Source organism: Chiloscyllium plagiosum, unplaced genomic scaffold (assembly GCF_037043375.1).
Source record: "Chiloscyllium plagiosum isolate Xiang-an unplaced genomic scaffold, Cpla_swu_hap1 HiC_scaffold_27, whole genome shotgun sequence".
Lineage (NCBI taxonomy): Eukaryota > Metazoa > Chordata > Chondrichthyes > Orectolobiformes > Hemiscylliidae > Chiloscyllium > Chiloscyllium plagiosum.
Genome location: NW_028270165.1, coordinates 26115570 through 26187658, shown reverse-complemented (window position 1 = coordinate 26187658; position 72089 = coordinate 26115570). Strand labels below are relative to the sequence as shown.

Sequence of the window (72089 nt, the reverse complement as noted above, 5' to 3'; positions counted from 1 at the left end):
CCTACCGCCCATAATTACAAACTGGACAGGTCACTTCTGCCTGGAATGGGCCCATACGGCTCCGAAACTTTCCTATTCATGGAAATATCCAAACGTCTTTTTAACATTGCAATGGAACCCGCACACATGACCTGACCTGCCAATTCATTCTGCACACAGGCCATCCTCTATGCAAAATATACCCCCCCATGTCTTTGCAGATCTTTCATCTCACCTTAAAATTTTACCCTCCAGTCTCAAAATACCCCGGTCAAGCAGAAGATCACCTAGCATTAAATGTAGCGATACATCTCATGATTTTATACACCTATAAGGTCGCAGACCACTTCTTCGGCTCCAGTGAAAATAAATACTCAGCCTTTCCAGTTACTCCTGAGAAGTCAAAGGTTCCATAATCCTCAGCATCCTTGTATAAAAAAAAATGCTGAACTCTCCAAACTTCATTATAAAGCATTCCAATAAGAGGAACAATTGAGGACTGCAGAATCTGGGGATCAGAGTCAAAACTTGTGTTGCTGGAAAAGCACAGCCGGTCAGACAGCATCCGAGGAGCAGGAGACCCTACGTTTCTAGCAGAAGCACTTCCTCAGGAATGCGTGATGAAGAGCTTATGCTCAAAACGTTGACTATCCCTCTCTGCAGATGCTGCCTGTATGGCTGTGGTTTTCTACCGCCAGAAGTTTTGACTCTTTCCCATAATAGGTCGAAACGGAATGGACAACAATGCTCCATGGGAGACCTCACTAACATTTTTACATATCAAAATGACGTCCCAATTCTTATTCTCAATGGTCTGAACAGTGAAGGCCAGCATACTAAATGCCTTCTTAACTATCCTATAAATGTGTGACATAAAGTTCAAAGAATTATGTACCTAATCTTCGAGGTCCGTCTTATCTATAATACCATGTAAGGTCTTGCTTTAATTGAATATTTCCTGCCTTGGTGTTTTGCAAAATCAATATTTCGTATTCACTCCTGTTAAACTTGGTCCGCCATTATTCCACTCCTTCATCCATTCAATAGAAATCACTTTGTCATCTTAGAAAACTGTCTTCACTGCCTAATGGTCAGCATGTTTGCTGTCTTCCATAACTTTATTGATATTTGTGCTATTCTGCGGCAGGATGAGTGTGTCGCTGGCTAGGCAGTATATATGGCCCATTCCTAATTGCTGGAAACAGGTCTCTAGTCCGAAAAAAAACAACCATTCACCAACCCTCTCTGTCTCTTGCTCGCAAGCATATTTCATATCCAATTGCCAGGGTAACTCTGAATCCCATGTGATCAAACTTTACAATTAGACGAGAATGAGAAGCCTTGTCACAGTCTTTACTAAAGTCCAAGTAAACAACATGAACCAGAGTCACTTATCGATCTTTTTGGATGTTTCCTGAGAAAGGTCAATCACCAGTTTGAGAGACGATTTCCAGTGCACAAAATTATGCTGATTCATCATCCCTTGACTCAGGCAGTACATACACATCCTAGATTTTAGCAGCACCTACAGGAACTTACCCTTGATTAAATATGGACTCAATATATCTGCAATTCCTCGGTTTCTCCTTGTATACCTTTATCAACAATGCCACTCTCAAGTAATCTAGCATCTCTCTCTTCGATATGCATGATGCACACGTGTCTGCAAGAGCCCTGTAAATTCCTCCCTAATTTTCCTCAATGTTCTGAGACATGCGAAATCAGGTCTCGGATATGTATCGATATTTATATTTTCAAAAACTTTCAACACTTCCAGGTCTGTGGTATGAACAATTTCAAAACACCAATATTTAGTTCTCTTCATCCTCTCGACTTTGTTCATTTCACTACAGTAAAACAGCAGAGGACATAAAATATTCACTGAATATGACGTGTCTCGTAGGATTGAACACAAAGGCGACCTCTTCGACCTTTATTGGGTCCTTCTCTCTCTTTTGCCCTTTTGCTCAAAATCACTATTGTCCCCTTCCCCTGCCACAACAGTAAGTGCACAACCTGTCCCTGCATCGTCCCCTCACCTCCATCTAAGGCACCAAAGAATCCTTCCACATCTGACAGAAATTTACCTCTACCTCCACAAATGTCAATTGCTGTATCCGTTGCACTTGATGTGTTCGTCTGTACATTGCGGAGACTGGATGTCAACTTGTGAAACGTTTCAGAGACCTTCGCTGGGACACCCGCACCAACCAATCCCATTGTCCTGTGGTTGAACACTTCAACTCTCCCACACACTCCACCAAGGACATGCAAGTCTTGGGCCTCTTCCATCGCCTAACCTTAACCATCCAAAGACTGAAGGAAGCATGCCTCTTCTTCTGCCTTTGGAAAGTGCAACCATATCGGATTAAAATGGACCTCATAAGTTTCCCCATTTCGTCTTCCTTCAGTTTATCTCAGTCCCAAGACTCCAACTCGATAAAACCTGCTGGAACTATCAATCGCCATTCCCATCTATCCATTCCCCCCCTCATCTCTGACCTATATCCTTCTCCCTACTTTCATCTACCTATTGCCTTCTTAGCTACCTTCCCGCGAACCGCAACACCTTCCATTTATCTCTCAGACCTCCTCCCCCAAGCCTCATTCCGGATGACTGAAACTCGATCCTCCTGCTCCTCGGTTACTGCTTGACGAGGTTTGTTTTTCCAGTACCATACTTCCGACTCTGATCTCCAGCATCTGCAGTCCTCACATTCTCCGGATGCATTGCTTTGTTTCAGACATTCAGTGATTTATGAGGGATCGGGACTGATGTTTATTGCTGTTTCTCCCCAATACCATGGGCCCCATTATTTTTATTCAGCATCTTTCAATTAGGCGATGTTTGTCTGGAAAGTTATAGGAGAACTGCAGGCATGATTCATTCTTCCTCTTGACGGGAACCTCAGTATGTTTAATCATTCATTGTACTCAAATGTTACCAGGCATGTATTTCAATTTAACATGAACATAATTATTCAGAACTGACCTTCCATTTTCAGACGTCCTATTACATTTAAAAAGTGTACGTTAATCATCTTTGAATGTTCTGGTAGCATACAAAAGAAATCTGCCTTTATTTAATTATCTAAGATGTCTTAACATATATATTTCTCAAATTAACTGTGACTACTTGAATGCCTAAAGTACAATCTCAACAAGGTGACCATTCCTTCCTTATTTCGAATTTCAACTCATATGTTTTCGCTCAACTTTTTTTTCAGAAATGTCGTCTCGAGTTACAACAGTAATGAAAATTTGAGATCCCACTCCTCTCCGCCCTCCCATTCCATCTTTCCAGTAGCATTTTGCACCTTGGAACATTGAGCTGCCACACCTGTCCATTCCTCACATTTCTGTAATGACGACGACGTCTCAACCCAATCTTTCCCAGCATTCGCTGCGTTCATCAGCCTAACATGCAAAACAACTTTCCTTTAAAAAGAGGCAGTTTAATTCTTCGTACTCTGATATTTCATTGTCAGTTTTTTCGAAGTAACTTGTTATTTTCATAAACAATGCTTTCTTTATTCTTGTTCTATTTACACTGCTGCCTAATCTTGCTCTACCAGCTACCCCTCCCCACTAACACTTTACATTCTCACTTAATGGAACTAGCAAAGAGAGCGAGTGGTTTACAAATTAGTAACATCTGTGAATTATTGATCACCTTAGCGCAAACGTCACCTTGAATAAAATGGCCTTTTTCAAACCTCACGTTTTTTTATACTGCAAAAAGACACACCATGTTTACTTCTCAACATCAGAAAACTTTGAAAGTATTGTTCACACTCAGAAGACGTACACTGGTGATAAATACAAATGTTAATCCTTTGTCAGCCCTAACTAGTCTGAATAACAAAAACAAAAATCAAGTCTTTAGTTCGGGCAATTGTCGTTGTGAAGTCACCTGTTGCTGTCATCCTATTAGTAGTGAACCTCCCCTAATTCTCAAAGAAAGTGATCGTGTAAGCATCATCTACCATGACTTTTTTTCCAAACTTAGTTCTAAGAATCACAGCAATTTCTTTAATGAAGCATCATGTTAAAACAGTTGTTTTCCTACGTCGGTTCATAACTTTTTAAAAAACGAAAAACATAGACATTTCCATGTGCAAGGAATGCATCTGAAATTACTTAATGGTGAGATTAAGGAAACGATGGTTCCAAGCGAGGGAAAAGAAGAAATAGGATCTCAGTGAAACATGAGGGAAGAATGCAACACAGGGTGCGAGGAAAACTTAGGGAAGAACAAGAGACTTAATGCTGGGAAATGAAAGGATGATTCAAGGAAGTCAGTGCAAAAACTTACTCGCGAGACAAATGAATACCACCTAAGTAATTTAAACTAGAGAAGTTCGGAGAAGCAGTTCGTTCTGGACATGCTATTGATTGAATGACTGATAAATACATACATTGGGAAAAACATTACAATTGCTTAAAAAACTGGTGCATGTTATTACGTGTTGAACTCAAAACAAAAATATGCAGGAAACGTTTAAGTTATACTGGACTTCGTGAAATCAGACTTGGAGTATTTCTAAAGCCATTACCCTGGCTAATTAAGGAAATATCCAACAGTGGTGAAATCAAATTAGAGACGATTTAATCATCTAATAACTAGAATATGTGGCAGTACATTTTGGACATTACCAGGCTGGCACATGTCAAAGATTATAAGATGTGACTTAATATGTATATATTAATGTAAACCCTTGGTCAGAAATGGCTTGTTTTTCAGGACCGGTAGGAATGTCAACTACTCAGGTCAGTTAAGATCTAATTGAGTAACACAGGAGGCACAAGGGGGAATATAGGTATGTTCCTTCTTCCTATCCATATGATTGGATATGCATGTGAATGTCTGTCAAAAAATGCAATGCAGCTTAATAGGAAATATGTGGATAACCTGTGATAAGAAAAACTGAAGTTTCTACACGTTCGGATACCTTGAGCATTTGAAGCACTTTACGCATTTCAGTAATGTTTTTAGGCCGATAATTTTGAAGAGTTGTGGAATGTTGTTGGGGTAATGCTTGTTATAGAGTTTGGCAAAAATTCGACCTGGAAGTAAATACAGAGATTGGAATGACCTCGGACCTGCAGGAAATTGATGATTAATGCTGTCTAGTTTGAGGGTTACACAGACCGTCTTGCAGGGAGAGACACATGGAGAACCTTATAATATAAATGGAACATGTAAGTGACAGAACCGAAGGAGGGAGGGATAGTTTTAATTTCTGGAGAAGATACAGAAAAAGTAAATTGCGTAATGGAAAAAGGAACTCACAGATATCATTTTTATGACTGGAACAGATCATGTTGGAGTGGGATGGAGGTTATTGGGCCAGGGGAAAGCACAGTAATAGGGGTAGATACACATTTTGTTGGAAGTGACTGGAAAAATAAGATATGTTACAGGATAAAATCCACTCTTTCACATTTTGCCTGTTACCTGTTTTTGCATTAAAAAATGATGTTAGTTTGATTGTTTCTTAATAAACGCAATAAGTAATGTCAGAGGATATGTCAATGTAAGTTTCAGCTGTTCTCTGAACTGAGATTGTGTTACCACGTAAATGAATGTGTTTGTGCAGCAGCTTAAATTACGCAGCATATATGCAAAGTTCTCAAATACATAAGCAGACGGGCCATCTAATAGCTCATCAACATCAAAAAAATATAAAACATAGGTGAACCACAGAAGTATGAAGCTGCTGGATATGGTGAAGAGCAAAATGATAGACTTCCTTCTACTTTCAGCTCCAGAGTCTCCATTGCTGTGACATTTGAGTCGTTTACGGATTCGACTGGCAACTAATATATAACTCACTATCATTCCGTTGAGAAACAGAATTAACCCAAATGGTATCAATGGTGTTAAAATCTTCTCAAATATACGAAATCCAATCCATCTCGAGTCAGTGAAATAGATTGGTCTGTTAGAACAGCGCCAAGGTATGTTGTTGATAATCCTCCGTGGTCTAAACCTAAAGTATATTGGAATATTTTTCAAACTCATAAGAATCCCTGTTGTTAGGAGAATCACTGTTGCAGTTTTCTTGGTACAATATTGAGATTTCAATTTTGGGCAACAAACAGCAATAAATCGATCAAAAGTGAAAGTCACAGTGAACCAGACAGAACAGTCTGTGGCTGCGCGGAGCAGGACATAGCGAATACTGCACACCGGAGTGATTTTCAGGAAATTTAATGGAAAATAATAATCATTGATTCGGTTCAGTACAACCTCAGTGATGATGACGAGGAGATCTGCTGTTGTCATGGCCAACAGGTAGCGGGTCGTGCAGGTTGATAGCCCACAGTTTTCTTGGGAGAGGATTAAAACTGAAACTAAATTCACTGGAAGAGAGACAAGAAAATATATTTGGTATTGAAGACTTTTTTTTCTGTTTCTGATCAGCCATTAAGAACTTTTCGCCGGAGATCTATGCATTTGTCATCCCAGAATTTAAAGTAATGGAGAAATTAACTGTGTGACAATGTAAGATTGATTCTTTCTTGCCGACAAGAATTCTCCATTCGTAAGCATTAACCATTTAATATCTACACATGCATATGTTGGTACTATGGCAGCGGCAAAATACACTGAGCAATGAATCCAGTCTGAATGATAACTGCACACTTTGGATTAGTCGTGCTGGAAGAGCACAGCAGTTCAGACATCATCCGAGGAGCAGTAAAATCGACGTTTCGGGCAAAAGCCCTTCTTCCGGAATAAAGGCAGAGAGCCTGAAGTGTGGAGAGATAAGCTAGAGGAGGGTAGGGGTGAGGAGAAAGTAGCATAGAGTACAATAGGTGAGTGGGGGAGTGGATGAAGGTGATAGTTCAGGGAGGACGGTGGAGTGGATAGGCGGAAAAGAAGATAGACAGGTAGGGAAAGTGATGGGGACAGTGCTGAGCTGTAAGTTTGGAACTAGGGTGAGGTGGGGGAAGGGGAAATGAGGAAACTGTTGAAGTCCACATTGATGCCCTGGGGTTGAAGTGTTCCGAGGCGGAAAATGAGGCATTCTTCCTCCAGGCGTCTTGTGGTGAGGGAGCGGCGGTGAAGGAGGCACAGGACCTCCATGTCCTCGGCAGAGTGGGAGGGGGAGTTGAAATGTTTGGCCACAGGATGGTGTTATTGAATGGTGATATTGCAGATATCCCGGGCATGTTCCCTAAAGCGCTCTGCTCAGAGGCGTCCAGTCTCTCCAATGTAGAGGAGACCACATCGGGAGCAACACATACAATAAATGGTATTGGTGGATGCGCAGGTAAAACTTTGATGGATGTGGAAGGCTCCTTTAGGGCCTTGGATGGAGGTGAAGGAGAAGGTGTGGGCGCAGATTTTGCAATTCCTGCGGCGGCAGGGGAAGGTGCCAGGATGGGAGGGGGGGTTGTAGGGGGCGTGGACCTGACCAGGTAGTCACGGTTGCAAGCTTAAAATTTTGGTATCTCATCCAATGTCAGGTTGCTCCTTCGCAGTACGACGACAGGTTTGGTATTTATGCAAGTTACTATATATGTAATTAACTTTCACTTATCACTTCTCATCGTATTATCTGAGCTGACAGCAAACCACGTTTGCTTTTGATTTAAGGAGAAAGTGAGGTCTGCAGATGCTGGAGATCAAAGTTGAAACTTTATTGCTGGAACAGCACAGCAGGTCAGGCAGCATCCAGGGAACGTCGAATCTCCTGTTCCCTGGATGCTGCCTGACCTGCTGTGCTGTTCCAGCAATAAAGTTTTGCTTTTGATTTAACCACGACAAATTGAATCCAAGTCACTGATACTATAATGTTTAAAAAAATATATTACGATGGAGTGACTTCAGATGTCAGCTCATAAGAAACAGGTTGTGTTCTATTCTTTGGTTACACAAATGCAATAGAAAATCCAATATTAAGTCCTTAAAAGGCAAGATTCCTGTAAATAGTCATCGGTATGTGTTGAATGTAATGATATCCTTAAGTTTTACTGATTCCAATAAAAAGAGTGATGATCCCTATTATTGCCGTTTATCCGGGAGAGAACATTGATCACTTCACTGCCTCACACACACATATAACGGGGCATGCCGGAAATCCGAAATGAAACCGACTCTAGCATCATTTGTGGAGAGAAAATAGAATTAAGTAGGCATGAAAGAATAATTGTGTTCACAGATGATGCCAGGCTTGCTCTGATTTCCCAGCAATGTGTATTTTTGTTGTCATAATCACTGGAAGTGAATTTTGTTCCTCATTAACAATGACCAACATGCCGCAATGTGCAACGAGTCTAAGAATGAAGATGAATGAAAGAAAGGAATAGTTAATGCAACAGAATTTGAATGCACACTCGATTCATTGCTATTCCGTTAATAGTACACACATTTTCAGTCGAACGTTAAACTATCGAATGACAGAAATACAAAAATACTTTCTGGCATAAGGAGGCAATTCAGTCCACATTAAATGCACCTGCTTTTCAAGTAACAATGCCTGATGGCACTATGTTCAACCACTCTGCTTCCTTGAACATACAACGGACTAACTTGAAGATTTAAAGCTTTTGAGAAATACGCAGCTCATGGACAAAAACAAATAGCTTTACTCAGATTAGAAACTTACCAGGAACTCCAATGATGGCAAGGATCAGATAGTATACTTTCCTAACCATTTGAATAGGGAGATGCATTTTTTTTCGCGTGACGTATTGTGTCCTTGCCTGTCTGAACAATAGTTTGAAATAGGCTGTGAACCAATACATTGCGAATGCGTGATCCTTATGTATTCCAACATCTCTCACGGGAATCGGTGGTTGTGAAACTATCCATAATGGGTTTAACGTTCCTTGAACAAACAGTTTGTTGATGACAAGCTAATTTTCAGAGCGAAAGCATTTTCATTGCTGATGTCATTGTACGCCTCCACCCTGTCCACTCGATAAGACTAGGTATATCTCTACATCAAGAAGTTGACATTGTAGCTTGCCTTACAGTTTACTGGTGATGATTTACCCTGAACGCTGTTTCAGGAACGTCTACTCTTTGAACTCACTGACTTCCCACAATTGACTGCACAACATTTTGGGCAGTGTTTATATCGGTTTGAGGCTGGCATTGAGTCATTATTAATGGAGTATTGAACTCGAAATGTTCCCTGTGCTTTTTTCATTTCTTCACAGATGGTTCCAAGCCTTGTGTGTTCACCAGAAATTTATCTTTAAGCTTAATGAATCAGCATATCCGCTTTTCACTTTCATGTTCTCACAAGTATGCATGCCAATCAAAAGTATGCACTTACATAATGTTTAACAATACACAATTAAATGATTAAAAATGGATTCTTCACATGTCTCACGTTAATGTGTACAACGAGCTAAAGCATTTTAACACTTCTAGATGCCAAATCCAATGCATAATAGATTGCTTTTCATTGACCCTTGCCGCTGGTTAAACATTATCTGACATGTACCATTGTTGTAGAAGTTTCTTTTGCCCCATAATAAACAAGTATTTTTGTTTTGTTAGTCGTATTCCTGTATTTGATTTGCTGTTTGTTTTTGAATTTTAGCAGTTTTTCGTTCTGTTACTGGAAATGTTTCAGGTTACTTCGCCTTTCTTTTGGCATTTTATATTTACCAAAGGAGCATAATTAATAATGAGAAAAGCAAGTCATCCACTTGCTCTGCCGTATCCTAAACCATCCTTGCTGGCATGAGCAGTTTCTACCTTTTCTCTTTGAAATGCAGAGATTTATTCCATTGTTGAAATGATCAGTACAGACTTTAGCTGCACATTTTTGGTAACAACACATGCGGTGGCCCATGTAAGCATAACTCCTGTCACTAACATTATGCTCTTGAAAATGTCCTATCAGTCTGTTACACAGTTTCCTGAAAAAACAAGGTTATATCACAAATGTCAGGTTCAAGTTTGATTTGTAATAGTAAGTGACCCAGTAGCTAGGTCCATTTGTACAAAGCCTCGATGGATATGTTGCAGGTACAGATTGATATTAGAGCGATTTGAATAGTTTGTATGATCATGTAACGAGGGGATTCAACGACAAACACTGAATAATCGCACAGAAAATCAAACCTAAGAGTTGAATTTGCTCATTTTCACTGAAACTCTGTCATCACCGAAGAAGGTCATTTGTATACAAATACTAATGTTTCAGATGCAAGCCACACACTTTTCCCCACAACCTCCTTAATTCAGTTTGTTCTTCTGTAAATCCTGTGGGTTCATTGAGGATACAGCAGTTCACTGAAGAAGGGAATCAGCAGAGTGAAAATGGGATACGTGACACTTTTGGTTGAGAAAATTCGGTTAATGTAGAGATTCTTCAAGTATATCAGAATAAATGACGAGAGAAAGAATAGGACATCTCAAACCAAAGTGAGCATGTATGTGTCGAACTGCAGCAGGTGGCTGAGGTCCTGAATGAATATTTCTACTCTATGTTTACCATGGAGAAAGCCATGAAGATTTGGGAATGTGGAACCAATAGTGATAATTTATTGGGGACAACGCACAGCACCGTAGAATAGGTGTTGGATTTATTAGAATGTATGAAGCTGGATAAATCTCCACGTTCAGAACAGTGATATCCACGAACGCTGCAAGGGGCTAGAGAATAAATTGCGGGGGCCCTGGCTGACATTTTTGCAACATAGTTATCTACGGATGAAGTCCCAGAAGACTGGAGAGTAGCAATTCGTGTCCTTCATTCAGGAATATCTGCAAAGTAAGGCCTGAGGGCTATATACCAGCACACAGAAAACTTGTTGTAGGAATTTACTTAGGAAGCTTCTGAGATACTACAGAGTAGAGACATACGCATTTGGAAAGAGATGTTTTGAGCAGGAATAGGTAGCCTGGTTTATTGCGTGTGAGATCAGGCCACACAAATTTGCTGATGTTCTTTGTTTAATTGAAGAGAAAGTTTGAAGAAGTCAGAGTGTTAGATACAGTCTCCATGGAATTCGGGAAGGCCGATGATTGGAATCTTCATCAGAATCTGTTCTGGAAGGTTGAATTGTTTAGAGTCGATGCAGAGCTGTCAAACTGGATGCACAATTGGCTTCATGTTCGGAAGCAGAGTGCAATAAAAGAAGAATGCTTGTTGCACTGCAAATCTGTGACGAGTGAAGTGCCCCAGTGGTTGATGCTGGGCCCATTCCTGTTCACCATTTTTATCAAGGACCGAGAAATTTGAAATGCTGTTTAACATAGATAAGCGTGTGGTCTTCCACTGTGCTAAGTTAAAGCAAGGTACAAATTGACCAAGTTAGGCGAACTGGTAGAGATTAAGGAGCGCACTGGAACAGTGGGATCTTAGTTTTCAGGTACATGTTTCTCTGAAAGAGGAACCATAGGCGGATAAGGCAGTGAAGACACACTGGCTTTCATTAGTCAGACTATTGAGTATAGAATTGCCAAGTTAGCTTGCAATTTTACATGACGTTAATGGGGCTAGAATTGGAATATTGTGTTGAGATTTTTTTTTCTCATTTTCCTAATGGAAGGATGCTATTAAACTGTAAAGACTGCAAGGAATTTTTCGTGAGTGTTGCAAAAACCTAACGGCCTCGGTTACAGGGAGCGGTTGGACAAGCGAACTGAATTCTTACTTCTATTTCTTGCTGAATTTTAGACAATCCTGTCCGTTAAGACGAGCTCCTACAGACAAAATGTTTCAGTCCACTTTTCACCAGTTGTATTTGACGATCCTGCTGTGCCAGATTTTTTTCTTCTTTTTTTTCTGATGATTGTATTCAGAAATGCAAAAGTTGTGTTAGGTTCACAGACATAACACAAATGCACAATGCAACAGATAAGTGATAGGCCCCTCTTCACACCGCGCACAAGAATCAACATCTACTAGATTGTGAGACACCATGTCTGTCAGCTCAAAAAGCTTTCCATGTGTGTTTGCTCACTTGTTAGCCTTTATGAGGAACCATTTACCCCACCACAAACTTGGCACCTCCTCCTCCATACCTTTTGCCAAGCTCTGAGAGTTTGGCTGATTTTAGATCTATTACTATCAGTCATTCCTTCCCCTTATTTCACTGGGGTGTAGAGTCAATGAACCGAGTGGAATGTCCCAGAAGTTCTCTTCCTGAGTCTTTAACTCTCTAACTATTACAGCGGATCAAGGAGAAGTGTTGTTCTCAAATCTCCCTGTTTTTCAGTATTTCACATTGGGTGAATTGGCAATGCTGTGGACCAGGCCAATTCCGTCAAACAATTTTTAAAATGGCTCCCCGGACCAGTTCTCTTTTATAAGGCGGATGTGAGTGGATAATGCAGGAGGTACACAACTGTTGAAATCACTCGGCTCCCAGCAGAACAGAACTTAAGCAAACAGTGCAGTTAAACACGAGTAAAGGAAAATAGAATTTAGCATAACCTAACCATTTGTAAACCTACCGATTCGATGTAGCAACTTAACTAAGGAACTGCTCCAATTCTCACAATAATCACAATAATCGTAAATTAAAATGCAGGTTATTAAAGGCAGTCAAGATTTCAGACCGAAGACAGCCAAGGATCATCTGCTAAAGCATGAACGCTGTTTGCATTTTATTAGCTTCTGCTCCAACTAAAACTAAACCAATTTAGATGAAAAAAGACTGAACTGGGAGATCGGGCTACGGTCCTGCCATTTTAAAGTAACCATTTGCAGATATTTCAGCACCTCTGACTTTACCACCTCTTTTCAAAAATGAGTGAAGGCCAAAATAACTTTTTTAATGAGACAGCATCATCAGACCAACTGACGATCCAAACTTCTCCAACGGGTTCCTGATTAGATCTCTTTGGAACTCATTAGAAAACAATAGATAATCATTACATACTTAGTTTGGTTCAGTAATTGTTTCACACTTGGACTCATTGTAAACGTTTCATATCCAAGGATGTGACCAAATGCATTTTAAATGTTGTTAATGCAAAATCTTCTGCTTGCAGCTCATTCCAGACGCATTACATCTTCAAAAAGCGTTGCCAACTCCCCTCAGGTACCCTTCTTGCTTGCCTCTCTAATTCTAAATTAATGCTCGAACGTCCTTGACTCTCACATTCTGGAAAAAAAAGACTGCGAGTAATCACACATTCCGCGCCCATGATGATCTTATACAATTGTTTACGATACACCCCTCAAAATCCTGCACTCAAAAGAGAAAAGTTTTACTTGTCTACACTCTCCCTATAATTCAGAACGTGGAGTCCTAGCAACCGGTTTATAAAGTTGTTCTGCTCTCTTCCCAGCTTAATAACTTTTGCCAACAGCAATGGGGCAAAAACGCAACACTATATTACAAATGCAGTCGCACCAAACCCTGTACAACTGAAACATAACTTCCCAACTTCAATACCGGATGCTCTGAAAAATTTTGGCCAGTGTGCCAAAAGCCTTATTCATTGTCCTGTCTACCTTTGACTCCAGTTTTAGAGAATTGTGCACCTGAAACACCAAGTCGCTTTGTTCCAGTACATTCCTTAAATCCAGACTATTCATTGTTGATCCCCTACCTTGGTTTGACTTAGCCAATTGTATGCCCACGTTTTGCAGATCCTCTGATTCCATGTGATCTCAGCTTAGTTAACATCCTACCATGTGGAAACTTATCAAAAGCCTTATAGAAATCATAGAGTCTAAGTCTACCACCTGCCCTCATTACCCTTCTTGGTCACTTCATCCAATGTTGCAATGTGTGTCAAATACATTAATCCGGGAGTGCAGAGGAATGAATTAGCGGCCATTGCTGAGGACTAAATGTTTATCTTCAGTGGCGGGAGGTCTGGGCTAATAGTGAAGACATGGAAAGGTTGGGAGCTAAGATATGGGATGGGGCTGGAGCTGGGTGTGGATGATGAAGAGCTTATGACCGAAACGTCGATTATCGTTCTCAGTCGATGCTGCCTGATTGCTGTGCTTTTCCATCATGACATTATAGACTCTGATTTCCAGGATCTGCAGTCCTCACTTTCTCCAAGAACCTGCCTCAGGCAGTTCCCTTAAACCTTCCTTCAATCACCTTAACATTGTGGCCCTTCGTGATAGGCATTTCCGTTGTGAGAAAAATATCTATGGCTGTCCTCTCTATCCATGCCTCTCACAATCTTGTGCACATCTCTATCAAGTCACCTTCCATCCTTCTTCGCTCCAATGAGAACAGCCCTCGCCCCCTCAAACTTTCTTTCATAAGACATGCCCTCCAATCCAGGCAGCATCTTGGTAATCTCTTCTACACCCTCTCTAAATCTTCGACATCCTTCTCATACTGAGCCGGCCGGAACTGAACACAATATTCCACGTCTAATCGACCAACGGCTTCAGAGAACTGCAGTATAACCTGCGGCTCTTAAGTCACTCCTCCTGCTAATGAAAGCCAACACATCCCATACATTCTGAGCAAACCTGGCAAGAATGGTGGAAACCTTGAGGGATGTATGGACCTTGGAAGGCGCAACAAGATTAAAGTGTACTGGGCTGATGGTAAGTTTCTTGGCTGTTTCGATCAACAAAGAGATCTTGGTGTCCATGTGCATAGATACCTGAAAGTTTCCACCCAGGTTGGTAGGGGTTATACAAAGGATACGATGTGTTCCCTGATATTAGTTAAAAATAACAATACCAGGTTATAATCCAATAGTTTTAATTGGAAGCACATTAGGTTTTGGAGCGTCGCTCCTTCATCAGATGGTAGTGGAGGGCTTAGTCCTAACACACAGAATTTATAGCAAAAATTTAGTGTCATGTCACTGAAATTATGTATTGAATAATTGATTGCCTGTCAATCATTTCATCAGTTAGAATGCTGTGATATTTTCACTTGTTTCATGTGTAAATCACAAAATCTTTTTTTTTTAAATGTTGCATTCTCGGGTTCGCTGTTAACAATGGTGATAGACGACAATATGTTGGCCCCCTGTGTTCTCTGTCGATGCCATGAATCTAATCTAAAAAGGGAGATTACGAAGTATGACATGAATTCATACATCTTTTGAGCTCAGAGGTCTACATGAATGCATGCAGTTTTTGAGAAAATTACAATGTAACGCTGCAAGTCCAAATTGACACAACAAAATATATGTGTGCATGTGGGTCTTTGTCTGTATGTGTGTTTGTGTGTGTCTGTCTGTCTGGGTTGGTGGTTGTGAGTGTGAGAAAGTGTATGTGTGTCTGCAGTGAATGCAGAGTGTCTTCCGTCTGTAAGGGGGTGCATGTGTGAGTGTGGGAGTGTGTGTCTGTGAGGGTGTGTGTGGGTGTCCGTGCGTATGTGTGTATACGAGTGCCTGTGTGTGAGTGAGAGTGTGAGTGTGTCGGAGTGTCTGTATGCGTGTATAGTGCAATGGTGGTCACCTGTATTGTGACATGAACCCAATGTCCCGGTTGAGGCCCTCCCTATGGGTACCGAACTTCGCTATCAGCCTCTGCTCGGCCACCTTTTGCTGCTGCCTGTCGCGAAGTCTGCCTTGGAGGATGGTCATCCGAAGTTCCGAGGTCGAATGTCCTGGACCACTGAAGTGTTCCCCAACTGGGAGGGAACACTCTTGTCTGTTAATTGTTGTGCGCTGCCCACTCATCCGTTGTCATAGCCTTTGCTTAGTTTCCTCAATATACCATGCCTCCGGGCATCCTTGCCAGCCACTTATAAGACAGACAACGTTGACTATGTCACATGAGTACGTGCCACCTACATGATGGGAGGTGTCCCCACGTATAATGGTGGTATCTATGCCCACACTCTGACACGTCTTGCAGCGCTTACCGTGACAGGGGTGTATGAAGTTGTCCTGAGAGCTGGGCAGCATGCTACGAAAATGAATGTGGGAGATGTAATTTGTAGACGGCAAAACGCCAGCCAAACCATTCCTCGTGAGGAATAAGGTTGTAGAATTATTTGTTTGGTTGGCTCGAAATGCATTCAGTTATTATTCAATCTGGAGAATGCTCGGATTCAGAACAGATCACTTGTTGTAAATCTGTATCCTGTGAACACAAACTGATGAACACCTTGTTCTATTTTTTATTCGTTCGTGGGACTTTAGCGTCGCTGCCGACCAGCATGGGTAGCACACAACTATTTGTTCTTGATAAAGTCGTCTGGAGCTGCCTCACTTTAGAAATAGATTTGACTCAACATTGGTACTGAGATTACAATCAGACATTTAATGCATTGCCTGAGTGAAGATGACACATATTATTAGATAGTTAAAAATCACACAACACCAGGTTATAGACCAACAGGTTTAATTGAAAGCACACTAGGTTTCGGAGCGATGCTCCTTCATCAGGTGATTGTCCTGATCGCCTGATTAAAGAGCTTCGCTCCGAAAGCTAGTGTGCTTCCAATTAAACATGTTGGACTATAACCTGGTGTTATGTGATTTTTAACTTTGTACACCCCAGTCCAACACCGGCATCTCCGAATCAAGCATATTATTAGATAGGCTAACTTCATCTTGAAAATACAATTCTGGGATTTCCATTTTAAAGAACATAAAACACCATATCCCGTCAAAAAGAAGAAACTCTTAATCTAAATTTGTTTACGAGCTATAATCGGTTGTTGTGTGATTTTTAAATAGAGTTGTTTAATATAGTATAACATGACACTGTAACACTTGTGCTCTGCATTCTGTGCTGTGTGATCGTGTTCCACAGCCACCTGATGAAGAGACAGCGCTTCGAAAGCTCGTGTTTTTAAATAAACCACTTAGGCTATAACATGTTGTTGTATGATTTTTTACAATGTTTTGCAGAAGGAGACACACATAGACTGGTGGTGATATGTATCAATGGGTATGTGGGGTTAGATAGACTGTGGAATGGATAAGTTGATGATTCCTCATTATAATGAATGCTGCAGCGGTTTCCAGCGCTCGAATGATATATTCCTGCTCATCCTATGAGTTTTTGCATTTACTATCGCATGAGAACTCCTGTTTTTTGGGTGTGAATTCGTCATAGAAATGATCAAAATGTAACAACAACTGACTGCTTCTTGCAAGGCGACACGGTCTAGCTGTGATATCACCAAAGAGCCGATCTGACAGTTTGGACCATTAGCCGTTTGGTCATCTAGTCATAAATGTCGAGAATCAGCCAGAATTTTGTACAATCTTTTTTCCCAGGAAGTCGGGAAGGCAACAACTGTGAAACATAGAATAGTACTAGCCCTTCAACCCTCGATGTTGTGCTGGCTTTTTATCTTATTGTCAGATCAAGCTAACCTACACATTCTTCATAGTACTACTACCCATGTGCCTGCCCAAGTGTCGCTCCAATTTTATTAATACGTCAAATTCTACTACCAAAATTGGCAGTATATTCCACGTGCCCCTTTAAATACTGGCCGCGAACATCTCCTTTAAAACTTGCTCCAATCACCTAAATTTGATATCTCTTTTGATAGCCATTTCTGTCCTGAGGATAAACTTAGTCTCTGACAAATCACTCTATCTTTGCCTCTCATCACCATGTGCAACTTTACCAAATCGCCTCTCAGGGTTTTTCACTCCAAAGTGATAAATCTTAGCTGCCTCCAACTTTCTTCATTAGATATTCCTTCCAGCCAGGCAGCATCTAAAGCTTTCACATCCTCCAAACATTAGGTGAAAAGAACTGAAAACAACATTCCAGGTCTCTGTCTAGGTGTAGTAAAATCTCGCGGCTATTAAACTGAATCCCGTTCCTAATGAAAACCAAAGCTGCATATGCCTTCTTATCAGCACTATCAACTTGAATTGAACTTCAAGGAATGTATGGACATGGACCCCAAGATTCCTCTGTTCCTCTACACTTCCAAGAACCATGCCTTTAAAGCTGCCTTTAAACCTGCATTTAATTCGACCTTCTAAAATGAATCGCTTCGCACTTTTTCACTGTGAACTCCATTTTCAATGACTTTTCATACCTTGATACCCGCAGTGTTCTGACGAAATTATATCAATAGATCGACAAATAACAAATATCTGACAGAGAGTGACTCAAATGCAGTTTTCTTTGCACCTCTTGGAATTATGGCAAAAAACAACATTTTCTTGCTTTCAGCTGATCCGGCATGAAATTTTGAACCTATCTCAATTTAACCCATTGCTAAACCTCCTTGAAATCTCCCACTTTGAAAAACAACGTTATTAAAATGACGGAATCTTCAATGACTTAACTTTATGATTATATCATTAGTGGTCAACGCGTGGGTGTATTTGTGAGTACTGAGAACGTGAAAGCAATTGGCTCAGTTTAAACATTTGTTCCAGGACATGCAAGTTGTGATATCTAAATTGGTCCTCATCACTTCCAAAATTAATCTCGCTGCTTGTGTTTCGATTCGACACGACGAAAGTGAACTGTCTAAATATTTTAAATATTCGAATGTTTCCCGCTATCTGCCATGGTGAATCCTCAACAATGTTTTGCATCCTCAGCTCGGTCAGGCAACAGTACGGTCAGGGAATCCTCCAATTTGAATCAGATTGGGCTTTCTACTTCCCTTCAAGCAATCATGGAAAATTCAAGGAAATGTAAAATATACTTTACCTGTCCAGAGATATTTTTAAGGCAGTACGAAACTTATCATTCCCTACACCTGTGGTAGTTGATCGTAAAGCATCCATGCAGAGAAATTAATTCTTATCGAAATGACCCCAGAGTTTTCAGCATCCAGTTCTGGAGTATGTTGGAAATCATGAACCACTATGGCCAGGAATGTGAAAAGATTAAATTATTTCTTAACGTTTGTGATCTTTCCAAAATATCCTGTCTTTACAGACAGATGTCAACCAAAAACACGGACTACGTTTCTGTACTTAAGTATATTGTGGTTTATTGCACATCACCAAGTTCTAGCTAAAAGTCGATTACTTTGAACTCGTAACTTTTAAAAAGACTAGGTTATTCCCTATTCCACTTATAACGGTCACCCACATAGGCATTGAAATGCATGTGTGTGTATATATGTAATAAAATGCGATTATGTAGGGAGAGAGAGAAAAAAATACAGGACGGTGTTACAATTACCCACAGAGTGCACTGAGGTGTTGTCTTTTTTTTTACTAATATTAGGCTGCTGTTGAGCACATCTCCAGCTCCTTTTCGATGGCTTGTGAAAGACATTGCATCATCACGTAGGACAGGAACGGAAGAAAAATCTTCAGTCCAACTACTTTCTACCACCCATAATTACTAACTGAACAGGTCACGTCTGCCTGGATTTGGTCCATCTGGCTTCGAATCTTTCCTATTCAAGGACATATCCAAACGTAGTTTTAACTTTGCAATGGAATCCGCACACATGACCTCCCCTGCCAATTCATTCTGCACACTGACCACCCTCAATGCAAAAGATGTCCCCTCTCAGGTCTTTGAATAACTCTCATCTCACCTTAAAATTGTATCCTCTAGTCTCAACATACCCCAGTCAAGCAAAAGATCACTTAGCGTTAAATTTAGCGATAAACCTCATGTTCTTATACACCTGTAAGTTCACCGTTCAACTTACAAAGCTGCAGCGAAAATAAATACTTTGCCTTTCAAGTTATTCCTGAGAAGTCAAAGGTTCCATACCCTCAGCATGCTGGTTAAAAAAAAAATGCTGAACTTTCCCAACTTCGTTATAAAGCATTCCAATAACCAGAACAATCGAGGACAGCAGACTGCAGAAGCTGCAGATCAGAGTCAAAAATTGTGTTGTTGAAAAAATACAGTCGGTCATAGAGCATCCGAGGAGCAGGAGACCCGATGTTTCTAGCAGAAGCACGTTCTCAGGAATGCGTGATGAAGAGCTTATGCACAAAACGTTGACTCTCACTCTCTGCAGACGTTGCCTGAACGGCTGTGGTTTTCTAGCAACAGAATGTTTGGCTCTTTTCCATAATGGGTTTAAAAGAAATGGACAACAATGCTCCATGGGAGACGTCACTAACATTTTTAAATCTAAAGATGACGTCCCAATTCCTATCCTCAAACGTCTGGTCAGTGAAGGCCAGCATACTAAATGCATTCTTAACTATCCTATAAATGTGTGACATAAAGTTCAAAGAATTATGTACCTATTCTCCGAGGTCAGTCTTATCTATAATACCATATACGTTCTTGAGTTAATTGAATATTTCCTGCCCTGTAGTTTTGCAAAATGAATGTTTCATATTCATTCCTGTTGAACTGGGTCTGACATTGTTCCACGCCTTCACCCATCCTATTAAAATCACTTTGTAATCTTAGAAACATGTCTTCACTGACTAATGGCCAGCGTTTTTGCTGTCATCCATAACCTTGTTGATGTTTGCTCCATTTTGTAACAAGATGAGGGCGCCGCTGGCTAGGCAGCACATATTGTCCATCCCTAATTGCTGGAAACAGGTCTCTCGTCCGAAAATAAACAACCAAAATCCACCCCTCTCCGACTCTTGCTGGCAATCATATTTCATATTCAATTACTAGGGTAACCCTGAATCCCATGCAATCAAACTTTACAAATTAGACGAGAATGTGAAGCCTTGTCACAGGTTTTACTGAAGTCCAAGTAAACAACATGAACCAGTTTCGCTTATCAATCGTTTTGGATGTTTCCTCAGAAAACTCAATCACCTGTTGGAGACACGAAATCCCGCACACAAAATTATGCTGATTCATCAATCCTTGACTCGGGCAATGCATGCACATCCCACATTTTAGCAGCACTTACAAGAACATACCCATCATCAAAGATGGACTCAATATAACTGCAATTCCTCGGTTTCTCTTTGTATCCCTTTATAAACAGTGCCACTCTCCAGTGATCTTGCATCTCTCTCGTTGATATACATGATGCATACGTGTCTGCAAGGGCCCTGTAATTTCCTCCCTAATTTTCCAGAATGTTCTGAGACATGCGACATCAGGTCACTGTAATGTATCGATATCTATATTTTCTAAGACATTCAACACTTCCTGGTCAGTGGTGTGAATAATTTCAAAACACCAATATTTAATTCTCTGCATTCTCTCGCCTTTGTTTATTTCACTACAGTAAAAAAGAAGAGGACAAAAGATATTCACTTAATATGACATGCTTCCGTGGGATTGAACACAAAGGCGACCTCTTCAACGTTTATTGGGTCATACTCTGTTTTGCCCTTTTGCTCAGAATCACTATTGTCCCCTGTCCCTGCCACAGCGGGAAGTGCAACACCTGCCCCTGCATCGTCCCCTCATCTCCATCTAAGATCCCAAAGAATCCTTTCACATCTGACAGAAATTAACCTGTACCTCCACAAATGTCAATTGCCGTATACGTTACACTTGATGTGTCCGTCTGTACATTGCGGAGAGTGGATGTAAACTTGTGGATCGTTTCAGAGAACTTCGCTGGGACACCGCACCAACCAACCCCATTGCCCTGTGGTTGAACACTTCAACTCTCCCACACACTCCACCAAGGACATGCAAGTCCTGGGCTTCTTCCATCGCCAAACCTTAACCATCCAAAGCCTGAAGGAAGACGCCTCTTCTTCTGCCTTTGTAAAATACAAACATACCGGATTAAAATAGACTTCATAAGTTTCCTCATTTCCTCTTCCCTCAGTTTATCTCAGTCCCAAGACTCCAACTCGATAAAACCTGCTGGAACTATCAATCGGCTTTCCCATCTTTATGTTCCCCCCATACCTCTGACCTATAATCTTCCCCCCACCTTCATCTACCTATTGTCTTCTCAGCTACCGTTTCACGAACCCCTCCACCTTGCATTTATCTCTCTGACCTCCGCCCACAAGCCTCATTCCGGGCGACAGTTTGATGACTGAAACTCGATTCACCTTCTCCTCGGTTACTGCTTGACATGGTTTGCTTTTCCAGTACCACATTTCCGACTCTGATCTCCAGCATCTGCACTCCTCACATTTTCCCGATACATTGCTTTGTTTCAGACATTCAATGATTTATGAGCGATCGTGAGTGATGTTTATTGCTGTTTCTCCCAAAACACATGGGTCCCATTATATTTATGAAGCGATGTTTGTCTGGAAAGTTATAAGAGAACTGCAGGCATGTTTCCTCGCTTCTTCTGGACTAGAACCTCTGCATGTTTATTCATTCATTGCACCCAAATCTTACGAGCCTTGTATTTCACTTTCACATGAAGATAATTATTCAGAACTGTCGTCGTCGCTCTTCTGAAAGACCCTCCTTTGTCAGACGTCCTATTGCGTGTAAATAGTGTACGTTAATCATCTTTGAAAGTTGTGGTCGCATAACAATTATTCAATTATCTACGATGCCTTATCATACGGTTGTCTCAACTTCACTATGTCTACTTGGATGCCTAAAGTACAATCTCAACAAGGTGACCATTCCTTTCCTATTTCGAATTTCAACTTATTTGATAACGCTCGACTATTTTTTCATAATTACCGTGTCTCGTTCCAACAGTAATGTTTTCCCTCAATAAAAAATTGAAATCCCACTCCTCTACACCCTCCCATTCCATCATTTCAATATCATTTTGCACCTTGGAACATTGAACTGCCACACCTGTCCATTCCTCACATTTCTGTAATAACCACAACGTCTCAACCCCATATTTCCCAACATTCGCTGCGTTCATCAGCCTAACATGCAAAATATCTTTCCTTAAAAAAGAGGCAGTTTAATTGTTTGTAGTCTGATATTTCATCGTCAGTTTTTTCGAAGTAACTTGTTATTTTCATAATCAATGCTTTCTGTATTCATGTTCTATTTACACTGCTGCCTCATCTTGCTCTACCAGCTACCCCTCCCCACTAACATTTTACATTCTCACTTAATGGGACTAGCAAAGATAGCGAGTGCTTTACAAATTACTAAAATCTGTGAATTACTGATCAAATGTAATACCTTAGCGCAAACGTCACCTTGAATAAAATGGCCTTTTCCAAACATCACTTTTTTTGTACTGCAAGGAGACACACCATCTTTCCTTCTCAACATCAGAATGCTTTGAAAGTATTGTTCGCATTCAGAAGAAGACGTACACTGGTGACAAACACAAACGCTATTCCTTCGTCAACCCTAACTAGTCAGTATAACAAAAAAAAACAATCAAGTGATTAGTTCGGGCAATTGTCGTTGCGAATGCACCTGTTGCTGCTATCCTATTCGTAACAAACCTCCCATATTTCCCAAAGAAAGTGGTGAAAGTATCATCTCCCATGACTTTTTTTCCAAACTTAGTTCTAAGAATCACAATTTCCTTCATAAAGCATCATGTTAATACAGTTGTTTACTACGTCGGTTCATAATTTTTTGAAAAAACGAAAAACATAGACGTTTACACGTGCAAGAATGCCCCTGAAATCACTTAATGGTGAGAGTAAGGAAACGATTGTTACAAGCGAGGAAGAAGGAGAAAATGGAGCTCAGTGAAACGTGAGGAAAGAATGCAACATAGGGTGCGAAAAACAATTAGGGAAGAACAAGAGACTTGATGTTAGAAAATGAACGGATGATTCAAGGAAGTCAGTGCAAAAACTTACTCGCATGACAAATGAATAAGACTTAAGTTATTCAAAAATGAGAAATTCGGAGAAGCAGTTCGTTCTGGGCAACTATTGTTTGAATGTCTGATAAATACATACATCGGGAAAAACATTACAATTGCTGAAAAAACTGGTGCATGTTATCATGTGTTGAATTCAAAACAACTACACGCAGGAAACGTTTCAGTTATACTGGACTTCGTGAAATCAGACCTGGAGTATTTTAAAAGCCAATGCCCTTGCAATTAAGCAAATATACAACACTGATGAAGTCAAATTAGAGACAATTTTATCGTCTAATAACTAGAATAAGTGGCAGTAATTTTTGGACATTATTACGCTGGCACATGTCAAATATTACAAGATGTGACTTAATGTATCTATATTAAGATAAACACTTGGTCAGAAATGACTTGTTTTTCAGGACTGGTAGGAATGTCAACTAGTCAGGTCCGTCATGATCGCAATGAGTAACAAAAGAGGCACAATGGGGCATATGGGTATGTTCCTTCTTCCTATCCATATTTTTGGATACGCATGTGCATGTCTGTAAAGAATGCAATGCAGCATTATTGGAAATATGTGGATAACCTGTGATATGAAAAATTAAAGGTTAAACACGTTCAGTTACCTTAGGTATTTGAAGCACTTTACGCTTTTCAGTAATGTTTTTAGGCCGATAATTTTGAACACTTGTGGAATTTTCTTTTATCGAGTTAGGGAAACATTTAATCTGGAAGTAATTACAGAGATTGGAATGACCTCGGACCTGCAGGAAATTGCTGATTAATGCTTTCAAGGTTAAGGATTGCACAGACCGTCATGCAAGGAGAGACACGATGAGAACCTTAAAATATAAATGAAATATGTAAGTCGCAGAATTTAAAGAGGAGGGATAGTTTTGATTATTGGAGGATTATTGAAGAAAACGTAAATGGCGTGATGTAAAAAGGAACTCGCAGATATCATTTTTATTACTGGAACAGATCATGTTGGAGTGGGGTGGAGGTTATTGGGCCGGGGGAAAACACAGTAATGGAGACCGATGCACATTTTGTCGGAAGTGACTGGGAAAAAAAGAAAAGTTACAGGATATTCTCTACTGGTTCACATTTTGCCCATTATCTGTTTTTGCATAACAAAATGATGTCAGTTTGATTGTTTCTTGATAAACACAACAAGTAATGTCAGAGGATATGTCAATGTAAGTTTTAGCTCTTCTCTGAACTTAGATTGTGTTACCACGTAAATGAACGTGTTTGTGCAGCAGCTTAAATTACGCAGCATATATGCAAAGTTCTCAAATACATAAGCAGACGGGCCATCTAATAGCTCATCAACATCAAAAAAATATAAAACATCGATGAACCACAGAAGTATGAAGCTGCTGAATATGGTGAAGAGCAAAATGATAGACTTCCTTCTGCTCTCAGCTCCAGAGTCTCCCTTGCTGTGACATTTGAGTCATTTACGGATTCGACTGGCCACTAAAATATAACTGACTGTTGCACCGTTGAGAAACAGAATTAACCCAAATGGTATCAACGGTGTTAAAATCTTCTCAAATGTACAAATTCCAATCCATCTCGAGTCAGTGAAATAGCTTGATCTATTAGAACAGCGCCAAGGTATGTTGTTGATAATCCTCTGTGGTCTAAACCTAAAGTATATTGGAATATTTTTCAAACCGAGAAAAATCCCTGTTGTTAGGAGAATCACTGTTGCAGTTTTCTTGGTACAATTGTGAGATTTCAACTTTGGGCAACAAATAACAATAAATAGACAAAAGTGAAAATGACAGTGAACCAGACAGAACAGTCTGTGGCAGCGCGGAGCAGAACACAGTGAATACTGCACACAGGAGTGATTTTCAGGAAAGTTAATGGAAAATAATAATCATTGATTCTGTTCAGTACAACGTCAGTAATGATGAAGAGGAGATCTGCTGTTGTCATGGCCAACAGGTAGCGAGTCATGCAGGTTGATAGCCCACAGTTTTCCTGTGACATGACTAAAACTGAAAGTAAATTCACTGGAAGAGGACAAGAACATGTATTTGGTAATGATTTTTTTTCTGTTTCTGATCAGCCATTAAGAACTTTTCGCTAGAGAAGTATGCATTTGGCATCATCACAGAGTTGAAAGGAATGGAAAAATTAACTGTGTGGCAATGTAAATTGATTCATTATTGCTGAGAAGAATTCTCCATTCGTAAGCATTAACCATTTAATATCTACACACGTATATGTTGGTACTGCGGCAGCGACAAGATACACTGAGCAATGAATCCAGTCTGACTGATAACTGCACACTTTCAAGCTTAAAATTTTGGGATCTCATCCAATGTCAGGTTAATCCTGTGCAGTATGACGACAGGTTCAGTATTTATGCAAGAACTTATATATGTAATTAACTTTCACTTTTCACTTCTAGTCGTATTATCTGAGCTTACAGAAAACAACCTTTGGTTTTGTTTTAACCACTGCAAATTGAATCCGAGTCACTAATACTATAGTCTTTCAGAAAGTATATTACAATGGAGTGATTTCAGATTTCAGCTCATAAGAAATAGGTTGTGCTCTATTCTTTGGTTACACAAATGCAGTGCAAATATCCCATATTGAGTCCTCAAAAGGTAAGATTCCTTTAAATAGGGATATGGAGAAGATAATTTAACTGTCAATTTTCTAAAATCAAAGTTTACCACTTTAAAATTGCCAATGATAAATATACAGTAAAGTGGTATTTAAGTCCAAGAATGTTTACCTTATGCAATTATTGGTACATGGAATAATTGAGAACATTAGCTTCCGTGAGATAAGACATAAAAATTGCAACAATGGCAGGACGTGCCAGTTGCCTTAGATGAGATGTAGTAGATGGAAGCTTTCATGGATCAAACAGTCTGTTATTACTTCATTGAACGAAAAGTGTTCAGTTTTGCCCTTTGAAATCTGACTTAAGCCTAATTGAGCTACATTAGTTGCATTCCCTCACAGTCATCTGTATGTATTGAATGTGATGATATTCTTAAGTTTTACCGATTCCAATAAAAAGAGTGATATTCCCCATTACTACTCTTTATCCGGGAGAGAACAGTGATCACTTCACTCCCTCACACACAAATCCGAAATAAAACCAACTCTTGCTTCATCTGTGGAGGGAAAATAGAATTAAGTAGACATGAAACATTAACTGTGCTCACAGATGATGCCAGGCTTGCTGTGAGTTCCCAGCAATGTGTATTTTTGCTGTCATAATCACTGGAAGTGAATTTTGTTCCTCATTAGCAATGACCAACATGCCGCAATGTGCACCGAGTCTAAGAATGAAGCTGAATGAAAGAAAGGAATAGTTAATACAACAGAATTTGAATGCATTCTCGATTCATTGCTATTCCGTTAATAGTACACACAGTTTCAGTAGAACGGTAAACTATCGAATGACAGAAATACAAAGATACTTTCAGGCAGAAGGAGGCAATGCAGTCCATAATAAATGCACCTGCTCTCCAATTAAAAATGATTAACGAAACTATGTTCAACCATTCTGCTTCCTTGAACATACAACGAACTAACTTGTAAGATGAAAAGCCTTCGAGAAATAGCTTTATTCAGATCAGAAACTTACCAGGAACTCAAATCATGGCAAGAATTAGATAGTATACTTTCCTCACCATTTGAATAGGGAGATGCATATTTTTCGCTTGACGTATAGTGTCCTTGCATGTCTGAACAATAGTTTGAATTAGGCTCTGAACCAATGCACTCCAAATGTGTGAGCCAAACGTATTCCAACACCTCTCACGGGAATCGGTAGTTGTGATATTATTCATAATGCTTTTAAGGTCCTTCGAACAAACAATTTGTTGATGTCAAGCTAATTTCCAGAGCGAAAGGCATTTTTCTTGCTGATGTCATTCTCCGCCTCCACCCTGTCCACTCGATAAGACGAGGTATATCTCTTCATCAAGAAGTTTACATTGTAGTTTGCTTTACAGTTTACTGGAGATGATCAATCATGCAAACTATTTCAGGACCGTCTATTTTTCCAACTCACTGACTTCCCACAATTGACCGCACAACATTTTGGGCAGTGTTTATATCGGTTGGAGGCTGGCATTGAGTCAATATTAATGGTGTATTGAACTCGAAATGTTCCTTATGCTTTTTTTTCTTTTCTTCACAGGTGCTCCCAAGCCTTGTGTGTTCACCCGAAATTTCTCTTTTGCCTGAATGAATAAGCACGTCCGGTTTACACTTTCATGTTCTCGCAAGTGTAATCTATGCATGCCAATCAAAAGTACGCTCTTACATAATGTTCAACAGTACACATTTAAATGATTAATAATTTATACTTCACATGTCTCACGTTAATGTGTTCAACGAGATAAAGCATTTCATGAAACCTAGATGCCAAAATCCAATGCAGAATAGAATGCTTTGTTTTTGTCCATTGCCGCTGGTTTCACATTATCTGACATGTATCATTGTTCTTGAAGTTTCCTTTGTCCCAGAATGAACAAGTACTTTTTTTGTCACTCGTATTCCTGTATTGATTGGCTGTTTGTTCTTGGTTATTAGCAGTTTTTGTTCTGGTATTGGAAATATTTCACCTTACATCGCCCTTCTTTTGGCACATTATATTTGCCAAAGGAGAATAAGTAATAATGAGTAAAGCAAATCGTCCACTTGCTCTGCCGTAACGTAAACAGTCCAGCTGGCATGAACAGTTTCGGATGCTTTCTTCTTTTCACTTTGAAAAGCCGAGATTAATTCAAATGGAGAAATGATCAGTACAGATTTTAGATGCACATCTGTGGTGGCCCATAGAAGCATAACTCCTGTCACTAAAGTCATTTTGTTGAAAAGTTCTTATCAGTCTGTGACACAGTTTCCTTAAAAACCAAGGTTATATCACAAATGTCAGGTTCAAGTTTGATTTGTAATAGTAAGTGACCCAGGAGCTAGGTCCATTTGTACAAAGCCCCGATGGATACGTTGCAGGTACAGATTGATATTAGACGCGATTTGCATAGTTTGCCTCATCACGTTACGAGAGGATTCAACTACAAACACTGTATCATCGCACTGAGAATCAACCATATGAGTTGAATTTGCTCATTTTCAGTGAAAATCTGTCATCACCAAAGAATGTAATTTGTATACAAAGACTAATGTTTCAGATGCAAACCACACACTTTTACCCACAACCTCCTTAATTCAGTTTGCTCTTCTTTAAGTCATGTGGGTACATTGAGCATACCGCAGTTCACTGAAGAAGGAAATCAGCAGGGTGAAAATGGGCACGTGACATTTTTGGTTGAGAAGATTCGGTGAATGCAGAGATTCTTCAAGTATATCAAAATAAATGACTAGAGAAAGAATAGGACATCTCAAGCCAAAGCGGGCATGTACATGTGGAACTGCAGCAGTTGGCTTAGATCCTCAATGAATATTTCGACTCCATGTTTACCGTGGAGAAAGACATGAAGATTTGGGAATGTGGGAACAATAGTGATAATTTATTGGGGACAGTTCTTAGCACAGTAGAAGAGGTCTTGGATTTATTAGAATGTATGAAGCTGGATAAATCTCCACGTCCAGAACAGTGATATCCACGACCGCTGCAAGAGGCAAGAGAATAAATTGCGGGGGCCCTTGCTGACATTTTTGCATCATTGATATCCACGGATGAAGTCCCAGAAGACTGGAGATTAGCAATTAATTTCCTTCATGCAAGGATGTCTGCAAAGAAAAACCTGGGAGCTATATACCAGAACACACAAAACCTGTGGTAGGAATTTACTTAGGAAGCGTCTGAGAGACTACAGACTAGAGGCACACGCGTTTGGAAAGATATGCTTTGATTAGGAATAGCTAGCCTGGCTTCCTGCATGTGAGATTAGGTCACACAAATTCGACGATGTTCTTTGTTTAATTGAAGAGATAGTTTGAAGAATTCAGAGTGTTAATTACAGTCTCCATGGATTTCAGCAAGGTCGGTGATCGGATTCCTCATCAGTAGGTGTTCTGGAAGGTTGAGTTGCACAGAAACGAGGCAGAGCTGTCAAACTGGATGCACAATTGGCTTTATGTTCGGAAGCAGAGTGCAATTAAAAAAGGATGCTTGTCGCACTGCAAACCTGTGACGAGTGAAGTGCCTCAGTGGTCGATGCTGAGCCCATTGCTGTTCGCTATTTTATTAAGGACCGAGAATTTTCAAATGCTGTTCAACATAGATAAGCGTGTGGTCTTCCACTGTGCAAAGTTTTAGCAAGATAGGAATTGACCAAGAGAGGAGTGCACTGGGACAGAGGGATCTTGGTTTTCAGGTATATGTTTCTCTGAAAGAGGAATCATCGGTGGATAAGGCATTGAAGACACACTCGCCTTCATCAGTCCAACTATTGAGAATAGAATTGCCAAGTTATCTTGCAATTTCACGGGACGTAAGTGAGGCTAGAATTGGAATATTGTGTTGAGATTTCTTTTTTCTCATTTTGCTTAAGGAAGGATGTTATTAAACTGGAAAGAGTGCAAACGAATTTTACGAGACTGTTGGCAAAGCCTAACGGCCTATGTTACAGGGAGCGGTTCGACAATTGAACTGAATTGTTTCATTCTATTTCTTCCTGAACTTTAGACAATCCTGACCATTAAGACGAGCTCCTACAGACAAAATGTTTTAGTCCACTTTTCAGCCAGTTGTATCAGACGATCCTAATGTGCCAGATTTTTTTTTCTGATGATTTTATATGGAAATACAAAAGTTGTGTTAGGTTCACAGACATAACACCAAATGCACAACGCAATAGGTAAGTGATATGCCCCTCCAAAAGGAAGTGAGGCACAAGTTTAACAGCGGGTCCATCGGGTGTGCAAGATTCCAGAAATTCATGGATGTTTAAAATTACTTTGCTACAGAGTATCAGAGGAGTTACCTTGCAAGAACCGTGTAAACTGGTCTGCAGGTAGAGCGCTAATAGGAAAGGCAAATTGAATTTTGGCAATTAATGCAAAATTATCGTATGGATTATTCTATAAAGTGGCTGCAAATCAACAAGAATTTAGTGAGACACTATCGTGATATTGCATGCAGTTTTGTTTCTCTTAGTAGAGGGATGAAGTTTTCATAAAAACAGCTCAGTGAGGGTACGCAGGACTGATTTCAGAAACTATGAGTTTGCCTTATAGAGAGGGGTTGTGCAGCTCAACCCATACTCTCTGGAGTTTCGAGCATGAGTTCTGTATTGAGTCAGGGATATATGATGCTGAAGGAAATGGATAAATTATGTGCAGAATGGATGTTTTCTGATGTTAAGCAACATGGAAGAGATGTCATAATTTTATAATACAGTTCAGCAGACGTTACGTGGCACTAAGGATAAAGAATAATGCTTCGCAGGTTCAAACAAATCGGAGATGAATTGTTTCATTTGAAGGATCGTAAATATGTGGATTTCATAGTCGTAGAGTAGAGCAGCAGCTGCAATATTAAGTCAGATTATGGAGAATATAGATTTTTAATCAACAAAAGAGTGAATGGGTGAAAACACTGTCAAGAAAATGAAATAATCGTTGAGTTAGTATTTTATTTTGACTACAATTTGTGTTGCAAATTCAATGTGACGTTAGAGTTTTGTGGCCAGCATTGTCAAAATGTCCTTAGGCATGTCTGACCCAAATTGCATATTTCTGTTCGTACACTTTCCATTGCTCCACAGAACAACAGAAGGAACCCTACACCTTAAACATGGTCATCACACGGCGCTCAACAATCAACATCTACAAGATTGTGGGACATCATGTCTGTCAGCTCCAAAAGCGTTCCATGTGTTTTCGCTCCTTTGCCAACATTTCTGACGAACCATTTACCCCACCAAAAACTTGGCACCTCCTCCTCCACACCCTTTGCCAATCTCTGAGATTTTGGCTGATTTTAGATCCATTACTATCAGTCATTCCTTTCCCTTGTTTCACTGCAGTGTAGAGTCAGTGAACCGAGTGGAATGTCCCAGAAGCTCTCTTCCTGAGTCTTTAACTCTCGAACTATTACGGAGAATCCCGGAGATGTGCTGTTCGCAATTATCCCTGTTTTGGGTGTTTCCCATTGGGTGAATTGGTAATGCTGTGGACCAGGCCAAACTCCCTCAAAATATTTTAAGAAGGCGGCCCAGACCCTAACATTTTTTTAAGGCGGATGTGAGTGGACAATGCAGGAGGTACACAACTGTTAAAATCACTCGGCTCCCAGCACAACAGAACTTAAGCAAACAGTGCAGTTAAACACGTGTAAAGGAAAATAGAATTTAGCATAGCCTTACCATTTGTAAACCTACCGATTCGATATAGCAACTTAACTAAGGAACTGCTCCAATTCTCACAATATTACGTAAACACATTCCGTTCGCAATAATCATAAATTAAAATGCAGGTTCTTAAAGACAGAACGATTTCAGACAGAAGACAGCCAGGGATCATCTGCTAAAGCATGAAAGCTATTTGCACTTTATTAGCTTCTGCTCCAACTAAAACTAAACCAATTTAGGAAAAAAAACTGAACTAGGAAATAGGGCTACTGCCCTGCCATTTTAAAGTAAACATTTGCAGATATTTCAGCACCTCTGACTTTACCTCTTTTCAAAAATGAGTGAAGGACTAAATAACTTTTTTAATGTGACAGCATCATCAGAACAACAAGATCCAAACTCCTCCAACGGGTTCCTGATTAGATCTCTTTGGAACTCACTGCCCACATGGCTCCAGTCTGACAAACGTTCATCCACTAATACTGCCTTTTTCCTACAAACAAGCTAATTGTATGCCCACTTTTTGCAGATCCCCTGATTCAATGTGATCTCAGCTAAGTTAACATCCTACCATGTGGAAACTTATCAAAAGCCGTATAGAAATCATAGAGTCTAAGTCTAACACTTGCCCTCGTTACCCTTCTTGGTCACTTCATCCAATGTTGCAATGTGTGTCAAACACATTAATCCGGGAGCGGAGAGATTTGAATTAGCGGCCATTGCTGAGAACTAAATGTTTATCTTCAGTGGCGGGAGGTCTGCGGTAATAGTGAAGACATGGAAAGGTTGGGAGCTAGGAGATGGGATGGGGCTGAGGCTGGGTGTGTGGGTGATGAAGAGCTTATGACCGAAAGGTCGATTCTCCTTCTCCGTGGATGCTGCTTGATTGCTGTGCTTTTCCATCATGACACTGTAGACTCTGACTTCCGGATTACAGTCCTCACTTTCTCCAAGGACCTACCTCAGGCAGCTCCCTTAAACCTTCCTTCAATTACCTTAACGTTGTGGCCACTCGTGATAGGCACTTCCACTGTGAGAAAAAATCTGTCGCTATCCTCTCTATCCACGCCTCTCACAATCTTGTGCACATCTCTATAAAGTCACCTTCCATCCTTCTTCGATCCAATGAGAACAGCGCTCGCCCCCGAACCTTTCTTTCATCATCCAGGCAGCATCTTCGTAATCTCTTCTGCATCCCCTTAAAAGCTTCGACATCCTTCTTAGACTGAGGTGACCAGAACTGAGCACAATATTCCAAGTCTAGTCTAACCACGGCCTCACGGAGCTGCAGTATAGTGTGCGCTCTGAAACTCAATCCCCATGCTAATAAAAGTCAACACATCACAAACCTACTTCGCAACCCGAGCAAGAATGGTGGAAACTTTGAGGGATCTATGGACATGATCCCCAAGATCCCTCTGCTCCTCTACATTCTTTAAGCCTGTAATCAGCATTTAAATTCAACCTTCCCATGTGAATAACTTCACTGTTTGAAGGCCATCTGACACTATTAGCATCGCTGGCAGTGCATTCTACCGACCAACCACCCTCTATGTAAAGAACCTACAGAAGACATCCCACCTAAACATTCCTCCAAATATCTTTAACTTATGCCCCACGTAATCGATATTTCCGCCATGGGAAACAAAAGTCTTTTGCTGTCCACTCTATATTTGCATCTCAAGGTGTTGTACACCTGTATTAAGTCACCTCTCATCTTTATTCACTCCAATGATAAAAGTACTAGCTCCTTCAACTTTGCTGAACTGCTCTATTAAACTGGGTGGCAACTCTGAGGGATCTATCAACATGAATCCCATTATCCCTCTATTTCTGACTTTGGTAAGAATCCTGCCTTTAACCCTGTTTTCTGCATGCAAATTCAACTTTCAAAAGTGAGTCACTTCACACCTTTCCGGGTTGAATTCTTCATCTGCACCTTACATTTTATGGACAAATTACAGATGCACATATCAAAAGCCAGGGCCCACCACTGAGCCTCTGAACGGCTCCCATCAAAAGAAAACAGACTTCTAGTCACAGAAACTTTCCAATGCCATCACTTTTCTTTGCTGACTTGCAGCATTTTTAAAAACATAAATTAATTCTTGGCATTGGATCTCATATCTTCTTGTCCAGTCTTCTACAATGGACATTATCAAAAGCATTGCTGAAGTCTATGTGGATGTCAGTAGATCCATCCGAGATGTTAATCGCAGTTCCATTTTATCGGTGATGGCTGTGTTTACAGAGTGGAGTTACAGAGAGGTCGTCATGCTGCAGGTACAAGAGGAAGGGAGATTGGTAGACGTCAGTGGATGGAAAGTGAATCTGCAGGCAGTGCAGAGACCCTTGCGGCCGTTTCCCTTAATAAGTATACCGTTTTGGATATTGTTGAGAGGCACAGCTTACAAGGGTAAGCACTGGGGCCTCTTGCCATCTTCTTTGTTCTTACTTACATATCTAAATCCCAGCACATACAACAACCATTATTGTCCCTGCTCTATTCATGTTTCCGAAAGGGTAAGCAATGGGGCATAGCTCTCTGACACAAACGTTGGTCCTCTTGCTCAGGAGTGAAGGAGAAAGAGGAGCAGAACACGAGTCTATGGGGACTCCACAGTCAGGGGACAGAGATGAGGTTGTGTGGGGACGACAAAGCCGCACGATTGTTGCGCTACCACTCAGGTGCCTGGATTCATGATGTCTCTGATCGTGTTTGCGGGATCCTCGAGGTGGAGGGTGAACAACCCATGTCGTGGTCCAGATAGGCACCAGTGTCACAGGTAAGAAGAGAGACGGGGATTTTAGGTTGAAATTCAGGAAGATGGGTTGAGGGTAAAAGTTAGAAGAAACAGTGTTTTTACCTCTCGCTTGTTGCACGTGACACATCCTCCGGTGGCACGGTGTCGGGAGAGAATACAGTTGAACAGGTGGCTGCAGGGATGGTGCATGAGGCAGGGTTTTGGATTACTGGATAATTGGTGCTGTTTCTGTGGTAGGTGGGAGCTGTACAAACAGGATGATGCGCACCTGAACCAGAGGGGTCACAATAAGTTGATGCGGGTGGGGATTTTTTGCACATCTTTGAGTGGGCAGAAACTAATTTAGCAGAGTGTCGGGAACCTAAACTGTAGTTTCAGTTTCCAGGAGGTTGTTAGTTGAGATGAAATAAATAAGATTCTCAAGGTCTCAAGGTCTCAAGAAGTTGAATGTAAAGTGTCTACTTCAATGCCTGGAACATCAAGAAAACTTGCAACATGGTTTGGTATCTGGGATTTCGATGTTGTGCTGAGACATCATGAATCCAGGCATCTGATTGGTACCGCAACAATCGTGAGTCTCTGTAGTTCCCAGACAACCTCATCTCTGTCCCCTGACTATGGAATCCCCAGACACAAGTGCTCTGCTCCTCTTTCTCCTTCACTCCTGAGCAAGAGGACCAACGTTTGTGCCAGAGAGCTATGCCCCATTGCTTACCCTTTCGGAAACATGAATAGAGCAGGGACAATAATGGTTGTTGTATGTGCTGGGATTTAGATATTTCAGTAAGAACAAAGAAGATGGCAAAAGGGCCGGGTGTTGAGATAATGCTAAACAACGATATATGGGGGGTAGACACTAACCTGGAAATTATAGACCAGCGAGCTATACTTCGGTTGTGGGGAAAGTACTGGAAAAGGTATAAGATTTGCATTTATAATCCAGAGAGGAATAAGTTGATAAGTGATTGTCAACACGGTTTCGTGAAGGGTAGGTCGTGCCTGATAAACCATTTTGAGTTCCTTTAGAAGGTGACCAAACAGGTGAATGAAGGTAAAGCAGTTGATGTCGAATATGTGGATTTCAGTGAGGCATTTGATAAGCTTCCCCGCGGTAGTCTATTCCACAAAATATGGTGTCATGTGATTGAGAGTGTTACAGCGGATTGGTTCGCTGAAAGAATACAGAGAGTTGTAATTGATATGAAATGTTGATCCTGGCATTCTCTTGTCAGTAGTGTACCGCAAGGTTCTGTTTTGGGGCCACGGCTCTTTGTCATTTTGCAATATGCATGGGTGAGGTCATGGAAGGATGGTTTAGTAAATGTGCGGGTGACACTAATTAGGTAATGTTATGGACAGTGTCGAATGATGTTGTTGATTACAGAGGGAAACAGATAATCTGCATTGCTGGTCTGAGTGGTATTAAATAGATTTTTAGATTAGATGCATTGCATTAACGGTGAATCACAGAAAATTGTGATGTGATTCGCCTTGGAAGGCGCAACAGGATTAAAGTGTACTGGGCTGATGGCAAGTTTTTTGGTTGTGTCGATGAACAAAGAGACCTTGGTGTCCATGTACATCGACACGTGAAAGTTTCCACCACGGTTGGTTGGGCTGTTAAAAAGGATACGATGTGTTCCATGTTATTAGTTAAAAATCTCACAACACCAAGTTATAGTCCAATATATTTAATTGGAAGCACACTAGCTTTCTGAGCGTCGCTCCTTCATCAGGTCGTAGTGGAGGGCTCAATCGTAACACACAGAATTTATAGCAAAAAATTTACAGTGTAATGTACATAAAATTATACATTGAAAAATTGATAGTTTGTGAAGCCTTTCATCTGTTAGAATATCGTGATAGTTTCACTTCTTTCATGTGTAATATACAAAATCTATTTTTAAAAGTTGCATTCTCGGGTTAGCTGTTAACTATGGTGATAGCAATATGCTGCACGTGTTCGCCCCCCGTGTTCACCGTTAATGCAATGCATCTAATCTAAAAAGTGAGATAATGGAGTTTTTCATGAATTCATGCAGTTTTGGAGCTCAGAGTTCTACGTGAATGCATGCAGTTTTTGAGAAAATTACAATGTAACCCTGCAAGTACAAATTGAGATCACAAAATATATGTGTGCATGTCGGTCTTTGTCTGTCTGTGTGTGTGTATGTCTGTCTGGGTTGGAGGTTGTGAGTTCGAGAAAGTATATGTGAGTGTGTAGTGAGTGCAGAGTGCCTTCCGTCTGTGAGGGGATGCTTGTGTGAATGTGGGAGTGTGTGTGTCTGTAAGGGTGTGTGCGGGTGTCCGTGTGTATGTGTGCATAGGAGTGCCTGTGTGTGTGTGAGAGTGTGTGTGGGTCGGAGTGTCTGTATGTGTATATAGTGCAATGGTGGTCACCTGTAATGTGACATGACCCCAAGTTCCCGGTTGAGGCCCTCCCTATGGGTAAAGAACTCAGCTATCAGCGTCTGCTCGGCCAGTTTGCGTTGCTGCCAATCCGGAAGTTTGCCTTGGAGGATAGTCACCCGAAGTTCCGAGGTCGAATGTCCTGGACCACTGAAGTGTTCCCCAACTGGGAGGGGACACTCCTGTCTGTTGATCGTTGTGTGGTGCCCATTCATCAGTTGTCGTAGCCTTTGGTCGGTTTCCCCAATATACCATGCCTCCGGGCATCCTTGCCTTAAACGTATAAGATCGACATCGTTGGCTGAGTCACATGAGCACCTGCTAAGAACATGATCGCAGGTGTCCCCATGTGTAATGTTGGTATCAATGTCCACACTCTGACACGTCTTGCAGCGCCTACCGTGACAGGATTGTATGCAGTTGTCCTGAGAGCCGGGCAGCTTGCTACGAAAATGAATGTGGGAGATGGTATTTGCAGATGGCAAAACGCCAGCCAAACTATTCCTCGTGAGGAACAAGGTTGTAGAATTATTTGTTTAGTTGGCTCGAAATGCTATCAGTTATTATTCAATCTAGAGAATGTTCGGATTCTGAACGGATCACTTGTTGAAGATCTGTAATCCGTGACCACAGTCTGATGAACACGTTGTTCAATTTTGAATTCGTTTGTGGGACTTCAGCGTCGCTGCCGACCACCATGGATAGCTCACCGCTATTTGCTCTTGATAAAGTCGTCTTGAGCTGCCTCACATTAGAAATAGATTTGACTCAACATTGTTACTGAGATTGCAATCAGACATTTAATGCATTGCCTGAGGTAAGATGACACCTTTTTTAGATAGGCTGACTTCATCTTGATAATGTAATTCTGGATTTCCATATTAAAGAACATAAAACACCATATCCCGTTCAAAAAGATGGAGGGCTTAATCTAAATTTGTTTACGAGCTATAATCTGTTGTTGTGTGATTTTTAAATAAAGTTGTTTCATATATCATAACAACTCCATGACACTGTAACACTTGCACTCTGCATTCTGTGCTGTGCGGTCGTGTTCCACAGCCACCTGATGACGAGGCAGCGCTTTGAATGCTAGTGTTTTTACATAAACTAGTTAGACAATAACATGGTGTTGTATGATCTTTAACAATGTTTTACAGGAGAAACACTAGACTGGTGGTAATATGTATCAATGGGTATGAGGGCTTAGATAGACTGTGGAATGGATTGGCCGATAAGCCCTGATTATAATGAATGCTGCTGTGGTTTCCAGCGCTCGAACGAAAAATTCCTGCTCATCCTTGGAGTTTTTGCATTGACTATCGCATTCGAACTCCTGTTTTTTGGGTGTGAATTCGTCATAGAAGTGATCAAAAATGTAACAAGTACTGACTGCTTCCCGCAAGGCGACACAGTCCAGCTGTGATCTGACCAAAAAGCCAATCTGAGAGTTTGGACCATCAGCCGTTTGATCATCTTGTCATACATGTCGAGAATCAGCCAGATTTTTGTACAGACTTTGTTCCCAGGACTTCAAGTACTCATTAGCAAATTGGGAGCCAGGAATTCTGGAAGGCAACAACTGCGCAACATAGAACAGTACAGGCCCTTCAACCCTCGATGCTGTGCCAGCTTTTTGTCTTACTCTCAGATCAAACTAACCTACACACTCTTCATTGTACTACGACCCATGTGTCTGTCCAAGAGTAGCTCCAATTTTTCTAATACATCAAATTCTACTACCAGAACTGGCAGTACTTTCCACGTACCCCTTTAAATAACTGTCCGCTATTGATAGCCATTTCTGCCCTTCGGAAAAACTTAGTCTCTCATAAATCACTCTATCTTTGCCTCTCATCACCTTGTACAATTTACCAAATCGCCTCTCACGGTTCTTCACTACAATGTAATAAATCTTAGCTGCTTCCAACTTTTTTCATTAGAAATGCCCTCCAGTCAGGCAGCATCTAGAGCTTTCACATCCTTCCGAAAACGAGGTGAAAATAACTGAAAACAATATTCCATGTGTGGTCTAACCAGGGTTCTGTCGAGGTGCAGTAAAATCATGCGGCTCTTCAACTTAATTCCGTTCCTAATGAAAGCCAAAGCTGCATATGCCTTCTTCACAATGCTATCAACTTTAATAGTAACTTCGAGGAATGTATGGACATGGACCCCAATATTCCTCTGTTCCTCTCCACTTCCAAGAACCCTGCCTTTAAACCCGCATTTAAATTCGACCTTCTAAAATGAATCGCTTCCCACTTTTTCACTGTGAACTCCATTTTCATTGACTTTTCATACCTTGATACCCGCAGTGTTCAGACGACATTAGATCAATAGATAGTTAAATAAAAAAATATCTGACAGAGAGTGACTCAAATGCAATTTTCTATGCACCTCTTGGAATGATGGCAAAAAGCTGATCCAGTTTGAAATTTTGAACACATCCCAATTTAACCCATTACTAATCCTCCTTAAGATGCTCCTTGAAATCTCCCACTTTGAAAAACAACTTTAGTAAAATGACAGAATTTTCAATGACTTAACTTTATGATTATATCATTAGTAGTCAACGTATGGGTGTATTTGTGAGTACTGAGAACGGCAAAGCAATTGGCTCAGATTAATCAGTTGTTCCTGGTCATGCAAGTTGTGATATCCAAATTGCTCCTCATCACTTCCAAAATTAATCTCGCTGCTTGTGTTTCGATTCTGCTCTAAGAAAATGAACAGTCAGAATATTTTAAATATTTGAATGTTTCCCGTTATCTGCCAAGGTGAATCCTCAACAACGTTTTACATCCTCAACTCGGTCAGTAAACAGTACAGTCAAGGATTCCTCCAATTTGAATCAGCTTGGGTTTTCTACTTTCCTTCAAACAATCATGGAAAATTCAAGTAACTGTAAGATATACTTTACCTGCCAATTATACTTTATAAAGCAGTACGAAACTTGCCATTCCGTACACCTGTGTTAGTTGCTCGTATCGCATTTGTGCAGAGAATTTAATTCTTTCTGAAATGACCCCAAATTTTTCAGCATCCAGTTTTGGAGTCTGTTGGAAATCATGAACAAATATTGCCAGGAATGTGAAAAGATTAAAGTCGTTCTCAATGTTTGTAACCTTTCCAAAATGTTCTATCTTTACAGATGTCAACCAAAAACACGGACTATGTTTCTGTACTTAACTACATTGTGGTTTATTGCACATCACTAAGTTCGAGCTGGAAGTCGATTACTTTGAACTCGTAACCTTTAACTAAATTATGTTATTCCCTATTCCACTTATAACGGTCCCCGACATAAGCATAGAAATGTATGTGTGTGTATATATATGTAATAAAATTCGTTTATGTAGGGAGAGAGAAAATAAACGCAGGGCGGTGTTACAGTTACCCACAGCGTGCACTGAGGTGTTGTCTTTTTTAAATAGTATTTGGCCGCTGTTGAGCAAATCTCCAGCTCTTTTTCGCTTGCTTGCTAAAGACAGAGCGTCATAATATAGTACAGCAACGAAAGAAAAACCTTCAGTCCAACTACTTCCTACCGTCCAGAATTAGAAACTGAACAGGTCACGTCTGCCTGGATTTGGTCCATCTGGCTTCGAATCTTTCCTATTCATGGACATATCCAAACGTAGTTTTAACATTGCACACATGACCACCCCTGCGAATTCATTCTGCACACAGACCACCCTCTATGCAAAAGATGTCCCCTCTCATGTCTTTGCATATCTCTCATCTCACCTTAAAATTATTCCCTCTCGTCTCAACGTACCCCAGTCATGGTTTTATATAGCTATAAGTTCACCGTTCAACCTCCAAAGCTTCAGTGAAAATGAATACTCAACCGTTCAAGTTATTCCTGAGAAGTCAAAGGTTCCATAACCCTCAGCATCCTGGTTAAAAAAAACATGCTGAACTCCCCAATTTCATTATATAGCTTTCCAATAATCGGAACATTTGAGGACTGCAGACTTTAGAAGCTGGAGATCAGAGTCAAAAATTGTGGTGTTGGAAAAGCACAGCTGGTCAGACAGCATGCGATGAGTAGGAGACCCGATGTTTCTCGCAGAAGCACTTCCTCAGGAATGCGTGACGAAGAGCTTATGCACCAAACGTTGACTCTCCCTCTCTGCCGATGCTGCCTGTACGGCTGTGGTTTTCTAACAACAGAATTTTTGACTCCTTCCCATAATGGGTTGAAACGAAATGGACTACAATGCTCCATGGGAGACGTCACTAACAATTTTAAATCTAAAAATGACGTCCCAATTCCTATCCTCAAACGTCTGGACAGTGAAGGCCAGCATACTAAATGCATTCCTAACTATCCTATAAATGTGTGACATAAAGTTCAAAGAACTATGTACCTAATCTCCGAGGTCAGTCTTATCTATAATACCATGTCATGTCTTGCTTTAATTGAATATTTCCTGCCTTACTGTTTTCCAAAATGCATGTTTCATATTAATTACTGTTGAACTAGGTCTGCCATTGTTCCACGCCTTCACCCGTCGTCTAGAAATCCCTTTATAATCTTAGAAAACTGTCTTCACTGACTAATGGCCAGCGTTTTTGCTGTCATCCGTAACCTTATTGATTTTTGCTCTATTCTGTAACAAGATGAGGGCGTCGCTGGCTAGGCAGCATATATTGTCCATCCCTAATTGCTGGCAACAGGTCTCTAGTCCGAAAATAAAACTACCATCTACCAACCCTCTCTGTATCTTGCTAGCAAACATATTTCGTATTCAATTGCCATATTAACCCTGAATCCGATGTGATCAAACTTTATTAATTAGACGAGAATGTGAAGCCTTGTCAGAGGCTTCACTGAAGTCCAAGTAAACAACATGAACCAGTTCACTTATTGATGTTTTTGGATGTATCCTCAGAAAACTCAATCACCTGTTGGAGACATGATTTCCCGTGCACAAAATTATGCTGACTCATCAATCCTTGACTCAGGCAATGCATACACATCCTACATTTTAGCAGCACCGACAAGAACTCACACATCATCAAAGATGGACTCAATATATCTGCAATTCCTCGGTTTCTCCTTGTATCCCTTTATAAGCAATGCCACTCTCCAGTCATCTGGAATCTCTCTCGTTGATATTCATGATGTATATGTGTCTGCAAGGGCCCTGTGAATTCCTACCTAATTTTCCTCAATGTACTGAGGCATGTGACATCAGGCCAAGAAAATGTATCGATATTTATATTTTCTAAGACTTCCAACACTTCCTGGTCTGTGGTGTGAACAATTTCAAAACACCAATATTTAGTCCTCTGCATTCTCTCGCCTTTGATAATTTCACCACAGTAAAAAAGAAGAGGACATAAAATATTCACTTACTATCACATCTGTCTCGTGGGATTGAACACAAAGGCGACCTCTTCGAACTGTATTGGGTCCAGCTCTCTCTTTTGCCCTTTTGGTCAGCATCACTATTGTCACCTTCCCCACCACAGCAGGAAGTGCACAACCTGCCCCTGCATCATCTCCTCACCTCCATCTAAGACCCCAAAGAATCCTTTCACATCTAACAGAAATTTACCTGTACCTCCAAAAATGTCAATTACTGTATCCGTTGCACTTGATGTGGTCGTCTGTCGATTGCAGAGAGTGGATGTCAACTTGTGGATCGTTTCAGAGAACCTCGCTTCGAAACCCGCACGAACCAACCCCATTGCCCTGCGGTGGAACACTTCAACACTCCCACACACTTCACCAAGGACATGGAAGTTCCTGGGCCTCTTCCATTGCCAAACCTGAGCGATCCAAAGACTGAAGGAAGAACGCCTCTTCTTCTGCCTTTGAAAAGTGCAACTACACCGGATTAAATGGACTTCATACGTTTCCTCATTTCCTCTTCCCTCACTTTATCTCAGTCCAAAGACTCCAACTTGATAAAATCTGCTGGATCTATCAATCGGCTTTCCCATCAATGCATTCCCCCCCATCTCTGACCTATATCCTTCCCCCACCTTCATCTACCGATTGCCTTCTCAGCTACCTTCCCGGGAACCCCACCCACTTACATTTCTCTCTCAAACATCCTCCCACAAGCCTCATTCCGGACGACAGTCTGATGACTGAAACTCGATTCTCCTGCTCCTCGGTTACTGCTTGACATTGTTTGCTTTTCAGACTCTGATCTCCAGCATCTGCAATCCTCACATTCTCCCGATACATTGCTTTGTTTCAGACATTCAGTGATTAATGAGCGATCGTAAATGATGTTTATTGTTGTTTCTCCCCAACCACATGGGCCCCATTATATTTATTAAGCGATGTTTGTCTGAAACGTTACAGGAGAACTGCAGGCATGTTTCCTTTCTTCTTCTTGACTAGAACCTCAATATGTTTACTCATTCATTGTACACAAATCTTACCAGGCTTGCATTTCACTTTCACATGAACATAATTATTCAGAACTGTCGTCGTCGCACTTCTGAAAGACCCTCCTTTGTCAGACGTCCTATTGCGTGTAAATAACACACTGTAATCACCTTTTTTAAATTTTTTGGTCGCTCACCAATTATTCAATTATCTAAGATGTCTTAGCATACTTAGTTCTCAACTTCACTTTGACTACTTGGATGCCTAAAGTACAATCTCAACAAGGTGACCATTCCTTTGTTATTTCTAATTTCAGCACATATGTTTCCGCTCGACTATTTTTTTCAGAAATTTAATGTTTAGTTCCAACAGTAATGTTTTTTCAATGAAAATTTGAGATCAGATCCCACTCCTCTCCACCCCCCCATTCCATCTTTTCAATAGCATTTTGCACCTTGGAACATTGAACTGCCACACCTGTCCATTCCTCACGTTTCTGTAATAACCACAACGTCTCAACCCCATCTTTCCCAACATTCGCTGCGTTCATCAGCCTAACATGCAAAACATCTTTCCTTAAAAAAGAGGGAGTTTCATTCTTCGTACTCTGATAATTCATTGTCGGTTTTTTCGAAGTAACTTGTTATTTTCATAATCAATGTTTTCTTTATTTATGTTCTATTTACACTGCTGCCTAATCTTGCTCTACCATCTATCCCTCCCCACTAACATTTTACATTCTCACTTCATGGAACGAGCAAAGAGAGCGAGTGGTTTAAAAATTACTGAAATCTGTGAATTACTGATCAAATGTAATACCTTAGCACAAAGGCCATCTTGAATAAAATGGCCTTTTTCAAACCTCACGTTTTTTAGAACTGCAAGATGTCACACCATCTTTCCTTCTCAACATCAGAATGCTTTGAAAGTATTGTTCGCATTCAGAAGACGTACACTGGTGACAAACACAAATGTTATTCATTCCTCAATCCAAACTAGTCAGTATAACAAAATAAAAATCAAGTCTTTAGTTCGGGCAATTGTCGTTGTGAATGCACCTGTTGTTGCCATCCTGTTCGTAGCAAACATCCCCTATTTCTCAAAGAAAGTGATTGTGTAAGCATCATCTACAATGTCTTTTTAACAAACTTAGTTCTAAGAATGACAACAATTTCATGTTAAAACAGTTGTTTTCCTACATCGGTTCATAACTTTTTTAAAAAAACGAAAAACATTGACATTTACACGCGTAAGGAATGCACCTGAAATTACTTAATGGTGAGATTAAGAAAACGATTGTTCCAAGCGAGGGAGAAGAAGAAATTTGATCTCAGTGAAACGTGAGGGAAGAATTCAACATAGGGTGCGAGGAAAAATAAGGGAAGAACAAGAGACATAATGTAGCAAATGAAAGGATGATTCAAGGAAGCCAGTGCAAAAACTTACTCGCGAGACAAATGAATATGACCTATATAGTTTAAAATTAAGAAGGTCGGAGAAGCAGTTCGTTCTGAACATGCTATTGATTGAAAGAGCGATTCATACATACATAGGAAAAGACACTACAATTGCTGAAAAAACAGATGCATGTTATTATGTATTGAACTCAAAACAAAAATATGCAGGAAACGTTTAAGTGATACTGAACTTCGTGAAATTAGACGTGGAGCAATTTAAAAACCATGAACCTTGCTCACGAAGGAAATATACAACAATTAGAGACAATTTAATCATCTCATAACTAGAATATGTGGCAGTAAATGTTGAGCATCATTAGTCTGGTACATGTCAAAGATTATATTGTGTGACTTAATATATACATATTAAGACGAACCCTTGGTCAGAAATGGCTTGTTTTTCAGGACCGGTCGGAATGTCAACTACTCAGGTCAGTCATGATCGAATTGAGTAACGCAGGAGGCACAACGGGGCATATGGGTATGTTCCTTCTTCCGATCCATATTTTTGGATATGCACAGGCATGTCAATAAAAATGCAATGCAGCATAATTGGAAATATGTGGATTACCTGTGATATGAAAAATTAAAGGTTAAACACGTTCGGATAACTAGTATTTGAAGCACTTTACGCATTTCAGTAATGTTTTTAGGCCGATTATTTTGAAGAGTTGTGGAATGTTGTAGGGGTGAATTTTCTTTACAGAGTTAGGGAAAACATCGATCTGGAAGTAATTACAGAGATTGGAATGTCCTCGGACCTGCAGGAAATTGCTATCTACTTTGAGGGTTACACAGACCTCTTGCAGTGAGAGACGCATGGAGAACTTTACAATATAAATGAAACATTTAACTGGCAGAATATAAAGAGGGAGGGATATTTTTAATTTCAAGAGAAGATACAAAATAACTAAATGGCGAGATGGCAAAAGGAAATCCCAGATATCATTTGTATTACTGGAACAGATCATGTTGGAGTGGGGTGGAGGTTATTGGGCCAGGGGAAATGCACAGTAATAGGGATCAATGCACATTTTGTCGGAAGTGACTGGGAAAAAAAGAAAAGTTACAGGATATTCTCTACTGGTTCAGATTTTGCCCATTACCTGTTTTTGCATTAAAAAATGATGTCAGTTTGATTGTTTCTGAATAAACGCAATAAGTAATGTCAGAGGATATGTCAATGTAAGTTTTAGCTGTTCTCTGAACTTAGATTGTGTTACCACGTAAATGAACGTGTTTGTGCAGCAGCTTAAATTACGCAGCATATATGCAAAGTTCTCAAATACATAAGCAGACGGGCCATCTAATAGCTCATCAACATCAAAAAAAATATAAAACATAGGTGAACCACAGAAGTATGAAGCTGCTGGATATGGTGAAGAGCAAAATGATAGACTTCCTTCTGCTCTCAGCTCCAGAGTCTCCCTTGCTGTGACATTTGAGTCGTTTTCGGATTCGACTGGCCACTAAAATATAACTGACTGTCACACCGTTGAGAAACAGAATTAACCCAAATGGTATCAATGGTGTTAAAATCTTCTCAAATGTACGAAATCCAATCCATCTCGAATCAGTGAAATAGATTGGTCTGTTAGAACAGCGCCAAGGTATGTTGTTGATAATCCTCCGTGGCCTAAACCTAAAGTATATTGGAATATTTTTCAAACAGAGAAAAATCCCTGTTGTTAGGAGAATCACTGTTGCAGTTTTCTTGGTACAATATTGAGATTTCAACTTTGGGCAACAAATAGCAATAAATCGATCAAAAGTGAAAGTCACAGTGAACCAGACAGAACAGTCTGTGGCTGCGCGGAGCAGGACATAGCGAATACTGCACACAAGAGTGATTTTCAGGAAATTTAATGGAAAATAATAATCATTGATTCTGTTCAGTACAACCTCAGTGATGATGGCGAGGAGATCTGTTATTGTCATGGCCAACAGGTAGCGGGTCGTGCAGGTTGATAGCCCACAGTTTTCTTGGGACAGGATTAAAACTGAAACTAAATTCACTGGAAGAGAGACAAGAACATAGATTTGGTATTGAAGACGTTTTTTCTGTTTCTGATCAGCCAATAAGAACTTTTCGCCAGAGATCTAGGCATTTGGCATTATCCCAGCGTTTAAAGTAATGGAGAAATTAACTGTGTGACAATGTAAGATTGATTCATTATTGCCGACAAGAATTCCCCATTTGTAAGCATAAACCATTTAATATCTACACATGTATATGTTGGTACTATGGCAGTGGCAAAATACACTGAGCAATGAATCCAGTCTGAATGATAACTGCACACTTTGGATTAGTCGTGCTGGAAGAGCACAGCAGTTCAGGCATCATCCGAGGAGCAGTAAAATCGACGTTTCGGGCAAAAGCCCTTCATCCGGAATAAACGCAGAGAGCCTGAAGGGTGGAGAGATAAGCTAGAGTAGGGTAGGGGTGGGGAGAAAGTAACATAGAGTACAATAGGTGAGTGGTGGAGTGAATGAAGGTGATAGGTCAGGGAGGAAGGTGGAGTGGATAGGTTGAAAAGAATATAGGCAGATAGGGAAAGTGATGGGGACAGTGCTGAGCTGGAAGTTTGGAACAAGGGTGAGGTGGGGGAAGGGGAAATGAGGAAACTATTAAAGTCCACATTGTTGCCCTGGGGTTGAAGTGTTCCGAGGCGGAAGATGAGGCATTCTTCCTCTAGGCGTCTTGTGGTGAGGGAGCGGCGGTGAAGGAGGCCCAGGACCTCCATGTCCTCGGCAGAGTGGGAGGGGGAGTTGAAATGTTTGGCCACAGGGTGGTGTGGTTGATTGCTGCAGGTGTCCCGGGGATGTTCCCTAAAGCGCTCTGCTCAGAGGCGTCCAGTCTCCCCAATGTAGAGGAGACCACATCGGGAGGAACGGATACAATAAATGATACTGGTGGATGTGCAGGTAAAATTTTGATGGATGTGGAAGGCTCCTTTAGGGACTTGGATGGAGGTGAGGGAGAAGTTGTGGGCGCAGATTTTGCAATTCCTGCGGTGGCAGGGGAAGGTGCCAGGATGGGAGGATGGCTTGTAGGGGGCGTGGACCTGACCAGGTAGTCACGGTTGCAAGCTTAAAATTTTGGTATGTCATCCAATGTCAGGTTGCTCCTTTGCAGTATGACGACAGGTTTGGTATTGATGCAAGTTACTATATATGTAATTAATTTTCACTTATCACTTCTCATCGTATAATCTGAGCTGACAGCAAACCACGTTTGGTTTTGATTTAACCACGACAAATTGTATCCGAGTCACTGATACTATAATCTTTAAAAAAATATATTACGATGGAGTGATTTCAGATGTCAGCTCATAAGAAACAGGTTGTGTTCTATTCTTTGGTTAAACAAATGCAGTGGAAAATCCAATATTAAGTCCTTCAAAGATAAGATTCCTGTAAATAGTCATCTGTATGTTTTGAATGTAATGATATCCTTACGTTTTACTGATTCCAAAAAAAAGAGTGTTGTTCCCTATTACTGCCGTTTATCCGGGAGAGAACAGTGATCAATTCACTGCCTCACACACAAATACAACGGGGCATGCCGGAAATCCGAAATGAAACCGACTTAGCATCATTTGTGGAGAGAAAATAGAATTAAGTAGGCATGAAAGAATAATTGTGCTCACAGGTGATGCCAGGCTTGCTCTGATTTCCCAGCAATGTGTATTTTTGTTGTCATAATCACTGGAAGTGAATTTTGTTCCTCATGAACAATGACCAACATGCCGCAATGTGCAACGAGTCTAAGAATGAAGATGAATGAAAGAAAGGAATAGTTAATAGAACAGAATTTGAATGCACACTCGATTCGTTGCTATTCCGTTAATCGTACACACATTTTCAGTCGAACGTTAAACTATCGAATGACAGAAATACAAAAATACTTTCTGGCATAAGGAGGCAATTCAGTCCACAATAAATGCACCTGATTTTCAATTAACAATGCCTGATGGCACTATGTTCAACCACTCTGCTTCCTTGAACATACAACGGACTAACTTGAAGCTTTAAAGCTTTAGACAAATACGCAGCTCATGGACAAAAACAAATAGCTTTACTCAGATTAGAAACTTACCAGGAACTCCAATGATGGCAAGGATCAGATAGTATACTTTCCTAACCATTTGAATAGGGAGATGCATTTTTTTTTCGCGTGACGTATTGTGTCCTTGCCTGTCTGAACAATAGTTTGAAATAGGCTGTGAACCTATACATTGCGAATGCGTGATCCTTGTGTATTCCAACATCTCTCACGGGAATCGGTGGTTGTGAAATTATCCATAATGGGTTTAACGTCCCTTGAGCAAACAGTTTGTTGATGACAAGCTAATTTCCAGAGCGAAAGCATTTTCATTGCTGATGTCATTATACGCCTCCACCCTGTCCACTCGATAAGACTAGGTATATCTCTCCATCAAGAAGTTGACATTGTAGCTTGCCTTACAGTTTACTGGTGATGATGTATCATGCACGCTGTTTCAGGAACGTCTACTCTTTCAACTCACTGACTTCCCACAATTGACTGCACAACATTTTGGGCAGTGTTTATATCGGTTTGAGGTTGGCATTAAATCATTATGAATGGAGTATTGAACTCGAAATGTTCCCTGTGCTTTTTTCATTTCTTCACAGATGGTTCCAAGCCTTGTGTGTTCACCAGAAATTTCTCTTTAAGCTTAATGAATCAGCATATCCGCTTTACACTTTCATGTTCTCTCAAGTATGCATGCCAATCAAAAGTACGCACTTACATAATGTTTAACAATACACAATTAAATGATTAATAATGGATACTTCACATGTCTCACGTTAATCTGTACAACGAGCTAAAGCATTTAAACACTTCTAGATGCCAAATCCAATGCATAATAGAATGCTTTTCATTGACCCTTGCCGCTAGTTTAACATTAGCTGACATGTACCATTGTTGTAGAAGTTTCTTTTGCCCCATAATGGACAAGTATTTTTGTTTTGTTAGTCGTATTCCTGTATTTGATTGGCTGTTTGTTTTTGGATTTTAGCAGTTTTTCGTTCTGTTACTGGAAATGTTTCAGGTTACTTCGCCTTTCTTTTGGCATTTTATATTTACCAAAGGAGCATAATTAATAATGAGAAAAGCAAGTCCTCCACTTGCTCTGCCGTATCCTAAACCATCCTTGCTGGCATGAGCAGTTTCTCCCTTTTCTCTTTGAAATGCAGAGATTTATTCCATTGTTGAATTGATCAGTACAGATTTTAGCTGCACATTATTGGTAACCACACATGTGGTGGCCCATATACGCATAACTCCTGTCACTAACATTTTGCTCTTGAAAATGTCCTATCAGTCTGTTGCACAGTTTCCTGAAAAAACCAGGTATATAACAAATGTCAGGTTCAAGTTTGATTTGTAATAGTAAGTGACCCAGGAGCTAGGTCCATTTGTCCAAAGCCCCGATGGATATGTTGCAGGCACAGATTGATATTAGAGCGATTTGCATAGTTTGTATGATCATGTTACGAGAGGATTCAACGACAAACACTGAATCATCGCACAGAAAATCAAACATATGAGTTGAATTTGCTCATTTTCACTGAAAATCTGTCATCACCAAAGAAGGTCATTTGTATCCAAAGACTAATGTTTCGGATGCAAACTATACACTTTTCCCCACAACCTCCTTAATTCAGTTTGTTCTTTTGTAAATCATGTGGGTACTTTGAGGATACAGCAGTTCACTGAAGAAGGGAATCAGCAGAGTGAAAATGGGACACGTGACACTTTTGGTTGAGAAAATTCGGTTAATGTAGAGATTTTTCAAATATATCAGAATAACTGACTAGAGAAAGAATAGGACATCTCAAACCAAAGTGAGCATGTATGTGTCGAACTGCAGCAGGTGGCTGAGGTCCTGAATGAATATTTCTACTCTATGTTTACCGTGGAGAAAGACATGAAGATTTGGGAATGTGGAACCAATAGTGATAATTTATTGGGGACAACTCATAGCACCGTAGAATAGGTGTTGGATTTATTCGAATGTATGAAGCTGGATAAATCTCCACGTTCAAAACAGTGATATCCACGAACGCTGCAAGAGGCTAGAGAATAAATTGCGGGGGCCCTGGCTGACATTTTTGCATCATAGTTATCCACGGATGAAGTCCCAGAAGACTGGAGAGTAGCAATTCGTGTCCTTCATTCAGGAATATCTGCAAAGAAAGGCCTGAGGGCTATATACCAACACACTGAAAACTTATGGTAGGAATTTACTTAGGAAGCTTCTGAGACACGACAGAGTAGAGACATACGCATTTGGACAGAGATGTTTTGAGCAGGAATAGGAAACCTGGCTTATTGCGTGTGAGATCAGGCCACACAAATTTGTTGATGTTCTTTGTTTAATTGAAGAGAAAGTTTGAAGAAGTCAGAGTGTTAGATACAGTCTCCATGAAATTCAGTAAGGCCGATGATTGGATTCCTCATCAGAATCTGTTCTGGAAGGTTGAATTGCTTAGAGTCGAGGCAGAGCTGTCAAACCTGATGCACAATTGGCTTCATTTTCGGAAGCAGAGTGCAATAAAAGAAGAATGCTTGTCGCACTGCAAATCTGTGACGAGTGAAGTGCCTCAGTGGTCGATGCTGGGCCCATTCCTGTTCACAACTTTTATCAAGGACCGAGAAATTTCAAATACTGTTTAAGTTGACGCAAGGTAGGAATTGACCAAGTTAGGCGAACTGGTAGAGATTAAGGAGCGCACTAGAACAGTGGGATCTTGGTTTTCAGGTACATGTTTCTCTGAAAGAGGAGTCATTGGCGGATAAGGCAGTGAAGACACACTGGCCTTCAGCAGTCAGACTATTGAGTATAGAATTGCCAAGTTAGCTTGCAATTTTACAGGACGTTAATGGGGCTAGAATTGGAATATTGTGTTGAGATTTGTTTTTTTCTCATCTTGCTAAAGGAAGGATGCTATTAAACTGTAAAGACTGCAACAAATTTTACGTGAGTGTTGCCAAAACCTAACGGCCTAGGTTCCAGGGAGGGTTTGGACAAGCGAACTGAATTCTTACTTCTATTTCTTACTGAATTTTAAACAATCCTGACCGTTAAGACGAGCTCCTACAGACAAAATGTTTCAGTCCACTTTTCTGCCAGTTTTATCTGACGATCCTACTGTGCCAGGTTTTTGTCTTCTTTTTTTCTGATGATTGTATTCGGAAATGCAAAAGTTGTGTTAGGTTCACAGACATAACACAAATGCACAACGCAACAGGTAAGTGATAGGCCCCTCTTCACACCGCACACAAGAATCAACATCTACTAGATTGTGAGACTCCATGTCTGTCAGCTCAAAAAGCTTTCCATGTGTGTTCGCTCACTTGTTAGCCTTTCTGAGGAACCAATTACCCCACCAAAAACTTTGCACCTCCTCCTCCACACCCTTTGCCAAGCCTCTGAGATTTTGGCTGATTTTAGATCCATTACTATCAGTCATTCGTTCCCCTTGTTTCACTGGGGTGGAGAGTCAGTGAACCGAGTGGAATGTCCCAGAAGCTCTCTTCCTGAGTCTTTAACTCTCGATGTGAGTGGATAATGCAGGAGGTACACAACTGTTAAAATCACTCGGCTCCCAGCACAACAGAACTTAAGCAATCAGTGCAGTTAAACACGAGTAAAGGAAAATAGAATTTAGCATAGCCTTACCATTTGTAAACCTACCGATTCGATATAGCAACTTAACGAAGGAACTGCTCCAATTCTCACAATATTACGTAAACACATTCCGTTCGCAATCATCATAAATTATAATGCAGATTCTTAAAGACAGAAAGATTTCAGACAGAAGACAGCCAGGGATCATCTGCTAAAGCATGAAAGCTATTTGCACTTTATTAGCTTCTGCTCCAACTAAAACTAAACCAATTTAGGAAAAAAAAACTGAACTGGGAAATAGGGCTACTGCCCTGCCATTTTAAAGTAAACATTTGCAGATATTTAAGCACCTCTGACTTTACCTCTTTTCAAAAATAAGTGTAGAACTAAATAACTTTTTTAATGTGACAGCATCATCAGAACAACAAGATCCAAACTCCTCCAACGGGTTGCTGATTAGATCTCTTTGGAACTCACTGCCCACATGGCTCCAGTATGACAAACGTTCTTCCACGACTACTGTCTTTTTCCGATCAACAAGCCAATTGTATGCCCACTTTTTGCAGATCCTCTGATTCAATTTGATCTCAGCTTAGTTACCATCATACCATGTGGAAACTTATCAAAAGTCTTTTAGAAATGAAAGAGTCTAAGTCTATCACCTGCCCTCGTTACCCTTCTTGGTCACTTCATCCAATGTTGCAATGTGTGCCAAACACATTAATCCGGGAGCAGACAGAAATGAATTAGCGGCAATTGCTGAGAACTAACTGTTTATCTTCAGTGACGGGAGGTATGGGGTAATAGTGTAGACATGGAAAGGTTGGGAGCTAGGAGATGGGATGGGGGTGAGGCTGGGTGTGTGGGTGATGAAGAGCTTATGACCGAAACGTCGATTCTCCTTCTCCGTGGATGCTGCTTGATTGCTGTGCTTTTCCATCATGACACTGTAGACACTGATTTCCAGGATTGCAGTCCTCACTTTCTCCAAGGATCTACCTCAGGCAGCTCCCTTAAACCTTCCTTCAATTACCTTAACGTTGTGGCCACTCGTGATAGGCATTTCCACTGTGAGAAAAAATCTGTGCCTATCCTCTCTATCCATGCCTCTCACAATCTTGTGCATATCTCTATCAAGTCACCTTCCATCCTTCTTCTATCCAATGAGAACAGAACTCGCCCCCTGAACCGTTCTTTCAAAATCCAGGCAGCATCTTGGTAATCTCTTCTGCACCCCCTTAAAAGCTTCGACATCCTTCTTATACTGAGGTGACCAGAACTGAGCACAATATTCCAAGTCTAGTCTACCCCACGGCCTTACGGAGCTGCAGTATAACCTGCGACTCTTAAACTCAATCCCCATGCTAATAAAAGTCAACACATCACAAATCTACTTCGCAACCCGAGCAAGAATGGTGGAAACTTTGAGGGATCTATGGACATGGTCCCCAAGATCCCTCTGCTCCTCTACATTCTTTAAGCCCGTAATCAGCATTTAAATTCAACCTTCCCATGTGAATAACTTCACTGTTTGAAGGCGATCTGACACTATTAGCACCGCTGGAAGTGCATTCCACCCACCAACCACCCTCTGTGTAAAGAACCTACAGAAGACATCCCACCTAAACATTCCTCCAAATATCTTTAACTTATGCCCCACGTAATCGATATTTCCGCCATGGGAAAAAAAAAGTCTTTTGCTATCCACTCTATATTTGCATCTCAAGGTGTTGTACATCTGTATTAAGTCACCTCTCATCTTTATTCACTCCAATGATAAAAGTACTAGCTCCTTCAACTTTTCTTCATAAGACATCCAGGTCGCATCCTGGTCAATCTCTTCTGCACCCTTTCTAAAGCCCCCACATCATTCCTATAATGAGGCAATCAGAACTCAAAACAATAATCCATTTATTGACTAAACAGAGGCTTTTAGAACAACAGCATAAACTTGTAGCTCGAAAACGCAAGTCAGGACGAATGAAAGCCAAGATACCATTCGCCTTCTGAACAGCTCTATCAACCTGGGTGGCAAATTTGAGGGATCTATCAACATGAATCCCATTATCCCTCTATTTCTGACTTTGGCAAGAATCCTGCCTTGAACCCTGTTTTCTGCATTCAAATTCAACTTTCAAAAGTGAGTCACTTCACACCTTTCCGGGTTGAAGTCCATCTTATCAGTGTAGTTTTGCATTCTGTCAATATACCCTTGAAACCGACAAGGGCCTCCAAACTACCCATCACTCCACCAACCTTTGTGTCATCGGCAAACTTACTAACTCACCCTTCTATTTCCGCATCAAATCATTCATAAAAACTCGAAAGAGCACAGGTGCGACAAATGATACCTGCAGAGCACCACTGGTCACTCAGCTCCAGATATATTACTTTCCACCACCCGCTGTCTTCTTTGGGCCAACAAATTCTGTATTCTGATACATAGGATTCCAAGTATCCTCTCATCTCCCTTCAAAAAAATGCATACCGTTTGATCTGCATTTATATATATTGCTACTGCCCCCAATTATCCACCTCACTACATATTTTTCCTACCAGTCTTTGTAACATCTGCGAAATTCTTCATCTGCACCTTACATTTTATGGTCAAATTACAGATGCACATATCAAAAGCCAGGGCCCACCACTGAGCCTCTGAACGGATCCCATCAAAAGAAAGCAGACTTCTAGTCACAGAAACTTTCCAATGCCATCACTTTTCTTTGCTGACTTGCAGCATTTTTTAAAAAAATAAATTAATTCTTGGCATTGGATCTCATATCTTCTTGTCCAGTCTTCCACAATGGACATTATCAAAAGCATTGCAGAAGTCTATGTGGATGTCAGTAGATGCATCAAAGATGTTAAACGCAGTTCCATTTTATCGGTGATGGCTGGGGATACAGAGCGGAGTTACAGAGAGGTCGTCATGCTGCAGGTACAAGAAGAAGGGTGATTGGTTGACGTCAGTGGATGGAAAGTGAATCTGCAGGCAGTGCAGAGACCCCTGCGGCCGTTCCCCTTCAGAAGTATACCGTTTTGGATATTGTTGAGGGGCACAGCTTACAAGGGTAAGCAATGGGGCATCGCTCTCTGACACAAACGTTGGTCTTCTTGCTCAGGAGTGAAGGGGAAAGAGGAGCAGAGCACGAGTCTATGGGGACTCCACAGTCAGGGGACAGAGATGAGGTTGTGTGGGGGCTACAGAGACTCACGATTGTTGCGCGACTACTCAGGTGCCTGGATTCATGATGTCTCTGATCGTGTTTGCGGGATCCTCGAGGTGGAGGGTGAACAACCCATGTCGTGGTCCAGATAGGCACCAGTGTCACAGGGAAGAAGAGAGACGGGGATTTTAGGTTGAAATTCAGGAAGATGGGTTGAGGGTAAAAGTTAGAAGGAACAGTGTTTTTACCTCTCGCTTGTTGCACGTGCCACATCACGGTGGCACGGTGTCGGGAGAGATTGCAGTTGAACACGTGGCTGCAGGGATGGTGCATGAGGCAGGGTTTTGGATTCCTGGATAATTGGTGCTGTTTCTGTGGTAGGTGAGAGCTGTCCAAACAGGATGATGCGCACCTGAACCAGAGGGGTCGCAATAACTTGATGTGGGTGGGGATTTTCTGCATATCTTTGAGTGGGCAGAAACTAATTTAGCAGAGTGATAGGAACCTAAACTGTCGTTTCAGTTTCCAGGAGGTTGTTAGTTGAGTGGAAATAAATAAAATTTTCAAGGTCTCAAGAAGTTGATTGTAAAGTGTCTACTTCAATGCCTGGAACATCAAGAAAACGTTGGTTGAACTTGCAACATGAGTGTGTATTTGAGATTTCGATGTTGTGCGGAGACATCATGAATCCAGGCATCTGAGTGGTAGCGCAACAATCGTGAGTCTCTGTAGTTCCCAGACAACCTCATCTCTCTCCCCTGACTATGGAATCCCCAGACACCAGTGCTCTGCTCCTCTTTCTCCTTCACCCCTGAGCAAGTGGACCAACGTTTGTGCCAGAGAGCTATGCCCCATTGCTTACCCTTTCGGAAACATGAATAGAGCAGGGACAATAATGGTTGTTGCATGTGCTGGGATTTAGATATTTCAGTCAGAACAAAGAAGATGGCAAAAGGGCGGGGAGTTGAGATATTGCTAAAAAACGATATATGGGGGGTAGACACTAACCTGGAAATTTTCGACCAAAGAGCTATACTTCGGTTGTGGGGAAAGTACTGGGAAAGGTATAAGATTTGCATTTATAATCCAGAGAGGAATAAGTTGATAAGTGATTGTCAACACGGTTTCGTGAAGGGAAGGTCGTGCCTGATAAACCATTTTGAGTTCCTTTAGAAAGTGACCAAACAGGTGAATGAAGGTAAAGCAGTTTATGTCGTATATGTGGATTTCAGTGAGGCATTTGATAAGCTTCCCCGCGGTAGTCTATTCCACAAAATATGGTGTCATGTGATTCTGAACGTTACAGCGGTTTGGTTCGGTGAAAGAATACAGAGAGTGGTGATTGATATGAAATGTTGATCCTGGCATTCTCTTGTCAGTAGTGTACTGCAAGGTTCTGTTTTGGGGTCACGGCTCTTTGTCATTTTGAAAAATGCATGGATGAGGTCTTGGAAGGATGGTTTAATAAATGTGCGGGTGACACTAATTAGGTAATTTTATGGACAGTGTCGAATGATGTTGTTGATTACAGAGGGAAACAGATAATCTGCAGAGCTGGTCTGAGTGGTATTAAATAGATTTGAATCCGGAAAGTTGTGACGTGATTCGCCTTGGAAGGCGCAACAGGATTAAAGTGTACTGGGCTGATGGCAAGTTTTTTGGCTGTGTTGACGAACAAAGAGACCTTGGTGTCCATGTACATCGACACGTGAAAGTTTCCACCACGGTTGATTGGGCTGTTAAAAAGGATACGATGTGTTCCATGATATTAGTTAAAAATCTCACAACACCAGGTGAGAGTCCAACATATTTAATTGGAAGCACACTAGTTTTCTGAGCGTCGCTCCTTCATCAGGTCGTAGTGGAGGGCTCAATCTTGACACACAGAATTTATAGCAAAAATTTACAGTGTAATGTACATAAAATTATACATTGAAAAATTGATAGTTTGTGAAGCCTTTCATCTGTTAGAATATCGTGATAGTTTCACTTCTTTCATGTGTAATATACAAAATCTTTTTTTAAAAGTTGCCTTCTCGGGTTAGCTGTTAACTATGGTGATAGTAATATGCTGCACGTGTTAGCCCCCCGTGTTCTCCGTCAATGCAATGCATCTAATCTAAAAAGTGAGATAATGGAGTTCTACATGAATTCATGCAGTTTTTGAGCTCAGAGTTCTACGTGAATGCATGCAGTTTTTGAGAAAATTACAATGTAACCCAGCAAGTACAAATTGACATCACAAAATATACGTGTGCATGTCGGTCTTTGTTTGTGTGTGTGTGTATGTCTGTTTGGGTTTGGGGTTGTGAGTGCGAGAAAGTGTATTTGTGTGTGTAGTGAGTGCAGAGTGTCTTCCGTCTGTGAGGGGATAAATGTGTGAGTGTGGGAGTGTGTGTGTCTGTAAGGGTGTGTGCGGGTGTCCGTGTGTATGTGTGCATTGGAGTGCCTGTGTGTGTGAGAGGTTGTGTGTGGGTCGGAGTGTCTGTATGTGTGTATAGTGCAATGGTGGTCACCTGTAATGTGACATGAACCCAAGGTCCCGGTTGAGACCCTCCCTATGAGTAAAGAACTTAGCTATCAGCCTCTGCTCGGCCAATTTGCGTTGCTGCCTGTCCCGAAGTTCGCCTTGGAGGACAGTCACCCGAAGTTCCGAGGTCGAATGTCCAGGACCACTGAAGCGTTCCCCAACTGGGAGGGGACACTCCTGTCTGTTGTTTGTTGTGCGGTGCCCATTCATCAGTTGTCGTAGCCTTTGCTCGGTTTCCCCAATGTACCATGCCTCCGGGCATCCTTGCTTTCAACGTATAAGATCGACAACGTTGGCTGAGTCACATGAGCACCTGCCACGAACATGATCGGAGGTGTCTCCATGTGTAATGTTGGTATCAATGTGCACACTCTGACACGTCTTGCAGCGCCTACCGTGACAGGGCTGTATGGAGTTGTCCTGAGAGCCGGGCAGCTTGCTATGAAAATGAATGTGGGATATGGTATTTGCAGATGCCAAACGCCAGCCGAACTATTCCTCGTCAGGAACAAGTTTGTAGAATTATTTGTTTAGTTGTCTCGAATTGCGATCAGTTATTATTCAATCCAGAGAATGCTCGGATTCAGAACAGATCACTTGTTGAAGATCTGTAATCCGTGACCACAGTCTGATGAACACGTTGTTCAATTTTTTATTCGTTTGTGGGACTTCAGCATCGCTGCCGACCACCATGGATAGCTCACTGATATTTGCTCTTGATAAAGTCGTCTTGAGCTGCCTCACTTTAGAAATAGATTTGACTCAACATTGTCACTGAGATTGCAATCAGACATTTAATGCATTGCCTGAAGTAAGATGACCAGTATTTTTAGATAGGCTGACTTCATCTTGAGAATGTAATTCTGGATTTCCATATTAAAGAACATAAAACACCATATCCCGTTCAAAAAGATGGAGGGCTTAATCTAAATTTGTTTACGAGCTATAATCTGTTGTTGTGTGATTTTTAAATAAATTTTTTTCATATATCATAACAACTCCATGACACTGCAACACTTGCGCTCTACATTCTGTGCTGTGTGGTCGTGATCCACAGCCACCTGAATACGAGGCAGCGCTTTGAATGCTAGTGTTTTTACATAAACTAGTTAGACAATAACATGGTGTTGTCTGATTTATAACAATGTTTTACAAGAGAAACACGGAGACTGGTGGGAATATGTATCAATGGGTATGTGGGCTTAGATAGACTGTGGAATGGATTGACCGATAAGCCCTGATTATAATGAATGCTGCAGCGGTTTCCAGCGCTCGAATGATATATTCCTGGTCATCCTTTGAGTTTTTGCATTTACTATCGCATTCGAACTCCTGTTTTTTGGGTGTGAATTCGTCATAGAAATGATCAAAAATGTAACAACTACTGCCTGCTTCCCGCAAGGCGACACAGTCCAGCTGTGATCTCACCAAAAAGCCAATCTGAGAGTTTGGACCATCAGCCGTTTGATCATCTCGTCATACATGTCGAGAATCAGCCAGATTTTTGTGCAGACTTTGTTCCCAGGACTTCAAGTACTCATTAGCAAATTGAGAGCCAGGAATTCTGGAAGGCAACAACTGTGAAACATAGAACAGTACAGGCCCTTCAACCCTCGATGCTGTGCCGGCTTTTTGTCTTACTCTCAGATCAAACTAACCTACACACTCTTCATTGTACTACTACCCATGTGCCTGCCCAAGAGTAGCTCCAATTTTTCTAATACATCAAATTCTACTCCCAGAACTGGCTGTACTTTCCACGTACCTCCTTAAATAACTGTCCGCTATTGTTAGCCATTTCTGCCCTTCGGAAAAACTTAGTCTCTCATAAATCACTCTATCTATGCCTCTCATCACCTTGCACAATTTACCAAATCGCCTCTCACGGTTCTTCACTACAATGTAATAAATCTTAGCTGCTTCCAACTTTCTTCATTAGACATGCCCTCCAGTCAGGCAGCATCTAGAGCTTTCACATCCTTCCGAAAACGAGGTGAAAATAACTGAAAACAATATTCCAAGTGTGGTCTAACCAGGGTTCTACAGAGGTGCAGTAAAATCATGCGGCTCTTAAACTTAATCCCGTTCCTAATGAAAGCCAAAGCTGCATATGCCTTCTTCACAATACTATCAACTTTAATAATAACTTCGAGGAATGTGTGGACATGGTCCCCAATATTCCTCTGTTCCTCTTCACTTCCAAGAACCCTGCCTTTAAACCTGCATTTGAATTCGACCTTGTAAAATGAATCGCTTCCCACTTTTTCACTGTGAACTCCATTTTCATTGACTTTTCATACCTTGATACCCGCAGTGTTCAGACGAAATTATATCAATAGATAGATAAATAACAAATATCTGACAGAGAGTGACTCAAATGCAATTTTCTATGCACCTCTTGGAATGAAGGCAAAAAACCATCATTCCAGTATGAAATTTTGAACTCATCCCAATTTAACCCATTGCAAATCCTCCTTAAGATGCACCTTGAAATCTCCCACTTTAAAAAACAACTTTATTAAAATGACAGACTTTTCAATGACTTAACTTTATGATTATATCATTGGTAGTCATCGCATGGGTGTATTTGTGAGTACTGAGAACGGCAAAGCAATTGGCTCAGATTAATCAGTTGTACCTGGTCATGCAATTTGTGATATCTAAATTGCTCCTCATCACTTCCAAAATTAATCTAGATGCTTGTGTTTCGATTCTGCTCTAAGAAAATGAACAGTCAGAATATTTTAAATATTTGAATGTTTCCCGTTATATGCCATGGTGAATCCTCAACAACGTTTTGCATCCTCAGCTCGGTCAGTAAACAGTACAGTCAAGGATTCCTCCAATATGAATCAGCTTGGGTTTTCTACTTTCCTTCAAGCAATCATGGAAAATTCAAGTAACTGTAAGATATACTTTACCTGCCCAATTATACTTTTTAAGGCAGTACGAAACTTGCCATTCCGTACACCTGTGTTAGTTGCTCGTATCGCATCTGTGCAGAGAAATTAATTCTTTCTGAAATGATCCCAAATTTTTCAGCATCCAGTTTTGGAGTATGTTGGAAATCATGAACAAATATTGCCAGGAATGTGAAAAGATTAAAGTCGTTCTTAATGTTTGTAACCTTTCCAAAATGTTCTATCTTTCCAGATGTCAATCAAAAACACGGACTACGTTTCTGTACTTAACTACATTGTGGTTTATTGCACATCACTAAGTTCGAGCTGGAAGTCGATTACTTTGAACTCGTAACCTTTAACTAAATTATGTTATTCCCTTTTCCACTTATAACGGTCCCCGACATAAGCACAGAAATGTATGTGTGTGTATATATATTTAATACAATAAGTTTATGTAGGGAGAGAAAAAAAACGCAGGGCGGTGTTACAGTTACCCACAGCGTGCACTGAGGTGTTGTCTTTTTTAAATAGTATTTGGCCGCTGTTGAGCAAATCTCCAGCTCTTTTTCGCTTGCTTGCTAAAGACAGAGCGTCATAATGTAGTACAGCAACGAAAGAAAAACCTTCAGTCCAACTACTTCCTACCGTCTATAATTAGAAACTGAACAGGTCACGACTGCCTAGATTTGGTCCATCTGGCTTCGAATCTTTCCAATTCGTGGATATATCCAAACGTAGTTTTAACATTGCAATGGAATCCGCACACATGACCACCACTGCGAATTCATTCTGCACACAGACAACCCTCTATGCAAAAGTTGTCCCCTCTCATGTCTTTGCATATCTCTCATCTCACCTTAAAATTATACCCTCTAGTCTGAATATACTCCAGTCATGGTTTTATATACCTGTAAGTTCACCGTTCAACCTCCAAAGCTTCAGTGAAAATGAATACTCAACCTTTCAAGTTATTCCTGAGAAGTCAAAGGTTCCATAACCCTCAGCATCCTGGTTAAAAAAAAAACATGCTGAACTCCCCAATTTCATTATATAGCATTCCAATAATCGGAACAATTGAGGACAGCAGACTGCAGAAGCTGGAGATCAGAGTCAAAAATTGTGGTGTTGGAAAAGTACAGCCAGTCAGACAGCATGCGATGAGCAGGAGACCCGATGTTTCTCGCAGAAGCACTTCCTCAGGAATGCGTGATGAAGAGCTTATGCTCCAAACGTTGACTCTCCCTCTCTGCAGATGCTGCCTGTACGGCTGGGGTTTTCTAGCAACAGAATTTTTGACTCTTTCCCATAATGGGTTGAAACGAAATGGACAACAATGCTCCATGGGAGACGTCACTAACATTTATAAATCTAAAGATGACGTCCCAATTCCTATCCTCAAACGTCTGGACAGTGAAGGCCAGCATACTAAATGCATTCTTAACTATCCTATAAATGTGTGACATAAAGTTCAAAGAATTATGTACCTAATGTTCGAGGTCAGTCTTATCTATAATACCATGTAATGTCTTGCTTTAATTGAATATTTCCTGCCTTGCTGTTTTGCAAAATGAATGTTTCATATTCATTACTGTTGAACTAGGTCTGCCATTGTTCCACGCCTTTATTCGTCCTCTAGAAATCCCTTTACAATCTGAGAAAGCTGTCTTCACTGACTAATGGCCAGCGTTTTTGCTGTCATCCATAACCTTATTGATGTTTTTCTCTATTCTCTAACAAGATGAGGGCGTCGCTGGCTAGGCAGCATATATTGTCCATCCCTAATTGCTGGTAACAGGTCTCTAGTCCGAAAAAACAACTACCATCGACCAACCCTCTCTGTATCTTGCTAGCAAACATATTTCATATTCAAGTGCCATATTAACCCTGAATCCGATGTGATCAAACGTTATTAATTTGACGAGAATGTGAAGCCTTGTCACAGGCTTTACTGAAGTCCAAGATAACAACATGAACCTATTCACTTATCGATGTTTTTGGATGTATCCTCAGAAAACTCAATCACCTGTTGGAGACATGATTTCCCGTGCACAAAATTATGCTGACTCATCAATCCTTGACTCAGGCAATGCATACACATCCTACATTTTAGCAGCACCGACAAGAACTCACACATCATCAAAGATGGACTCAATATATCTGTCATTCCTCGGTTTCTCCTTGTGTCCCTTTATAAGCAATGCCACTCTCCAGTCATCTGGAAACTCTCTCGTTGATATGCATGATGCACATGTGTCTGCAAGGGCCCTGTGAATTCCTACCTAATTTTCCTCAATGTACTGAGGCATGTGACATAAGGTCAAGAAAATGTATCGATATTTATATGTTCTAAGACTTCCAACACTTCCTGGTCTGTGGTGTGAACAATTTCAAAACACCAATATTTAGTCCCCTGCATTCTCTCGCCTTTGTTAATTTCACTACAGTAAAAAAGAAGAGGACACAAAATATTCACTTACGATTACATCTGTCTCGTGGGATTGAACACAAAGGCGACCTCTTCGAACTGTATTGGGTCCTACTCTCTCTTTTGCCCTTTTGGTCAGCATCACTATTGTCACCTTCCCCACCACAGCAGGAAGTGCACAACCTGTCCCTACATCATCTCCTCACCTCCATCTAAGACCCCAAAGAATCCTTTCACATCTAACAGAAATTCACCTGTACCTCCAAAAATGTCAATTACTGTATCCGTTGCACTTGATGTGGTCGTCTGTCGATTGCGGAGAGTGGATGTCAACTTGTGGATCGTTTCAGAGAACCTCGCTTCGAAACCCGCACGAACCAACCCCATTGCCCTGCGGTGGAACACTTCAACTCTCCCACACACTTCACCAAGTACATGTAAGTTCCTGGGCCTCTTCCATCGCCAAACCTTAGCGATCCAAAGACTGAAGGAAGAACGCCTCTTCTTCTGCCTTTGAAAAGTGCAACTACACCGGATTAAATGGACTTCAAACGTTTCCTCATTTCCTCTTCCCTCAGTCTATCTCAGTCCAAAGACTCCAACTTGATAAAATCTGCTGGATCTATCAATCGGCTTTCCCATCAATGCATTCCCCCCCCCATCTCTGACCTATATCCTTCCCCCACCTTCATCTACCTATTGCCTTCACAGCTACCTTCCCGGGAACCCCACCCACTTACATTTCTCTCTCAAACATCCTCCCACAAGCCTCATTCTGGACGACAGTCTGATGACTGAAACTCGATTCTCCTGCTCCTCGGTTACTGCTTGACATTGTTTGCTTTTCAGACTCTGATCTCCAGCATCTGCAGTCCTCACATTCTCCCGATACATTGCTTTATTTCAGACATTCAGTGATTTATGAGCGATCGTAAATTATGTTTATTGCTGTTTCTCCCCAACCACATGAGCCCCATTACATTTATTAAGCGATGTTTGTCTGAAACGTTATAGGAGAACTGCAGGCATGTTTCCTTTCTTCTTCTTGACGAGAACCTCAGTATGTTTACTCATTTATTGTACCCAAATCTTACCAGGCTTGCATTTCACTTTCACAATGAACATAATTATTCAGAACTGTCGTCGTCGCACTGCTGAAAGGCCCTCCTTTGTCAGACGTCCTATTGCGTGTAAATAACATACTATAATCATCTTTGAAGGTTCTGGTCGCATACTAATTATTCAATTATCTAAGATGTCTTAGCATGCTTAGTTCTCAACTTCACTTTGACTACTTGGATGCCGAAAGTACAATCTCAACAAGGTGACCATTCCTTTCTTATTCGAATTTCAGCACATATGTTTCCGCTCGACTATTTTTTCAGAAATGTCATGTCTCGTTCCAACAGTAATGTTTTCCTCAATTAAAATTTGAGATCAGATCTCACTCCTCTCCATCCTTCCATTCCATCCTTTCAATAGCATTTTGCACCTTGGAACATTGAACTGCCACACCTGTCCATTCCTCACATTTCTGTAATAACCACAACGTCTCAACCTCATCTTTCCCAACATTCGCTGCGTTCATCAGCCTAACATGCAAAACATCTTTCCTTAAAAAAAGAGGCAGTTTAGTTGTTCGTACTCTGATATTTCAGTGTCAGTTTTTTCGAAGTAACTTGTTATTTTCATAATCAAGGCTTTCGTAATTCATGTTCTATTTACACTGCTGACTAATCTTGCACTACCAACTACCCCTCCCCACTAACATTTTACATTCTCACTTAATGGAACTAGCAAAGAGAGCGAGTGGTTTACAAATTACTGAAATCTGTGAATTACTGATCAAATGTAATACCTTAGCACAAAGGCCATCTTGAATAAAATCGCCATTTTCAAACCTCCCTATTTTTAGTACTGCAAGAAGCCACACTATCTTTCCTTCTCAACATCAGAATGCTTTGAAAGTATTGTTCGCATTCAGAAGACGTACACTGGTGACAACCACAAATGTTATTCCTTCATCAACCCTAACTAGTCAGTATAACAAAATAAAAACAAGTCTTTAGTTCGGGCAATTGTCGTTGTGAATGCACCTGTTGCTGCCATCCTGTTAGTAGCAAACCTCCCCTATTTCTCAAAGAAAGTGATCGTGTAAGCATCATCTACAATGACTTTTTAACAAACCTAGTTCTAAGAATGACAACAATTTCATTCATAAAGCATCATGTTAAAACAGTTGTTTTCCTACATCGGTTCATAACATTTTTTTAAAAAACGAAAAACATAGACATCTACACGTGCAAGAATGCCCCTGAAATTACTTAATGGTGAGATTAAGAAAACGATGTTTCCAAGCGAAGGAGAAGAAGAAATGGATCTCAGTGAAACGTGAGGGAAGAATGCAACATAGGGTGCGAGGAAAAATAAGGGAAGAACAGGAGACATAATGTTGCAAATAAAAGGATGATTCAAGGAAGCCAGTGCAAAAACTTACTCGTGAGACAAATGAATATGACCTATGTAGTTTAAAATTGAGAAGTTCGGTGAAGCAGTTCGTTCTGAACATGCTATTGATTGAATGACCGATTCATACATATATAGGAAAAGACACTACAATTGCTGAAAAAAACTGGTGCATGTTATCATGTATTGAACGCAAAACAAAAATATGCAGGAAACGTTTAAGTTATACTGAACTTCGTGAAATTTGACGTGGAGCAATTTAAAAGCCATTACCCTTGCAAACGAAGGAAATATACAACAGTGATTAAATCAAATTAGAGACGATTTAATCATCTCATAACTAGAATATGTGGCAGTAAATGTTGGGCATTATTAGTCTGGTACATGACAAAGATTATATCGTGTGACTTAATATATACATATTAAAACGAACCCTTGGTCAGAAATGGCTTATTTTTCAGGACCGGCCGGAATGTCAACTACTCAGGTCAGTTAAGATCGAATTGAGTAACGCAGGAGGCACAACGGGGCATATGGGTATGTTCCTTCTTGCTATCAATATGATTGTATATGCACAGGGATGTCTGTAAAAAGTGCAATGCAGCATAATTGGAAATATGTGGATTACATGTGATATGAAAAATTAAAGGTTAAACACGTTCGGATAACTGTAGTATTTGAAGCACTTTACGCATTTCAGTCATGTTTTTAGGCCGATAATTTTGAAGAGTTGTGGAATGTTGTAGGGGTTAATTTTCTTTACAGAGTTAGGGAAAAAAATCGATCTGGAAGTAATTACAGAGATTGGAATGACCTCGGACCTGCAGGAAATTGCTATCTAGGTTGAGGGTTACACAGACCTCTTGCAGTGAGAGACGCATGGAGAACTTTACAATATAAATGAAACATTTAACTGGCAGAATATAAAGAGGGAGGGATATTTTTACTTTCTAGAGAAGGTACAGAATAACTAAATGGCGAGATGGCAAAAGGAAATCACAGATAATATTTGTATTCATGGAACAGATCATGTTGGAGTGGGGTGGAGGTTATTGGGCCAGGGGAAAGCACAGTAATACGGATCAATGCACATTTTGTCGGAAGTGACTGGGAAAAAAAGAAAAGTTACAGAATATTCTCTACTGGTTCAGATTTTGCTAGTATCTATTTTTGCATTAAAAATGACGTTAGTTTGATTGTTTCTTAACAAACGCAATAAGTAATGTCAGAGGATATGTCAATGTAAGTTTTAGCTGTTCTCTGAACTGAGATTGGGTTACCACGTAAATAAACGTGTTTGTGCAGCAGCTTAAATTACGCAGCATATATGCCAAGTTCTTAAATACATAAGCAGACGGGCCATCTAATAGCTCATCAACATCAAAAAAATATAAAACATAGGTGAACCACAGAAGTATGAAGCTGCTGGATATGGTGAAGAGCAAAATGATAGACTTCCTTCTGCTCTCAGCTCCAGAGTCTCCATTGCTGTGATACTTGAGTTGTTTACGGATGCGACTGGCCACTAAAATATAACTGACTGTCACACCGTTGAGAAACAGAATTAACCCAAATGGTATCAACGGTGCTAAAATCTTCTCAAATATACGAAATCCAATCCATCTCGAGTCAGTGAAATAGATTGGTCTGTTAGAACAGCGCCAAGGTATATTGTTGATAATCCTCCGTGGTCTAAACCTAAAGTATATTGGAATATTTTTCAAACAGAGAAAAATCCCTGTTGTTAGGAGAATCACTGTTGCAGTTTTCTTGGTACAATATTGAGATTTCAACTTTGGGCAACAAATAGCAATAAATCGATCAAAAGTGAAAGTCACGGTGAACCAGACAGAACAGTCTGTGGCTGCGCGGAGCAGGACATAGCGAATACTGCACACAGGAGTGATTTTCAGGAAATTTAATGGAAAATAATAATCATCAATTCTGTTCAGTACAACCTCAGTGATGATGACGAGGAGATCTGCGGTTGTCATGGCCAACAGGTAGCGAGTCGTGCAGGTTGATAGCCCACAGTTTTCTTGGGACAGGATTAAAACTGAAACTAAATTCACTGGAAGAGAGACAAGAACATAGATTTGGTATTGAAGACTTTTTTCTGTTTCTGATTAGCCATTAAGAACTTTTCGCCTGAGATCTATGCATTTGGTATTATCCCAGAGTTTAAAGTAATGGAGAAATTAACTGTTTGACAATGTAAGATTGCTTCATTATTGCCGTCAAGAATTCTCCATTTGTAAGCATAAACCATTTAATATCTGCACATGTATATGTTGGTACTATGGCAGCGGCAAAATACACTGAGCAATGAATCCAGTCTGAATGATAACTGCACACTTTGGATTAGTCGTGCTGGAAGAGCACAGCAGTTCAGAAAGCATCCGAGGAGCAGTAAAATCGACGTTTCGGGCAAAAGCCCTTCATCCGGAAAAAAGAGAGCCTGAAAGGTTGAGAGATAAGCTAGAAGAGGGTAGGTGTGGGGAGAATGTAGCATAGAGTACAATAGGTGAGTGGGGGAGTGGATGAAGGTGGTAGGTCATGAGGGAGGGTGGAGTGGATAGGTGGAAAAGAAGATAGGCAGATAGGAAAAGTGATGGGGAAAGTGCTGAGCTGGAAGTTCGGAACTAGGGTGAGGTGGGGGTAGGGGAAATGAGGCAACTGTTGAAGTCCATATTGATGCCCTGTGGTTGAAGTGTTCCGAGGCGGAAGATGAGGCATTCTTCCTCCAGGCGTCTTGTGGTGAGGGAGCGGCGGTGAAGGAGGCCCGGGACCTCAATGACCGCGGCAGAATGGGACGGGGAGTTGAAATTTTGGGCCACAGGGTGGTGTGGTTGATTGGTGCAGGTGTCCCGGGGCTGTTCCCAAAACCGCTCTGCTAGGAGGCGTCCAGTCTACGCAATGTAGAGGAGACCACATCGGGAGCAACGGATACAATAAGTGATACTGGTGGATGTGCAGGTAAAACTTTGATGGATGTGGAAGGCTCCTTTAGGGCCCTGGATGGAGGTGAGGGAGAAGGTGTGGGCGCAGATTTTGCAATTCCTGCGGTGGCAGGGGAAGGTGACAGGATGGGATGGTGGGTTGTAGGGGGCGTGGACCTGACCAGGTAGTCACGGTTGCAAGCTTAAATTTTGGTATCTCATCCAATGTCAGGTTGCTCCTTTGCAGTATGACGACAGGTTTGGTATTTGTGCAAGTTACTATATAATGTAATTAACTTTCACTTATCACTTCTCATCGTATTATCTGAGCTGACAGCAAACCACGTCCGGTTTTGATTTAACCACAACAAATTGAATCCAAGTCACTGACACTATAATCTTTAAAAATATATATTACGATGGAGAGATTTCAGATGTCAGCTCATAAGAAACAGGTTGTGTTCTATTCTTCGGTTAAACAAATGCAGTGGAAAATCCAATATTAAGTCCTTCAAAGATAAGATTCCTGCATATAGTCATCTGTATGTGTTGAATGTAATGATATCCTTAAGTTTTACTGATTCCAATAAAAAGAGTGATGATCCCTATTACTGCCGTTTATCCGGGAGAGAACATTGATCAATTCACTGCCTCACACACACATACAACGGGGCATGCCGGATATCCGAAATGAAACCGACTTAGCATCATTTGTGGAGAGAAAATAAAATTAAGTAGGCATGAAAGAATAATTGTGCTCACAGACGATGCCAGGCTTGCTCTGATTTCCCAGCAATGTGTATTTTTGTTGTCATAATCACTGGAAGTGAATTTTGTTCCTCATTAACAATGACCAACATGCCGCAATGTGCAACGAGTCTAAGAATGAAGATGAATGACAGAAAGGAGTAGTTAATACAACAGAATTTGAATGCACACTCGATTCATTGCTATTCCGTTCATCGTACACACATTTTCAGTCGAACTTTAAACTATCGAATGACAGAAATACAAAAATACTTTCTGGCATAAGGAGGCAATTCCGTCCACAATAAATGCACCTGCCTTTCAATTAACAATGCCTGATGGCACTATGTTCAACCATTCTGCTTCCTTGAACAACCAACGGACTAACTTGAAGATTTAAAGCTTTAGAGAAATACACAGCTCATGGACAAAACCAAATAGCTTTACTCAGATTAGAAACTTACCAGGAACCCCAATGATGGCAAGGATCAGATAGTATACTTTCCTAACCAATTGAATAGGGAGATGCATTTTTTTTCGCGAGACGTATTGTGTCCTTGCCTGTCTGAACAATAGTTTGAAATAGGCTGTGAACCAATACATGGCGAATGCGTGATCCTTATGTATTCCAACATCTCTCACGGGAATCGGTGGTTGTGAAACTATCCATAATGGGTTTAACGTCCCTTGAACAAACAGTTTGTTGATGACAAGCTAATGTCCAGAGCGAAAGCATTCCATTGCTGATGTCATTATACGCCTCCACCCTGTCCACTCGATAAGACTAGGTATATCTCTCCATCAAGAGGTTGACATTGTAGCTTGCCTTACAGTTTACTGGTGATGATGTATCATGCACGCTGTTTCAGGAATGTCTACTCTTTCAACTCACTGACTTCCCACAATTGACTGCACAACATTTTGGGCAGTGTTTATATCGGTTTGAGGCTGGCATTGAGTCGTTATTAATAGTGCATTGAACTGGAAATGTTCCCTGTGCTTTTTTTCATTTCTTCACAGATGGTTCCAAGCCTTGTGTGTTCACCAGAAATTTCTCTTTAAGCTTAATGAATCAGCATATCCATTTTACACTTTCATGTTCTCTCAAGTATGCATGCCAATCAAAAGTACGCACTTACATAATGTTCAACAACACACAATTAAATGATTAATAATGGATACTTCACATGTCTCACGTTAATGTGTACAACGAGCTAAATCAGTTTAACACTTCTAGATGCCGAATCCCATGCATAATAGAATGCTTTTCATTGACCCTTGCCGCTGGTTTAACATTATTTGACATGTACTATTGTTGTAGAAGTTTCTTTTGCCCCATAATGAACAAGTATGTTTGATTTGTTAGTCGTATTCCTGTATTTGATTGGCTGTTTGTTTTTGGATTTTAGCAGTTTTTCGTTCTGGTACTGGAAATGTTTCAGCTTACTTCGCCTTTCTTTTGGTATTTTATATTTACCAAAGGAGCATTATTAATAATGAGAAAACCAAGTCATCAACTTGCTCTGCCGTATCCTAAACCATCCTTGCTGGCATGAGCAGTTTCTCCCTTTTCTCTTTAAACTGCAGAGATTTATTCAAATGTTGAAATGATCAGTACAGATTTTAGCTGCACATTTTTGGTAACCACACATGTGGTGGCCCATATAAGCATAACTCCTGTCACTAACATTATGCTCTTGAAAATGTCCTATCAGTCTGTTACACAGTTTCCTGAAAAAACAAGGTTATATCACAAATGTCAGGTTCAAGTTTGATTTGTAATAGTAAGTGACCCAGGAGCTAGATCCACTTGTACAAAGCCCCGATGGATATGTTGCAGGCACAGATTGATATTAGAGCGATTTGCATACTTTGTATGATCATGTTACGAGGGGATTCAACGACAAACACTGAATCATCGCACAGAAAATCAAACATATGAGTTGAATTTGCTCATTTTCACTGAAAAACTGTCATCACCAAACAATGTCATTTCCATACAAAGGCGAAAGTTTCAGATGCAAATTACACACTTTTCCCCACAACCTTCTTAATTCAGTTTGTTCTTTTGTAAATCGTGTGGATACATTGAGGATACAGCAGTTCACTGATGAAGGGAATCAGCAGAGTGAAAATGGGACACGTGACACTTTTTGTTGCGAAAATTCGGTTAATGTAGGGATTCTTCAAGTATATCAGAATAAATGACTAGAGAAAGAATAGAACATCTCAAACCAAAGTGAGCATGTAAGTGTCGAACTGCAGCAGCTGGCTGAGGTCCTGAATGAATATTTCTACTCTATGTTTACCGTGGAGAAAGACATGAAGATTTGGGAATGTGGAACCAATAGTGATAATTTATTGGGGACAGTTCTTGGCACAGTAGAAGAGGTCTTGGATTTATTAGAATGTATGAAGCTGGATAAATCTCCACGTTCAGAACAGTGATGTCCACGAACGCTGCGCAAG

General features: G+C 40.7%; 2 protein-coding genes and 2 pseudogenes across 2 annotated transcripts; all 4 read right to left on the bottom strand.

The window, feature by feature from the left end:
• Nucleotides 1-5461: 5461 nt before the first annotated feature.
• LOC148143475 (putative G protein-coupled receptor 139) lies at nt 5462-8664 on the bottom strand. The gene is made up of 2 exons (XM_087975663.1): nt 8598-8664; nt 5462-6345 (listed from the first exon to the last, which is right to left on the bottom strand). Exons 1-2 carry the CDS (start codon nt 8662-8664, stop codon nt 5462-5464), a joined length of 951 nt encoding a protein of 316 aa, XP_087831789.1.
• A 15970-nt stretch (nt 8665-24634) lies between these two features.
• On the bottom strand, nt 24635-27182 carry LOC148143474 (putative G protein-coupled receptor 139; annotated as a pseudogene).
• An 18730-nt stretch (nt 27183-45912) lies between these two features.
• Nucleotides 45913-48948, bottom strand: LOC148143473 (putative G protein-coupled receptor 139; annotated as a pseudogene).
• An 18173-nt stretch (nt 48949-67121) lies between these two features.
• On the bottom strand, nt 67122-70151 carry LOC148143472 (putative G protein-coupled receptor 139). The gene is made up of 2 exons (XM_087975662.1): nt 70085-70151; nt 67122-68005 (listed from the first exon to the last, which is right to left on the bottom strand). The coding sequence occupies exons 1-2, from the start codon at nt 70149-70151 to the stop codon at nt 67122-67124; spliced, it is 951 nt and encodes a 316-aa protein (XP_087831788.1).
• Between the last annotated feature and the right edge of the window lie 1938 nt (nt 70152-72089).

Excerpts from the sequence above, each read along its gene's own strand:
- LOC148143475 (XM_087975663.1), bottom strand. The coding sequence starts at position 8,664 with ATGCATCTCCCTATTCAAATGGTTAGGAAAGTATACTATCTGATCCTT. Across the intron at positions 6,346-8,597 it reads TGCCATCATTGGAGTTCCTG|TGAATTTAGTTTCAGTTTTA; the intron begins GTAAGTTTCTAA and ends TCTCTCTTCCAG.
- LOC148143472 (XM_087975662.1), bottom strand. The coding sequence starts at position 70,151 with ATGCATCTCCCTATTCAATTGGTTAGGAAAGTATACTATCTGATCCTT. Across the intron at positions 68,006-70,084 it reads TGCCATCATTGGGGTTCCTG|TGAATTTAGTTTCAGTTTTA; the intron begins GTAAGTTTCTAA and ends TCTCTCTTCCAG.